At 37.1% G+C, this 72,089-nt stretch overlaps 3 protein-coding genes across 4 annotated transcripts; 2 read left to right on the top strand and 1 right to left on the bottom strand.

Annotated features, from left to right (window-relative positions):
• Positions 1–19,199: 19,199 nt before the first annotated feature.
• LOC145786085 (casein kinase II subunit alpha-like) lies at positions 19,200–40,665 on the top strand. Its single transcript, XM_082597729.1, has 12 exons — positions 19,200–19,348; positions 20,438–20,549; positions 22,172–22,276; positions 24,835–24,885; positions 25,329–25,388; positions 25,756–25,839; positions 26,329–26,439; positions 28,867–28,968; positions 29,706–29,806; positions 30,327–30,475; positions 31,474–31,560; positions 35,160–40,665. The coding sequence occupies exons 1-12, from the start codon at positions 19,254–19,256 to the stop codon at positions 35,246–35,248; spliced, it is 1,146 nt and encodes a 381-aa protein (XP_082453855.1). The 5' UTR covers positions 19,200–19,253; the 3' UTR covers positions 35,249–40,665.
• Positions 40,666–52,962: 12,297 nt separating this feature from the next.
• Positions 52,963–60,538, bottom strand: LOC145786915 (uncharacterized). 2 transcript variants are annotated; one of them, XR_014291325.1, is made up of 2 exons: positions 60,399–60,538; positions 52,963–54,797 (listed from the first exon to the last, which is right to left on the bottom strand). XR_014291325.1 is itself a non-coding variant. In XM_082598657.1 (2 exons), exons 1-2 carry the CDS (start codon positions 59,631–59,633, stop codon positions 54,539–54,541), a joined length of 312 nt encoding a protein of 103 aa, XP_082454783.1. In that variant the 5' UTR covers positions 59,634–59,713; the 3' UTR covers positions 52,963–54,538. The 2 variants fall into 2 exon arrangements, 1 of the variants encoding a protein (XP_082454783.1); XM_082598657.1 differs by lacking the exon at positions 60,399–60,538 and adding an exon at positions 59,581–59,713.
• A 301-nt stretch (positions 60,539–60,839) lies between these two features.
• On the top strand, positions 60,840–65,608 carry LOC145786693 (cilia- and flagella-associated protein 20). Its single transcript, XM_082598410.1, has 5 exons — positions 60,840–61,087; positions 61,928–62,119; positions 64,393–64,581; positions 64,766–64,873; positions 65,461–65,608. The coding sequence occupies exons 1-5, from the start codon at positions 61,004–61,006 to the stop codon at positions 65,464–65,466; spliced, it is 579 nt and encodes a 192-aa protein (XP_082454536.1). The 5' UTR covers positions 60,840–61,003; the 3' UTR covers positions 65,467–65,608.
• The last annotated feature ends 6,481 nt before the right edge of the window (positions 65,609–72,089 follow it).

A 72,089-nucleotide genomic window follows, 5' to 3' on the forward strand; every position in this document is an offset into this window, starting at 1 on the left:
CCTTCAACATTAGAAGGGTCAATTGCCAATTTGACATTTTTTTTACGCTTTACTGCAGGCTTGCTTTCAACTAAAAACCTTAAATTACTTTAAAACCAACTTAACTCTTCTTATATAACCCATAAAAAGTAAAGTATTTTGAAAATTAGAAAAAAACGTAACCCTTCTAGTGTTGCGGATAAGCCAAAAGCGGATGAAGTTTCGCATCCCTAAGTTGAGCAAACAGAGCAGAGTTGCTAGACTATGAAAAGGTCTTAAAGCCAAAATAATACAAAAAAGGCCAAAACAAGGAAAATATTCAATTTAATTTATTTTTCTTTGTTGGAAAACAACAGCAATGATAAAGTTACAAATGGTGGATGGGAACAAAACCAACAAAAGGAAAAGGTGGCAAAACTACAAAAGTTTAAAACGTGCATGCGATGCAAATTTAAAAGTTACGTACACGAAAGTAAATTAAGCACGGCCACCAAACCTAACAGTTTAAAGTAGATAAATTAGTTGGAAGAACCAGTTGGCTCCACATACCTAAAACAACTGGAGGTGTGCCAGTTGATGAAACCATGCTGGGACGACTGAACCTTACAACCAATATAAAAAAGAAAAATCAACAACACGAGCATTTAACAATAAACAATGAACATATTACATATTATATTACATATTATTACATATTATTACATATTATTTACATATTAAACATATTATTTACATATTGGTTAGCGCCTCACTTCTGGAACGAAGAAGCTTCAAGATCAAGCGGCGCTGGTTCGACTCTCGGGGTGTGCGCTTGAGCAACGCACGTTAAGGACTGCTCTCCATTCAGCGGCATCTAAAATTTTACGCAAAGGCAAATCCCAAATGTGCACCACAGGGAACGTGATATATCAAGTAAATGTTAAGGAGAATGGACGCGCCTCCAGCAAATAATTGTTTGTTTGAATTTGGGTTGTAGCGTTAACAGTGCTTCCTAAATTTTGGTGTCAAATTGAGATTTGCCTTTGCGTAAAATTTTAAATGACTCAGCAGAGAATTTTTGATCTGTGCAAAAAGGACTCTCCATGGTATGGTCTTTGATGGCACTTTTCTTCAAGCCCATCTTAATACGAGCCGTTTTCGTACTGGGGTAGCACGTCACGGGCTATCTCAGCCCCGGGCTAATTAATCGCTAATAACGGAAGCTACGAAAATCACAGAACCAAAATATTTTACAAGATAATAGCAATGTGTATTGTGCGTATAGAAATTAATTTTTTACTCAACATATTTATTGAAACAAAATGTTTGAGATGAAAAGACGTCAGAAAGTCGGTTTTTATTCTACTTTTCCAAAAATAGCTTCAAAATTGAAAGTTTTGAATTATAACATAAAGTAGCCTAATGCTAAACGGCTAAACTAAACAAAAAATTACTTTTGATCATAAATATAAGGCACTTTTTGGGCGTTTTTACATTTCAAAGCATACCGTACTGTAATTGCAGTAACATTTATACTGCATTTACATGTATATCTAGCATTGCACAAAAATGTCTAGCCACCTGAGAAGAAATGCTTATTGTGAATTGCAGAAAGGTAAAAAAATGACCAGTGGAGGTTGGTCACAGCGGTAAACCATAATCTCTTCGTGGGAAAATTGTAACATAAGATTCCCGAATCCGTTCGTCTGCATGTAATGACCGAAAAAGAAACACTCTTTCGAAACGTCTATTCAAAAAGTGTATTCCTGTAAAATTAGCCCGCGGCTATCGACATTGAGATGCAACACCGTACACCACTAAAATTGTCACTACAGAACAGATTACTTGGAAAAAAGACGGAAAATTTGTCCAGCTAGCAAGCACCAAGCAAACAGTTAAAGTTGCAACTGACTTCCAACAAACAATTTTACGAATGACCAGAATAGATAGCAATATCTCAAACTCAGGTACGCAGTACTGTGACGCAATAGTAAAACCCATTGTCACGCAATTCAAACAGGTGTTCAAAGGTAGTGATGCAATATTTCATCAGGTCTTACGACCGATGGTGCAATATTTGGACATTTTCTAGCAATTTCCATGACGTAAGATGCCAGCTAGGTTAAGTAGACCATAACGGTTTTATATGACGTTTGATTTGGTGAACAATTGTCTGGAACAGAGGTTTAAAAAATTCGCAAAAAACTAAAAGTCAAGAAATTTCTCATTTATAGCGTATTTCCTTTTGAGAAATATTTCACTACTAGAGTGGGGTGTACTCATTAAACCCCTTGTCGCTACAGCTAGGGTTAACTCCCTAAAGTTCAGATGCTTTGTTTGTTTGTTTTATCTTTATCCTGCATTGCGGGAAAGCGGACTTGAGCGCTATGCATCGGTGTACGCGTTCCGACGTAGCCTACACCTGACCCACGCTGCAGCCGACTGCAATGCCCGTTTCCGGTTGTCTACTCTACTTATGACTTAAATTTGGTACTACCCATTACTCGAAATCGATCACTGGGTAGAGGCAATTATCATAAAGTTTCTTGCCCAGAGAAACAACAGCACGTGCGGGTGGCTGGAGTCGAACATGCAGGCTCTCGACTGCGAGCCCAACGCGCTAACCACCCATACTCTCGTGGTGTAAAACTGTAAACGACATTTGAGCAGAGAGACGAAGGCTTCTGGGACTTTAATTAAAAATACAAACTAATTTTGAATGTTTTGTAAGTAGGAAAAATGTCCACATCAAATTTACTGTTTACAAAATTACTGTTTTGTTTCAAACTGTTATCGTGTTAGTTGTTGTTTTCGCACTTTGTGTTGGCAAACGGAAACTAATTTTATTTTGTCATAGGCTACATGACAAAAAAGTCGAGATCTATGGAAGTTTGCTAGAGTGGACGTTGGGATGAAAGTGCTGATGGTTCTGATAGCAGGGGGTTCACTAGGACAACTTCTAATCTGATTGAGAGAACGAATCCTGATGTATCGGCAGCCGGTGGGTTGTGGGCCGTGAGTAGCCTACCTTTAAATATTAATCAAAGAGATGGGCCTACTGTCACTATTATCGCAAATCACTCGGCCGACATTTCTGAATTAGCCCCCTCCTAAATTTTTTTCTGGGTGCGCTACTGATTCAAGGCCTCTACAAGTATACGAAACTGCCAGGATTAAGCTCTGCAAGAAGCTTTCCCAGCCCGAGGATAAACATTCAATCAATTAATCAATGGATATATTTACCTGTTTCTATTAAAAATAATAAAATGTACATAAATATATTTTATGACTTGTAGCGGATTTTATTAAATTGTAGCAAAAATAATTCTGAAAGTAGGCCGAAAAATAGCAAGTAGCCTATAAAAGGATTGTAGCAAATCAATCAATCATTTTATTTTTCGTCATTAACGCGTCGAGGACGAAAAAGATACTAACTACAGTACAAAAATCGATATAGACCTACCAGCACGTCAACGAACGGGAAAAGGTGGCAAAATCTGGAAAGGTTTAAAAAGTGCTTGAATGAAAAATTATGTAGTAGGCTATATATCAGTAGTTAGCACGGCCACAAAACCCAAAAAATAAATAGCAAAAAATAAAACAAAAGCAGAGAGAAGCACACATGTAAGTAATGAATGACAGCCTAATGAAAAGTGATTTGGATTGGTTTTGCCAGTTCCAATATTGATGTGGATGAGCAGGCATAATAATAATAGGATAGAGAAAGAAAACCGGACATAAAAGAAACCCATCTTCGGGCAAAAGCCCGTTTCATTGTGGCCCAGGAAAGCAGGTGTTGAGCTCTTTCTATGGTTAGACTGCACATCACACAGTAGCCTAAGACGATTGAGGTTTGATATCCAGTTTAAGTTATTGTTTCTTGTCCTGGTGGGTGATGGAATGGGTGAGCTGGTAGATGATGATGTCCTGATGGTGTTGATGAAGTTCTCATCCCCTTTTGCGTCGTGTTGATTATGGAGTATTGCGTTTGCTGTTAATAGGCCTACTGTATCTGCAAACATAAAAGTACACCACAAGCAATCAATATTATTTTATGATGAGTTTTAATCCGCCACATTACGAGTATTAAACAAGCATATAACATGTATTGAACAATGGTGAATATGGTTTCTTCACCTGGTAAGGTTACAATATTTGAAAAATATTGATTATTATGCATTTTGAAGAGTTACCGTAATTTAAAAAAAGCCTAATTCGAGGAATTTGGCGAATCTGGCAACTCTGCCACTGAAAAAGGAATTTAAAATTTGCTTCCACAGATTAATTAAAAGAAACGTAAATCGCGCAAACTTTGCGCTGCTTTTTTCCTTTCTCTCTCACTTGTTTCTTCTTATAGCAAAAACGAGAGCAAGGGAAGCAATACGAATCTTTGCTTCCGAAAGCTTCCAATTTTTAAAAATTAAAACCTAGCTGAAATCGTACGAGGACATGAGTTAGAAACTGTTCTAATTTGTAGGCTACTCAGGTAAAGAAATTACAAAATCGTTTTACTGAAAAATATCATCTTCTCTCTTTTCAATTTTGACAGGGGAAGCAATGCTTTCTTTGCTTCCATTGAGGATACGCCCCTGCATGTTGTTGTTTTTATTTTTTTGTTTGTAACTTTTCGTTTTTTTATTTCCTTTTCCATATTAAATTTTTCTAAAGGTGTTGCAACCAGGCGCGAATCTAAGAGTTTTTTTCGGGGGGGGCCAAAAAATTTGAAAATCAATTAAAAAGAAAGAAAAGGCTAAACAGATATGAACAATGATACTACGACATATACGATATGCTAGAAAATAGACATTAAAAGAACCATTTTCATCAATTGTGATGCCGAGGGACTAATATCAGCTGTTTAGAAGCTTATCATACCATTTGATGCGGAAACATACAATTTCTACGATTTTTCACAAAATTTTGGAGGGGGCCCGGGCCCCCTGGCCCCCCCCCATAAATCCGTGCCTGGTTGCAACCGTGCCAACTTTCTTCCAACTTAATAAGTTATTTTGGTCACAAGCACGTTTTAGGCTAACTTTCGCGTTTTGTCGCTTCTACATTTCTTCTTGACTTTTGTTATGTTGACGTGTATTTTTTTTTGCTGTGATGGTCAGAAATAAAAACAACTGAACTGATGAAACCAGCGGACTTGATGAGTTAAGAATTAGGCCAATATGCGACTCCACGCAGCTTTCTGTTGCATTGCACGACGCTTGTGTAATCAAAGTGTAGGCTTGTTGCAATAGGGCAATAGGCACTGTCGGCTGCATAACCGAGTGGTGAGAACCTTGAAACCATACTCGAAAGGACGCCTGTGGCGATGTCTTTGGCAGGATACTCAAAGGCAAGCCTGAATGTGAACACGAAGATTAATTTTCTTGCCTTCCCATCAGGCCCGTAACTAGGAGGGGCGCAGGGGGGGCAAAGCCCCCCCTACAAAAATTTTGGCACCCCCTGGAAAAAATGATGTTAGGCTAATTAGCTCTGTTTGCTGACTTTTCAGTTTTATATCTGATTTTTTTGTGTTGTTTAATTGTAAACATTGTGTGTTTAATGGTGTGGTCGAATGTTGTGTTAGACAGATTCGAGATTTAATGTTGGTTAGATCCAGAATACACCAGTTTCCAACTGAGCAAAGCAGTGTGATAGCCGATAAGTCTCCAGAATACGGTGCAGAAAGTTGACTGCCAAATACACGCCTTACTGATTTGTGATTTCCTGGTGATGGAAGAGTTAGCCTAGCCTACTAGTTGCTGTAGGAATGGAAGAGGAAAGGGATCTGAGAAAGTTACTGATGTAGCCTATGCTGTGATAGACGACATTGTTTTGGAGATGAAACTCAGACTTGCTGACAATTTTTGGTTTTTCACATCTGTTCGTGCCCTTTCAAAAAAATATGAATACTTCTTGGACCGTGAATCTCTTATTCCATTAGGCCAATATACGCAACTGAAGATAGATATTCCATCAGAGGCGGAATTGCAAGTTGCAAAACAGTTCCTACATGACCGTGTGGAAGTTGCAAAATTCCAATATATTAGCCTACTGAAAGAACTGTAGGGGAGACCGGGGCTAGTTGTAACATTTTTTGAATTATTTATTATATGTCTGTAAAAACAAGTCTGAGCAAATTTTTTGGAGATTAGTTGTATAGGTAAACTATTTACGCATATTATTCCACCTAAAGCCCTGTGATATGAATTAAGGATTTTGAGAAAATTGGCCTAGAAAAACTTCAATCGAGCGTTACAACTTGCCCCGGATCTGGGGCAAGTTGTAATACAGGCAGAGGCAAGTTGTAACAGAATATTTTTGCTGCTAATAAATAGCAAACACTTTACTGAACATTCACGTTTGCTCAAGAAAGGTTTATTCACTCCTCAAGGTCAGAAAATGTTCACCAGAAGGTACACACTGAAGCAAAACTGCACACAATATAATAGGCATTTCAAAAATTCACATTTTTCCTTTACTCCTCACAAAGGTGACAATAATACTTTGGCAATCCCTCGGTACATTGTGAATGCGACCAACCATGGCACTTTTCACACCTGACCCAGTTTTCTCCCGGTCTACTGTTCGAATACGCTCGAAAGACATAGGCCTACAGGTGTTCAATGTTTTTTCTTACAATCAGTAAGCTATCTTAGGTAGGCTAGTTAAATTTACCTTTAACTTTCTTAACCAGTCTGTACAAAGTCACATGGCATATGTTGTAATCTTTGGCAATTTTTCGAATAGACTCATTTCCAGTGATGCAGGTGGAATCTTCCCACGTTCACTTTTTCTTTTATAATTACTCATAATTGTAACAGTTACCAAGTAATCTAGCTCATTTACTGCCAAAGAACATAACACAGCTCTTGTTACATCTTGCCCCAATAGCAGTTAGCCATAAACTGTTCGATATTTCACCAATAAAATGCCACATATTTTTGGTCACCTTTAATTTTTTAAATACCTAAGTAAATGGTTATATCAAAAAACAAAGACCAGCCCTCTAGCTTACTTTTTCTTGTCGTAGTAACTACAAGTTTATTTTTCTAAAATTTTACTTTCAGTAGGCAAAAAATGCTTTTCGTTATAACTCAACTGTACGGAGAGATATTGAAACGAGGGTTTCTCTGTAACTTAGCTACAATACACTTGATAGAGGGCGCAATAGAGAAATACATTTTTCTGTTTAGTTGGGGAGAAAATGATAGTGTTACAACTTACCCCTGTTACTTTTAGCCCCGGTCTCCCCTACAATCAACGACTGGCCTTCCCGAATGTATATAAACTTGCTGCTACTATGGCATCATTCGGGTCCAGTAATGCGGTTTGTGAGAGTGGCTTCTCGGTCTTACCTCGGATAGACAAGCCTACACGCAGGTCTATGTTCCAGACAAGACAGGCGAACTTGGTCCTGTTGGGTTTCAAACGAAAATGACCGAGAAAATAGAGGTGAACGTTTTTGTTAATAGACTCAGTGAAGTCCACCAACGCCTTCTGGTAGGACCTAACCTATCTATGGCGAGGATATATTTCACTGATGGTGTGAAATACATTCTCAATATTATCCTTAAAAGATTGATTTTGAAGAGATGATTGTTGATTCTGCACTAAGGAAAAATAGGTGCAATGTAGGTTACACATTGTACAATTATTTACAAAACGATGAGTGACAGGTGCAGCGGTTGCAGCCCTATTTGATCATAGTTGAACGCCTATTTTCTGTGTATATTTTGTGTGATTTATACAGCGCATTAGAGGAAAATGCAAATAAACTAAAACGAACTCGAAGTTCATGAAAGGATTAAAACTACCAAAAACGTCAACTACAAAGTCATAAATTTTTATTTCACTGCAGCTTCTATGCCTATCTTTAACCATTTTATCGCTAGTTGATGGTCGGATCCGGATCGGATATTTTAAAAATGATTTTGTTTCTCAATTTCTATGCTATCGTCATTATAACTGCTTTAAAAGCTACAGTATGTAATTGACTCTATAATGCCAGTTTACGCTGCTGTTTCTATGATAATCTATGCTAATGTAAACGCTGCTATACGATTAATGTTTTTGCGTAGATATACCACATTGTGTACAAACGTCGTTTTCGTACATGATACGGAAGGTAAAAGTTGGGCCCCCTCTGGAATACTTTTTGCCCCCCCCTGGTGCTCCAAGCTAGTTACGGGCCTGCTTCCCATCCATTTAATCTAAATTTTCAACCACCGGGCGTAAGCCTGGATACGTTAAAAAAGGAACAAAAATAAATGAAGCATGGGTATTTAATATTTATAACAACGGATACGGATTTATAAAAAGAGGTTTGTTCGTTCTCTCTGAAAAGTGAGTGAAAAGACGCGACTAAACAAGAAAAAATTGTCAAATATTTCAGTAGTTGCTTCTTGCCTGGAAAGTTATTTTACTTCTTATTAGACTGGATGTTTGCTTTCCTTATTTTTTTATTCAACATTTATGGAGAAATTGAGCAATGATACTGCAACAATTTTAGTTATTCACCCATTCACTTCAATTTTCTTAATGTGTTCCTTTTAAAAATCAGTTGTTTTGTGGTGTGGTTGACAAGGAACACTGGTGCGTTGGGATTAAAAAAATGACGTCAACGCTTTTTGTGACGAGAGATTCGAGGAGGCAAGCTGTTTTCGAATTTTTCTTTTTAAACCTAACTTAACCTACCCCAAACATTTTTGATTGATATTCGCAAAATTTTTTGAAAGAGCATGAAATTGTTTTAAGTGCTTGCCATTCCGTGAAATGATGCCTTAAATCTATTAGCTCTCATAGCCTATGGTACTCATGTCCACATCAATGTGGCAAAGGCGAGACATTAAATCAAAATCATGGTTTGATATAACTTCGATAAGATTTGATGATAAATCCAACCAATGGACATAGTCTGCCCCCATAGCTCAGTCGGTTAGCGTGTGACTTCTGGAACGAAGAAGCTTCAAGATCAAGTGGCGCTGGTTCGACTCACAGTGTGTGCACTTAAGCAATGCAGGTTAAAGACTGCTGTACGTTCAGCGGCATCTAATGGCTGAAATAATTACTGTTGGAAACTTTCCGAGAATTTTGAAGGACCCGGGAATATTGGGAATTTTCAATTGGCATTTATTATGTTTAAAACATTTGTTAAAGATTTCATGAATTAAAAAAAAATAGCAATACGGTACCGGTAGCCTATATGATACGGTAAATATAAAAAAATATCTTAAGCATTTCTTATTTTCTTTAATTATTATAAACATTACCGGTAATTTGGTGTTAATTAAGAAGGAGGCTTATGCATACTTTTTCAATATTTAAAACAAGTACTGATCATATTTGGGAACACTTACACCAAGGTCCGCAATAGGCTCGCAAATGAAAGGACGGAAAAACTAGTATCAGTCAGGTCAAACTTGGCATTGTTTCAGCCCTGTGAAGATAAGTCAACTCAAGTTGAAGTTGACTCTGAAGTCGATGACGCTGCCAGAACAATCATTAGTACATCACCTGAAGAAGCCATGCCGGAGGAGATGCTATCCGGCAGCAACTAGAACAACGACTTTGTAACTGATTCAATAGGCTATTGTTTTTCTTTGCAAAAAAGCAGATTGTGATGAATCATTTTTGGAGTTATTAAACTAAACCATGTGTTTGTATGTTCTTAAGTATTTTAGTTATACTGTACATAGTACTATTATTCTAAACAATATAAGGCCATTATTTTTCTGTTTCAACATCAAATTAAGATTGTTTTGAAAGTTTCCCAAAATTCCTGTTAATTCCCAAAATTTCCATGAAAAGTTTCGGCTCTGAAAATTCCTGGGAATTTTGCAACCCTATCTGCTACTATTCAGTGAGTCCGATTCAAGGAGTTCCCTATTCGGCAACAGCTTTTTTCGACGAGTTCCCTATTTGGCAATTTTTTAAAAATCCAATGACTCCTTAGCTGTAAGTCCAACGATTGAATATTATTCAACATTCAGACATTGAATCAATGTAAATATTACGAACTGTTAGCCTAATTGGGTTCTTAAAACAAATCAAATCGCTTTTGTAAATGTGTCTCAGGTATGTACAACCTATACCTGGTCAGCAAAAGTTCCCTTTTGTACACGATTTCAGCGTCTGGCGGCGTTAAAACGATGTACGGTAATTGCTTTTACATTTATCATTACATTCAAAAGTTTTGTTGACATCAAAAATTTTTTAAGACTGTTTTGAGTTACAGCATCGTTTTGTGAAAAAGGTTGTTTTGATGTAAAATATATTTGATGTATTCATAGGCGTCGATTTTTTCTTAAAAGAGAAGAATTCTGGATGGGCGAGAGTTTTCAGACAGATTTCATTGAATGTGTATGTTTGCAAATTCGTAATGGTTAGTCTTTCTCACAAAGACTGCGTTTAGCGCCGCTGCAGCAATTAGGCTTTAATAGCACTGTTTTCTTTATCAATGTCATCTCTACGTTCATTCGTGCTAGACGTGGCTTCTTCAGCGTTATCATCTCGACGCCTTTTGAAACCTGGTTTTAAGAATGCGCGAATAGATGTTTGACTTTGCTTCATGTTTAACTTTTCAATAGTGAAATGACAACATTGCGCGGTGCCCCAATTTATATCCAGCAACAAGTTTGTGACAAAAGATTTGTAAAAAGCGATTGTTTCAGTACGTCTTTAGTTTGTATCGGTTATTTTATTGTCATGTTCACTATGATGTCATATTCATATTCCCTTACGCAACCCTCGAAATTAGCTTCCATCTACGACGGCAAAAACATTGCCGTCGCCAAATCAACAAACCTTGGGTTGCGGCGGCAATTGCCGTATGCTTTAATCAAAAGAAATTTTATGCGCTTCTTCTTCATCGTGTGTCACACGGCGGTAGCCCAGAGCATCACGCACGCTATTTTATAGGCAGTGGCTATTTGACCGGCTCCGGTCTTTGAATTTGAAACACTATTTGACCGGTCATGACGTCACTACATAAGCGCTTTTTTCTTTTTCTCTTTCAAAGCAACAGACGAGAAGCGCCGATATAAGTTCTAACTTCAACACGTGTTCTTCAACACAGTCCGTGGCGCGTGCGATACGTCTCCGGCTGCCAATCTAGAGGGGATGAGTTCGATACTATCCGGAAGCATTCTTTTTTTCATTTTTTTTTATCTAAATTTTGACCCGAAGCGCGTTTTTGTGGTCAATTTTTAATTTGAGTAGCCTACAGCCCATTTTTTATGTCTTTTCAAATGTGAGTAATAATGTTAGAGTTTTTTTAATTTGCTGGAATTTGAGAATTTCTCTTGGTAATTTTCCGATCGTCATAAGTGAACGTGTGTTGCCGAACGCCCCTACATTTTCTCTCAAGTTAGTTATATACAATACTTCTTTAAAAAATGGTTTTACCATTATCATTTCTTTTAAAAGAAGTATTGTATATAACTAACTTGAGAACTATACTTGAGAACTATTAACTAACTTGGACTGTAGGCTACTCAAATTAAAAATTGACCACATAAATGCGCTTCGGGTCAAAATTTAGATAAAAAAAAATGAAAAAAAGAATGCTTCCGGATAGTATCGAACTCATCCCCTCTAGATTGGCAGCCGGAGACGTATCGCACGCGCCACGGACTGAGTTGAAGAATACATGTTGAAGTTAGAACTTATATCGGCGCTTCTCGTCTGTTGCTTTGAAAGAGAAAAAGAAAAAAGCGCTTATGTAGTGACGTCATGACCGGTCAAATAGTGTTTCAAATTCAAAGACCGGAGCCGGTCAAATAGCCACTGCCTATTTTATACGCTGACAATGCTCTTGTAAACTGTAAAAAGTTTGCAACCTTATAAATACTGGCTTAATTGTTACGCAAAAGTTATTCTTTCATCGAATGCTTATTTTTGACCGGTGTCGTTGCGAATATAAAAAGTGGTACAAAATTGGATAAATGGTTCTTTGGCAGTAAAGAAAAATAATGCTGCCGATTATATGGCATCGCGCGTTCATGAACGGGCAGTTTTGCGTCTTCAAGTATTCCAGTGACGACGCGACAACCTCATCATCCGATGATTCCGATTCTAACTAGTTCTTTATCTAACAGACTTTGTGTTGCTCGCAGTCCTAATTGTGCCGAAATTATGTTAGTGTACTGTATACGTAAATCGAGGCAATCTTCTCGCAGGGAGCTATTGATTTGTTATCGGTACCTGATTGAGCAATTAACGTTATTTCATGATAATTTAACGTCGCTAGAAGTCGAATTAATGTAAAACAAACGTAAATATCTTATTGGGCATTGTTGTTACGCGATATAACTCGCCGGGAAAATTAAATCGATTTGTGCTGACTCGAACGTTGAATCAACCCAAAATTAACTTACTTTCCCCCCAATGAGTTACAACGTGAATCACCGTAACAGCGTGCGTATCGCGTTGATCGCTTTATTGCTACTTTTGGTATTATTACATCACAACAAATCAAACAGTGCGGTCGTGATAGACTATTCGATTATTTTTTTCTCTTCTCGTTTTGCATGTTTTGGTACAATGTTTTTCGTAATAAACGTTCACAGCAATTGCCGAGGCAGTTTCAACTTTTTCCGTTTGGCCTCGTCAATGTTTTTGCGAAGTAAAAATATGCTAATTTTGAAGACTGTGCGAGTGTTCACAGCAAGTAAAATAGTCCGAGGTGAGGTCTTGGTGCGATGTTTCTGCTGATTAAACTCACGCTGCGAGTAAATCAAACAGGAAGAAATTTTGAACAATTTTTGTCCGAATTAAATGCTGATTTTGCGACGGCATTTTTATTGCCGTAGCAGAATGGCCATTATGACGTTTGCGGCGGCATTTACTACGGCAATTGCCGTGTGCCGCCGCTAATTTCGAGGACTGCTTACGCTGACCCGGAACTGAAGTTTGATTGTGACGTAACGAAAGTGAGACCATTCGGAGAAAAGATCAAACGTGACTTTCTCTCACCAGGAATTGCCAGCGTGTTGCAGTTGCCGTAGCAACAACAATGCAGTGAGTACCAAAAATGGTTTGCAGATGCTGATTTTTGTTTCTAACCGCAACGATATTCAATATGTTAATAGAGGAAACGTACGACATGTCCTTTTAGAAAAAAGGAGTGCGTTAAATACGCGCATCCGATTTAGCGTTTTAAGTACAAACACACTTGTCAGCGCAATTTCGATTATCACGAAAGGCTAGGCCACGCGGATTCTAATTGTCTTGGCTTTCGGCTTTAGACAGGTTTTCAACGTGCGACGCCCCAAGAGAGAGAGAGGTGAGTTTGGCGGTTTTACAGCCTATTGGCTTGATATCAAATCGTGCCCAAACGCCCAATGTTTAACGCAGTGTTGTTGCAGAATTGCTTTGTTCTGTCGGATACCTAGTGAGAGACATAGCGTAAAACAAGAAGTTGCGCTGCAGTTGGTTGGATAATTCAGCGTTTAACCAAAACGGAAATAATTGTAACGAACACTTCATAAGTGTCATGAAAACAGGGTGGTCAAAACATTTTTTGCCCACCCTCGTTTCACGGCAGGGTGGCCGCCGCCCACCCTATTTCGACGCCTATGGATGTATTATATCATATAAAATCAACAAATAGCCTATTTAAAAAATGAATGACATGACGAATGACATAAACATGACGCAAAGAAGGTGGATGACATAGGATATAAGTGATTCCCCCAAACACGAATTTTTGGTAAAATTACCCCAAACGCGAATTTCAAAATAAACAGGCTAATATTTGTTCAAACTCAAAAACTGAAATGGCACAGGCAAGAAGATTGCTATCCCTATTTCTGCACTAAAAATTAGGCCAAAACCGCTTTTCAGATTTTAGCAATCAGCAAATGTTTGACCTAGTCCCAAAACCCTTCCCCTAATAAAATTCAAACTTTCTGACCGTCTGCACTAACTTTGCTGTTAAATCTCTTCTGGTGAACCTAGAATGACCATTGAAACATCAATAAAATTGGAAAAGAATACTCTAGCGCCATGTGGCAAATAAAAGTTCAAAACGGCAACCGCTAGATGGCGATAGTAATTATCGCGCATTCGGGAAATTTTACCAATGCGCAAGAGCGGCCATGTTTTTAATATATCCGTTTTGATCTGGTCATGGAAAAGGTAAGAAAGTGTAATGAAGAGTTAGCCTTTGCCTAGGATGCAGATATAATTCAGATATATGCATTAGAGAATGTAGAAACTTAGTTAAACATGTTCATTATACAGGCTAGTGTGGGGGTGTTCAGAGCCGGAGACAAATTTACAAATGTCAATCAATCAATGGTCTATTTGTCAATAACAGGAACATAGTACATGTTTGAAATATGCAAAATGTCCCGGATCATTTAAATCCGGACATCTCCATTTTCCCAGCATGTAACGTAATATCTGTTGCATCCATGCTGCCTCTTAACTTTTTCGCAACCACCGAAGTTGAGACGTTTAATCTAAATAACCAGACATTTTTCACAAAAATCTTTTGTATTTACACCGTAATAACATCTCATATGAACAAGGTAGACGCACAATCTTGACATGAAATGAAAGCATACATCTTCAGCTACCCGAAGATGCAACGCTTTGCCGTAAAATTTAAAACATTCAATGTACAATTAGCAACTTTCCAAACGATATTTTTTCTAATTTCTAAAAAAATTTAAAATTGGCAGAAAAGTGTACTTCATTATAATCTTTGCTACCCAAGCATGATGCAATAATATGAAAATATACGTATGGATACGTATGACGTATGGATACGACCTTGGTCATCATGGCAAAAATCCCAAGACGAGTATATACGTCCGTGGCATAGAAAGAGTTAAAGGCAACAAATGGCAATGCACTAACTATGATGCCATAGTACGTCTCGAATAAAGATTCAATCAATCGATTGATGAGTAATGTCATTACTGCTATTGTGTTCTCAAGTGTTTAAAATGTTTGGATTGATATTTTTTCAATAAATAAATAAGAATTAGGAAAATTGCGGATCCGCGGGAATTTATACATATTTTCCTATAGACCAACATCGTTTTCGGGATCCATTACGCCTAGGTTTGTTTTTTTTTTTCGGATGAAACTATGTGAAAATAATCAGTAGGTATGCAGGAGCTAACCATGTCAAATGGAAGCAAATTCATTCCAAAATAAACGTGCAATTGAAAGATTAGTTGTATCCACGAATTTTCCCAATTGCGCATTTACGCATTAGGGATTTTTCCCCTTCCACGAAAACCCTGCCCCCAATTCACGATCTTCTTCCGTATTTCCGAAGTTGATGGAATTTTCGCCTGAAATAAATTGTTTTGTAAGGTAGACGCAAGTAGCTAGAAGTGGATTACCACCAAAAAAAAATATCTTCAGAATTAAAAAGTGGGTGATGAAAAATATTTCGTGTTTCAGAAAAAAAATTCGTGGTTAGGGGATTCACCATACATGTCGATTTTATGTGAGCAAACATTTTAATTTAATAGTTTAACCAGTTAAGTGCGTAATTAAATTTCGCTGGTCGACCGCACAGTGCGGAATTATTTTTCGCAATTTTAAGTAGTTAATTTCAATCGACTCTGACACTTTTTGTGTTGAAGCTACAGCAAAACAATCTATTAATAAAATGTTCAGTTTGAAATTATCTTTGAAAATAGCTGCAATATGATGACGTCATATCAATGACGTCATATCAATGACGTCATAATGGCCTCATATCAATGACGTCACTATCATCCTCATCTGAACTTGAAGCAAGAAGCTCATCAATATCTTCTTCAGTCATATCAGACAAACATATTCTTTTACGCCTAGAAGCCATAATTTAGCTATATTTATGTACCTAAACTTGTGGTTATTCTGAAACGTTACCAAAAAGTTATCATTAGCTTTACAAGTAGGCCTATACTTGCTTCCCTTTCTCAATCTGCATTCTGTGCTACGCCAGGTAGCCTAAGCTATATTTGTTAGATAACTCTTCATTTGCACGCAGTTATACCAATTCTTGGCTAGAACATTGCCAATAACAACCAATGTGTATTTAGCCAACCGTGAAATATCTAAAACATAGAAATCTAAAACTTGTTTTTATAGCGATAAGGGACAAATGAGTTGAACTATAACTGACTAATTTATAATGTAAATCATGAGAGGAGTGGAGGCGGCATTAAATCTTGCATTAATCCTCTTAAATCTATGAAAACAAAAATTCTAAAGATACAGAGATTGAGAATAAACCTTTAACGTGATAACGCAACAACTTCTCATACGAAAAAAAACAAAACGTCACAGCTGCACAACGCTTTGTAGTGAGACCCCGCCTTGACGTGATATCACGTCATACGCACTGTAAGGAAAATTTTCCATGACGTGATATTCCGTCATACGCACTTAACTGGTTAAACAAATAAACATTTTTCTCTAAATTTTAATTTATTTTTCTTTGTCAGAATGCAAAAGAAACGATATCGTGGAATAAAATACAAAATTCTCTAAACAAACAGAAAGTGTCGTTGAATTTACTGAAGGCATCGTTGGATTGCCGAGGCAATTTCAACTTTTGTCATTTGACCTCGGCAACGTTTTTGCCGAAGTAAAAATATGCTGATTTCGAAGACTGCTCTACGGTCAACGATGACAATGTTATGTGAAATTGTGTTTTGCATACCTAGGTTATACAGTTGAACACATGATGGTGATCAGGCTTTCCTTTTGTTTCCAAATATCAATGCCATCTGTGAAGTGAAGCTTCTGCAGCAGGATGGACAAGAAGGATAGTTGACTGGAGTTCTTATTCAAAGTATCGCCTGCGTTGCACAGCAATAAGCATTGCAGACCCAAAGTTGTGGTTTCTTTTTGCAGCTGATAGCGTCACGTGCTATTTCTCTGCTGGATCTGCGCTTTCAGAGATAAGGCTGCACGATGTTCTGCAGCTAACTCTTCCTAAGAATAAAAAATTCTGAAAATTTTAGCTATAAAGTGGATCAGTTTTCAGCAAACACTGGACGCGTTAACAATTTTATTGGGTTATGGGCTATTCATAGTAGCTCTAGCCCTTGTTTACTCTTTAGCAGAGTACTGTTCATCTGTTTACTGCTCACTGACACTACCATTAACAGCTCACAGTGACCTGATTCCAGTGCCCTACACCATTGGACAGTCTCCCCATTCTTGCTGGCATTTAACCCTCTGAACTTTGTCATGAAGAAGCCACTCTGTCTCTCGATTGACAAGCATTGGAGTCCAACCATCTTCTTCCACTCTTTCAAATGAGCACCCCCGTCAACTGAAATCAAGACACCCATTCATGTCAGCTGTTCAACTTCTAATCAACAAAGCTGATGGACAAGACATCTCTGCAGCCAATTGGGCAAACTATGAAATTCTGAATGGAAGTTAACCACCGCCAGACTCCATTTGTTCAAGACAAGCTGTTGTCTCTAGCTCGGCAGCATGCAAAATTAACATATTTTTGCACTGTTAAAATCATTTGCCGACGTAGATTACGGCCGAAGTAAAAGTATCGAATAGGTTTATTTGCAGTGATTCATACTTAATTTTTAAATTTAATGATTTTTTGTCAATTGTCAACTTTATGACTTTGTTGAGCAATATGCAAAGCTCACGAAACAAAACAGCAAAAAAAGCTCTTTTAAGCGACCAATTTTTAAATTTTTGCGTGTAGGATATAATTGTTTTTTATTACGTAACATTTCATGATCGTTGAAGTCGATGTGAAACCATAGCGGCCGCATAAAACAATGATGTCAGGTTGGCTAATGGCTAGGTGATAATAGCGGTAAGAGACGTCGTTTATGTAGGCAATATCTGCGACCAAGACTATTAAATACAGGAAAGCCAAGTGCTAATTTTCATGCGTTAGTGAGTGGATTTCGATTCTCGTGCATCTGATAACAAAACAATGCGTTCTGTTGAATCATAACTGATCTCACAGCGGGAAGAGCTTGTTGAAAATAGCGCGTCTAATTTAGCTGGTTTACCGTACCTATTAGGCTACTGCCGTGAATAGTGTTACATAACTATTCCAGCAGCGTAAGTTACTCTACGTTTATGGCTTTTATGCTCTACTTTGAAATTTCCTTACCATATGTCAATTGGTGGCAATACTTAGATGAACCATCGAATGGTAGGCTAGTGTCGGGAATAAGCTATTCGACCTATACACGGGAGAAGAAAATATCACCGATTTTAAGCTAGAGCTGGGCGATATTGGTAAAATAATTTCGATACGATATTACCAAAAATAAAACGATATTATCGAAGTTTCGATATTTTACGGCGAATCGCAAAGCACGACTTTCTATAACTGCATGAAAAACATACTGAGCATTGGTACTGAAATGAACAACATTTATTGCAAACAATGCTGCGATTTAATGTCGCAAACTAAAGATTTTTGGACAAAAATGTCAGCATGTTGACATTGCAAGGTTTTAGGCACGATCTCTTCTTGGAAACAATTGAGCCACTCAGTGAAAACACCCTTTCCCTACTAACACTGTGGTGGCTTGAATGCACAAAAGTTTTCTTGCAACTTTTGCAAGTGTAGGAAAAGTCAGTGCATTAGCTCGCCACCATGTACAGATGCAGCTGTCCTTGTTGATAGTTTTTGATGCAAAATAGAGATGCAGCTGTGAGTAGCAAAACAATATAAAGTATCTACCAAGCTATAGCTACCGTAGGCTACGGCCGCTACACTATGCTACGACCGCTACGCTATGCTACGTAAATTCAGTCAGCTTGCAAGTTTCCTATCGTATTTACCGGACTTCATCCTTCGCAACAACGTAACACGTGGGAATCAATAAGCAGGATTGCGTAATCACAAAGACTGCTCGCAATGCGTAAATAATTAAATGCACACACACTGGGTTGTCTGCGCATGCGATGTCTGTGTCACTGCGCATGCGAAAATGTTGCTATAATTTCAGTACATTTATAAACGATAAAATCTGAGCTTTGTGAATAAATATTGCTGCCGAAAAAATATCGTATCAAAATATTGTAATATCGCCCAGCTCTATTTTAAGCTCAAAAGTAGGGGTTCAACTTATACACGAGATCGACCTATACTCGAGTATATGCGGTATATCAGGTTTATGTAGTAGTTGTGGGCCGTGTGATAACCTTGGGCTACATTGTAAAAACACACTTTTGTTAGTTAGATAGTTACGGCACCCAAGATGGTACGGTTTGTAAAGTAAACCATATATTGTGTAGTTTACAGGTTTGAAGTGTTGGATATGTTATTATAATTAACTTTAAATAAGCACATTATTATGGCAATAGCGAGTCGAGCACGCGTGTACCATGATGTAAACACTCATCGACCAAGAGAATATTGGGATTATGAATCACATGTTGTTGATTGGGGGTAAGTGTTGATTTATAAATGTACCGTACGGTAATTAGCGAGTAGGCCTAATTGAGCACTTCACCACTTGAAAATCTTTTTCATGCAATAAAGTGTCTGATTGATATCCGTTGATATGTCCACCTTTGCTTTTACGGATGAGTATATCTTTTAAAACTTACATTGATTTTTAGTTGATTTTATGCTAATTTTTAGTACATTGTGGTTAATAATGATAACTGTGACATTATGACTATAAATAATTGACATTTTTGTAATCATTGTAAGTCATTTTTGGAGACTTGAAGTCTCTAAAAATGACTTACAATGGTTACATTAATTTTCAGAAGTCTCAGACTTCTGAAAATCTGTAAACCTAAAGTTGAGATATACTGTTTAATGTAGTAGCCCCAGCTTTCTTGTGTTTATATCCTATACAATATACATAAGCTACTCGACTTTATGCCATAGTCTGAATGACACGATCTCTAGACCGCAAGGCCCAAATGCCGCAATGCATGATTGCCGCGAGATTTGATTATTTTGTACTAAAATTAACTGTTCTTTTGAATAAGGTAATAATTTCATTTATTGCGGTAGCTATTTCAATTTTTATTATTTATACAAACAAAAATATAAAAATTGTTTTTTGCACTTAACAAACTAAAGATGATACTTGGCTATTTTCACTTTCGATTTCCCTGCAAACATGTCCGTTAAGATTAAAAAGCAACAAATAAATTAGTGGCGGCTTCATCTTTATTTTATTAGTGAAAAAAATTAAAATTTGCTCCCGTGACAAATGAAATTACTACCGTATTAAAACAACAAAAAACGCAATTAGTTTTAGTGAGAAATAACTAAGTCTCATCTACAACAAATGAAATAACTGCCGAATTCAATTAATTTTATTAGGAAAATCAAATCTCGCATCATTCATGCATTGCGACATTTGGGCCTTGCAGTCTAGGAATCGCGTCATTTGGACCGCAGCATATTTAAAGTCATAAATCAACATAAGCTAAGGCATCTTTTTTAATATGTCATGCTGTTAACATTATGTGCAGCGTCATACCATATTATTTGTATTATTTATAACTGTATTTGCAGCAACCAAGATGACTACCAACTTGTGAGAAAGTTAGGAAGAGGAAAATATAGTGAAGTGTTTGAAGCATTTAATGTAACTGAAAACAAAAAAGTAGTAATCAAAATTTTAAAGGTATGTTTTTTTGTATTGTTTTTTTGCATTGTTATAACATAATGCATTGTAGTGTAGAAGTGGGTATAATCATTCAGTGAACCTTTTCTGACATAGAATGTTTGGCATAACTTGCTATAAATTGTAATGAGAATTCGACACTGGTAAACAAAAATATCTGCACATGGCAAGATATCCCCAATGGATAAAATGGAATTTGCACCAAATAATCTTGCGGTGAGATGTCACTGCAAATTCGGCTTCAATCATTTGTCATTTGAGCCAGGTTAGCCATGATAAAATGTCCTGATCCCTCTACTTTTTACCATTCTGGAGATTCCTTGATGTGTTTTAAACAGATTTTTAATCAAGTTTTTTTAATAGTCCATTTTCTACTTCTTAAAAATTATTAAACATGATGTTACTTTTTCATGCCATTTTTCATATGTACAATTTGGGTAGAGAGGTAACTCTTTTAAACCATAAACAGACATAACTAAGCAACAACACTACATTTAACATTATAAAAACAAAAAACAACAAGCGAACGTTTTCGGCTAGTCATATAGCCCTTTTCAAGCCTATAAGAAAAATACATTATTGAAAGAAATGCTAAAGAATCATATAGTATCACAGCAAAAAATATGGTCAAATCTAAACATTTGAGAAACTGCCTCGCTCACACAAAATGATAACTGAAAATTACACAGCGCAACGGGTCAAGTATTTCAGAGGTAAAATTAATTGATTGTTCAGACAAGGACTCAGGCAGATTACGCAAGAATGACAGAAGCACAAGAGATAGTGGCACAAAACAAAGTAATGCGAAAAGCACAAGACGTGATAATTTAATCAAAAAACTGTTAAAAGGTAAGAAGCTCCGCAAGCAAATAATTGCCTGTTGAGCCCTGGGTTTAAAGATTTGATGATCAATGCCTCATGAATTTTGGTTTCGAATTCGGACAAATTCATGAGGCATTGATCATCAAATCTTTAAACCCAGGGCTCAACAGGCAATTATTTGCTTGCGGAGCTTCTTACCTTTTAACAGTTTTTTGATTAAATTATCACGTCTTGTGCTTTTCGCATTACTTTGTTTTGTGCCACTATCTCTTGTGCTTCTGTCATTCTTGCGTAATCTGCCTGAGTCCTTGTCTGAACAATCAATTAATTTTACCTCTGAAATACTTGACCCGTTGCGCTGTGTAATTTTCAGTTATCATTTTGTGTGAGCGAGGCAGTTTCTCAAATGCTTAGATTTGACCATATTTTTTGCTGTGATACTATATGATTCTTTAGCATTTCTTTCAATAATGTATTTTTCTTATAGGCTTGAAAAGGGCTATATGACTAGCCGAAAACGTTCGCTTGTTGTTTTTTGTTTTTATAATGTTAAATGTAGTGTTGTTGCTTAGTTATGTCTGTTTATGGTTTTTCATATGTTTTATACAAATATCCTAAATTAGTTTAGTTTTAGTAATTTAGCTAAATTATCAGTAATGACCCAAATAAGTCAATCAGTGCTACCTGTATGACCAGTGACCAGGTTGAAGATAAATGCTCATATGGTACACCTTGTTGGCTTCATGCAAGCCCATTGTGTTTATCAGTCTTTTATTAATAAATAAAACTGACAACTTCAGCCTGTAAAGACAAAGAAAATAAAAAGAGAAATCAAAATTCTGCAAAACCTGCGTGGAGGTGGACCCAACATCATTACTCTACTCGACATTGTAAAAGATCCTGTGGTAAGATTAAGATATTCTACTGAGATATGTTTTAGCAAACATCAAATGTGTTAGATTGGAGTAGGCTAATGATTGTTTTATTATACATACTTTTACTATGAAGATCGATAATTTAATAAGCTTTTAGGACATGTTTGTAAAGATAGCTTATACTGTTTTCTATAGATATCGCAACATTACATCTTAGAATTCAGTTACTGCTTTCTAAAACCTCTACTGTTTCACCTTTCACTCTTACTGTGGATCATCAGAAGGTCCTCTTGAGAAACATTTGTGGATATTTTTATTTGCTGTTTTATAATGAATAGCTGTGTTATATATAAAGGAAAGTAGTTTTTTTGTTGTTATTTCTGCCTTGTCCTCAGATCATGGGGAAATTTGAGACGATTGTCAGCCCAGTGATAATGAACAGCTGTATCTTGGTAATTAGTGCATTTTCACCCCTTAATGCTTGTGGTTATATGCTGATTGACAGCAGGTGGAAGTTGATTATTTAAAACATTGTGATTTGAAGCATCTTGTGGATATGTTTTGGCTTGGAGTGAGCACACAATTTTATAGGCAATCGCAGTTGGAGATACAGTGGTAATGATTGAGCGAAGTCTTCATAGATTAAACTGTGTTCTCCATTTGAGCATTGACCACCAAATGTTTTAATCGTCACTTTATGAGAAAATTTGTGTACAAGTGAGTTGTTAGTCAAACCCACCTCTTCAAATTCTGAAATAGCAAAGTCCCTGTTATTGCTAGTTCTGTTATCTAAGCCACTAAACTTGTTTAATTGTGGAGCATTCTTTCTGTTTAAGTTCAAATATTGATTGTGATGATTGAGTGATTGCTTTTGGATGAGTCACGGAAAGTCAAAGTATAAATATTGTACATCTTCTAGGACAGATGCACAACTATGACACAACATTTCAGTGTTGCCACTTAGGCTTTTACCAGATTGATATTAGTGTACTTTGGCTTTGGACAATTTTGGTGTTTTGTTATCTATCTGTATTTATGTATTTCAATAGAAGTTATTAGTTTTTTTTGTCAAGATAAAAGATAATGGTTAATGACCAATAATAGTCAAAATAATTGACTATGGAATGTCAATGGAATAGACCATCTGTTTCGGTCTGCTACTATTCGGTGAGTCCGATTCGGTGAGTTCCTAACCTCTAACCCCTAACCCTAAAACGGCAATAATAATTAGACTACAGTACCCAATAATTTAAAAAAAAAATGAAAAAATCCCCCGTTAAGGGATCAGACTCACCGAAACGGGCCATTACGATCTGTTCAATAGATCACTTTGATCTAAAGTCTGAAAAAAATTATATATATATACAGTCCAACATCTGATTGTTTAATCTACAATGCAAACCTATACTTCAATTGTCCAGTTCCAAAATAACTCAACCCAAAGTGACAATGATGAAATGCCATGCTCTGGATTTAGTATCATCATACTATCCTATTGTCCTGCCTGTTTTGAGCCTTATCCTAATGCGATGTTGGTCTGTAAATTTCACTAGTAGTTCTTGTTCAGATGATATCCCACCAGCAAATAAACACAAAGAATAACAAATGCTTTAAGCGATTGAACAATGATGAATATATTTGTCAATTTGTGGCTATAAATTGAAAAAGTACTTTTTAATGTTATGTCAACACAGGAAAATCGATGTTTTTAAAACAAGCAAGAAGCAATGTTGCTTGATAATGATGAATAAAATGGAAAAATCTATTTTTGCACAGTGAGCATATTTTGTACGCCCCAGCCTTTGTAATTCCTGTAGTGCATGCAGACTCAGCAGTAATGCACGATGAATGTGCATGATTTCTCCAGCAGCCACTGTTTGATTGAAAACAGTATTTTAAATAGTTGTTAGATATAACTGTGCATTTTCAGTGGGCTATATTTTTTTGGGAATTTTAAAATCAAATCTTGCTGAACTTTTTTGGTGTTTCTTGGTTTATGTGTTTATGGTACAACAAAGTAAATTTTCTACAAAATTGTAATGGTATAATAAAACATAACATCAAAAAGCCAGTGCTAGTATGATGTGTGATCTGCATGCTCTACACTGGTATGATCTCACATTGTACGCTGTACAGGGTTAGGTTACAGGGAAGCAACTAAAATGTAGTGTCCATTTCATCCCTTGAAAATGTTGATAGATTACAAAATATATTGTACTACTGTAGTACTAAAAGTCTTAAATATCAGACAGACTCTTAAGTATATGTAACATTTCATGTCATATGAGCCAGTTTCAAATGATGCCAGAGTAGTAAACTTTGTTTCATTTTAATAGTCACTAATTTGCTTCCTTCAAATACGTAACTGTTCATTAAACAAAATTAGCTAATTCTATTTTATATTGTGATAGTCTCAACAATTAAGAGTTTACTTTCTTATTTGTGGTTTTAATATCATGTTTCCTTTCATAAAACCACATGGAAGCATTGCTCTAAAAGTAAGGATTTTCTATTTGAATCAAGATTTCTTTAGTTGCAAAAATCGGCTATTTTTTAAACAATTTTAACAAATGTTATTTCTTTTGCAGTCACGCACACCAGCTCTTGTTTTTGAACATGTAAATAATATTGATTTTAAGGTGAGTGCTACAGTTCGTTGACTAGTTAAAGTAAGAATCGTTTCACGACATTAAGTACGGTATGTCATATGAATTGAATTATTACTTTTTGATACTATAAAATTTGTTAGACTTAGAGTTTGCATACAATGAGTTGTTTTTGCAAAAACTTGGCTTACCTAGTCAGCAAGTTGTGAGCTATGATATTTGCTTTCTTTTCTTATGTACATTTTAAAACATATATCTTTGTTACATCAAATATAGTTACTTCTCTCTAAAACCTTTACACTACAGCCTGTTTCACCCTTAAGAAGGTCCTTATTCTTTGTTACAGTAATTTATAAGATCTTTGTGCCGCAAGACTGATGTTCATATTTTAGAACAAGCAATTTTTATTTCAATGAACGCTTTGAACGGTTGACCTTACACTATAAGTTGTTGATTTTGTGATTTCTTATTTTCAGCAACTATATCAAACCTTAACCGATTATGACATCAGATACTACATGTTTGAAATTTTAAAAGTAAGTATTGCTTAAAATATTTACACGATTTTGTGTAAGTTAGTGTGTGTGATTATTGTAGCTACCATCGGCAGCAGTAGTCTTCCCAGAAAGCAAATATTGCGACCGATTTTCTTAAATTTTCCCCCACTATTATGTATGCTACAGAAACTGGATTGCAAGTGAAATTATATTTTATATAGGGTATGCTTGTTTTGTTTCATAAGACGAGCTTGAATTGATTCATCATTAAATCGATCTTCACATTACGCAAAGATTTACAATTATCACTTTTCAGTTGTTACTTGTCGGTGTACCAAACGTTGGCTAGTCGCTGTTGGTATGTCATATGAACAGGCTTCACAAGTTTTTTTTTTTTTTTTTTAAGGCTTTGGATTTCTGCCATAGCATGGGCATCATGCATAGAGACGTGAAACCTCACAATGTGATGATTGATCACGAACACAGAAAGGTAGGTTGTGGTTGTGGCGGTTAATTGTCTGGCCTGTTCATTTCCTCTCTTAGACAAGAGAAGTACGGTACAGTTAAATCCACTTGAAATTTTGTTGACTTGCACTGCTGAGAGTACAGAATGACACTGAGGCAAAATTTACTTCTTTTACATTGTTTCAACGTCGCCTGACGTCAAAATGTAAAAAAATATAACTTTGGCAAGTGGTGGAGGAAACGATTGCCTGTCATGAGCAAGCATGACGATAGACCAAGTTTGTTAGAAAACTTTTCAGGGGACAATTTATGTATGATACTGATGCATAAAGAGAGTGAATGACTGACAAATGGATACAGCACTACAGCAGTGATACTGTATGACCAAGTGTTTTTCTCGTTGTTAGAATTTTGCGGTTATATTTCACTCTGATTGTGACTTATTCAGTAAGTTGAGGAAAAGATCATAATAATCAATGTAATCTGACCTATCGCAACTTGTTTTCTTCTCCAGCTGAGGTTGATCGATTGGGGTCTGGCAGAGTTCTACCATCCTGGACAAGAGTACAACGTCAGGGTGGCCTCAAGATACTTTAAAGGTCCAGAACTTTTGGTCGATTACCAGGTCAGTTGTTCAAGACTCTGTTGGATCGCTTACCCAGCCTGCAAAAGTTGTAAACGCTGAAACGGTGCAAAATAACATAATTTGCTTGCCGTGCATTTTGTTGAAAGGCACAAATTTATGCTAATTCTTGCTATCGTTGTTGTTTCTTGCTATCGGCGACCCCACTTGAAGTGGGAATAAAGCAAAAGATGTTGTTGTTACGGCTCTGGTGTGAGATGGCTAGGACCGGCGAGACACAATCCCCAATACACGTTGCATTATAAAGCTACAAGCTACTTTACTATTTAGTTATGAGTAGGCATCGTTGAGTATTTGGCATGTGGAGAGCAACAACGCACGCCCTTTGTACGTTTTTCCAACAAAATATTTTGTCCTGGTGTCTAAATCTAAAGGTACGCCACAAATCTCCATGGGGAGTGTTTTTGTTTTCGGTCAGCAAAAACTGACCGTTTTTGTATCGTTTCAACGTCTGGCGCTGTTGAAGAAAGAAAACTTTTGCAAGTGGGATTGGATCCCGCACATTGCCTGTTGTATCTATTCAAAGCATACAATAGATTTTATCAAAACAACGCTGACTGTCAGTTGATATGATCTTGCAGGCAAATGATCTTGCTTTGCGTATCAAAGTTAGCACTTGGCAGAAAATGGCGTGGTAGTACCAAACCTGCTGCAATAATTAGTGTTTCCAGCCTAAGCCACATTGCTGTTTTATTGTTTTGAGTTGCAATAACTCAGCGAACAATGCAAGAAGTCACAGTGAATACTGTACTTTCTTAAGCTCTGTAAAGTTGAAGTAATGAACACAATGATTTGAATCAAATCGCTACTGTCTTTCAGTCCAGGTGTTGATTTTGACCCATTTGCAGAGTGTACAACAAATAGTAATGCACAAGCACAACTAATATAAAGTTGCATCTATTTACAATTTAGGGTGATTCATAAATTGAAATTTTTTTTAATTCAATGGGGCACCCTCTTGTATCGTGTCAATACCTGAAAAAATAATCCTGTCAAATTTTTAGAGCAATCGAAAGCATTTTTAAGGTTGCTACCGACTTTGAAAGCTGCACAAGTGCACATAATACACAAATGGGTCATTCCCTGTCAACTCAACAGGGTGTGCAAGCTCGATCCTCTTAGATTTTCTTGAAATTCACACTAAAGTTTCATATTGATGTATAATGAACACAAAAAAAATTTCAGCTCATTATCTCAAGACGTTTAGAAATTACAGCCCTTCAAAGTCACCAAGGTCCCTCAAAATGTGTTCGCATGTACAATTGTACATTTTCCTCCATGTTTGGGTCTTCATAACTTTTAATCTAAAGCATTTACAAAGCTGAAATTTGGTATTCTGATTAAGAAGCAGCCCTAGTTTTCATATCTACCACCAAAATTGCTAATTTCAAATTAGTTTTAGATATCGAACTTTTCAAAAATTGAATTTTTTTACATTTGAAAATTTTTTATCAATTTTTGATGTCCGCTATCTCCCAAACCAATAGTCACAGAACTACCATTTTGCATATCATTAATCTGTACTAGTTGATAATTAACCACCATGAGACTGACACCAAACAAATGTGAAATTATTGAAGTTTGGAGGGTGTAAAGATGGTTCGGGCTTCATCTTTGCACCCTCCAAACTTCTATAATTTTACATTTGTTTGGTGTCAGTCTCATGGGGTTTAATTATCAACTAGTATAGATTAATGATATGCAAAATGGTAGTTCTGTGATTATTGGTTTGGGAGATAGCGGACATCAAAAATTAATAAAAAAATTTCAAATGTAAAAAATTTCAATTTTTGGAAAGTTCTATATCTAAAACTAATCGGAAATTAGCAATTTTGGTAGTAGATATGAAAACTAGGGCTGCTTCTTAATCAGAATACCAAATTTCAGCTTTGTAAATGCTTTAGATTAAAAGTTATGAAGACCCAAACATGGAGGAAAATGTACAATTGTACATGCGAACACATTTTGAGGGACCTTGGTGACTTTTGAAGGGCTGTAATTTCTAAACGTCTTGAGATAATGAGCTGAAATTTTTTTTGTGTTCATTATACAATATACATCAATATGAAACTTTAGTGTAAATTTCAAGAAAATCTAAGAGGGTCGAGCTTGCACACCCTGTTGAGTTGACAGGGAATGACCCATTTGTGTATTATGTGCAGCTTTCAAAGTCGGTAGCAACCTTAAAAATGCTTTCGATTGCCCTAAAAATTTGACAGGATTATTTTTTCAGGTATTGACACGATACAAGAGGGTGCCTCATTGAATTAAAAAAAAAATCAATTTATGAATCACCCTAATTTACATGCTGAGCCCAGCTTTCATCAATTAGTTTAATCATTGTTCCGCCATGGTATGTCGATCTAAAGTCGTACATGACAATTCGATCTAAACTATTTTCTGTTGTAGTTTTATGACTACTCTTTGGACATGTGGAGCTTGGGGTGCATGCTTGCCTCAATGATCTTCAGAAAAGAGCCTTTCTTCCACGGTCACGACAACTATGATCAGGTTTGTTTCATAGAAGGCAGCAGCTTTCCCAATTGACAAATCTGGTCATTTTTATATTAATTCAACGTCTGCAGACGTGGAATCAATGTAAAAAAGGCCTGGTTTGTTGTTACCGTCTCGTCACAATTAGTTTTGTGTCAAGGTTACTAGAATCAACGTTTTTACAATTTGAAATTATTTCACCTGCACTTTCTCAACACGTCTTGTGGATGAGTCATCTTCAACGACTTATTTAAATCACTGTTGTGAAATGGAAAACTTCTAGAATCTTTCAAAGGCGTTCAGTATTTTAGCTCATTTGAAGGTGGTCCCTGTTTTGCATGGTTTTGACAAACTAGACATTAATGCACTATTCAACAGACAATCGTTACACGCAGTCCTAGAAACTTTTTTAGCCTTGGTAGGCAGACTGATGTGTCTGGGTATGTTGACTGTTGAGGACTATACTTTCTGTCCCAAAACAGTTTGTATTTCATGTCTACAAATGTTGTAAATCATTGTAGACATTTCAACAGAACAAAACCCAATCACCTTCGCTTGTTTACAGTAGAAACAGTTAATCCTACTTTTTTCAGTATCGCACAACCTTAAAACCCAAGCAAAAAATCAGACCTTTTTTTACATTAATTCAATGTCTGCAGACACGTTGAATCAATGTAAAATTGTATATAATGCCTGATTGCTGCCTGGGCAGCTGGCTATCTTCAAGCTGTGCCAATTTATTGATTTCTTTTCAGTTGGTTCGCATTGCCAAAGTTCTGGGCACTGAAGACTTGTACGAATATCTGGATAAGTACAATATCGAACTTGATCCAAGATTTAATGATATTCTCGGACGGTAAGTTTTAGTGACAAGTTGCCATAACATTCCAGTTTACTATATTTTTGCATGCTCTTCAAGATTGTCATAAATCAATAGTGGGTTGTAAGTCATGATATTTACCTGCCTTTTGTGTGCCACTGTTTTTTGATATCGTTTGGTAAAAGATATTTTGCTGGCATTCGAAAGTAACGTGTTTATCTTTCAACGTTGATCTTACGAAAGGTTACGGGAATCTTTCAAAAGATTGACGATTACATGGGCAATGGGCATTTTACATTTGCTTGGGTAACTTTTATCAAAAAAAAGGGAACTGTACATTTGTAAAATGATAGCAAAGTAATGGCTAGGAAGTTTACGGCTCAGTTCTCTTCCAAGCTTTTCTCCTTTCATTGTTTTGTGGTGGTCATCAAACATCAACAACTTCAAGCTATTTTTTTCGCACTAAAATTGTATTTTATTTTAATGACAATTAAAACTTAAATGTCGTTTTGCGGTCGGTGTTTTTTTTCTAACCGCTTTTCTTGGTCACACTCAGGCACTCGCGCAAGAGGTGGGAGAGGTTTGTTCATAGCGAGAACCAGCATCTTGTCAGCCCTGAAGCGATCGATTTTCTTGATAAACTGATTAAGTACGATCACCAGGCCAGACTTACAGCAAGAGAGGCGATGGACCACCCTTACTTTTGTGAGTTATTTTTTGTTCAATTTTTTATTTCAATGCAAATTTTTTATCTTTTTTTTTAAATCAGTTTCACATTTTTTGTTCTATCTAAACTTGTAGATTTGTTCTTTTGTTGCAGAAAATCATAATGTTGCTTTAGCACGTTTACTAATTTGAAAGCTTTGCAATAGTAATACAAAAATAAGTGAGCATAAATTTCTGTGTATCCGGTCTATGACGACAGAAAAATGTCTAATGCGCTGACCAATTCGTCCCCATCAAAAGTATGAGGCTAATGGCAAATTGAGTGGTAGACCGTTGTGTCACAGACCTGATGTTCTCCACTATACTTGAAAGCATTCAGTGTCATTTTCTTCATAGTTGTAACCTTAATGCTGTAACCCTATTGACATGCCACCTATGTTTATTTACTGTTTATCACGAACTTATGAAACGAGCTATGGAAATGCAGTGTGTATTCAACGTTAACCCACGTTGAAACAGTGAAACTGCAACCGATTGTTTGTGAAGTGAAGTTAATGAGCAAAGCAGAAGGCCTGTGCCAATTCTGATTACACTTTACCCTATAGCCATTGTGTTTGTCACGTCAAAGTATAAATACGACAGCTCTAGACTGAAATTAGTGTCTAAACTTTTTTTAAAACATACCTACTCCTAGCCAACAAGTCTTAATTTTACATTGATTAAATGTTTGCAGACTGTATTGAATCATTGTAAAAAAGGCAGATTAGGTGGGTAGACTTCCGTGGCTTGGAAGGCTGGTAAAATGATTGGAACAAGTATTTTATAAGCTAAAGCTTTCCAATCTTATCAGCCCAATAACTTTGCACTTTTATATCAGTCATTTTAATCCCCGAACTCAAAACTGTAATTGAAAACTGTTTAAGGAGACTTCACATTAGCCTCATTCTTTTTGTGGCTGAGAATCTTTGTAATCAATGTGAAATTTCCAGTTGTCTGTTTCTTGTTTTTTTTTTGTAATAAATAGTTTTGTATTCCAGTTGCTGTGGTCAAAGAGCAAGGAGGATTATCACAGAATGCGACTCTACCTTCCACGACACAACTGAGCCAAGTGCAGCTCAATTCTGGTGAGTTTTGTACTTTTGGGAAATCTCTATATCTATTCCATATGGCTGGCTGACTATCTGTTGCACTATACGAGTTAAACCAGACATGAAATAGTTTAAATTTTACACACAAATGCGGTAAAACCAGGCAAAGATGCCTTCAAGCTTAAACCGTGTTGTGTTCGCCAATTCAACGAAAGGCCATAAATGAAATCCTCGTGTTACGTATGGACGTCACAACTTACACAAAGCCGAAAGACATTGATGAGAGAGTGAATTTCAGTCATTGATGGTGTGATCTTGCAGTTGCATTGCATTTATATTGTGCGTGGGACCTTGCGGAAAATATTGTCGTAGTGGCAAGTTGCTATTTTAAAATAATGCTTCAAAGTTACTAAGTTAAGTCTTGTCTATTTCCCCGATCTGATCTGTACAGTATAGGGCTAGGCTGTATTAGTGTTTACTGTATGTATAATATATATTGGTTTTTGTTTCTATCCAGTTCTGACTTAAAACTATTTTTTATTCATTTCATGCAGGCATGCGTCTCTAACTATACCGACTCGTTAGATCTCTGTACATAGGTAGGATGCTGTTCACTGCTCCTCAGCTTGCACTTAGAAATTCACTTGTTTAGCCTGATGCATTGCTGCACGATTAGCTTTTATTTCAGCACAATCGTATGTTTTCACTTCAATGGGTTGATCTTAGTGCTAAATCAAACAAAAGTCGTTGATTGGCTGACTGTATTTTTTGAAATCTAACCAGTTTTATCTTTTCTTCATAACCTTTAACGAATCGTTCAACTGTGATTGCAATTCAGAATGCTGCTTAACTAATTCCCGTGCTACTTGCTTGCTTTCTCAGTTAATTCACTAACTTTTGTATCACAAAATCGAGGCATGTTTTTTCCACATTCTCTTGAAGCATGTTTTTTGGGATTTGTTTTAACATCTGCAACTCACTAAAGTTGAATTTTCATCATAACATGAGAGTGTCTGCACCGGCCGAGTGGTGAGACCGCCCGCGCGACGATCAGAAGGGCACGAGTTCGATGCCTATCGGAAGTACACAGTTTATCTCTGGGAATGGAAAGACAGCATGCTCGAAGGTGGCCACGAGACTGGCTTTTGTGCTCACCTGTCCATTCAATCAAAATCTTTGACAACTGAGATTAGCCTGAACAATACAAAATAAAACAATGATGTATGCAACAACTTCCATTCTTTCTTGTAGCAGCAATTGAAATTGTATGCTCAAGAATACTTACTGGAACTCTTGGGATACATGCACCATGAGAACTTGTTTAAGTAATTAATTCGAAATGGTTTTGGGTTGATATCAAACATAAAGTTGTCGTTGCAAACCACAGAGTGTGTTTATCGCGTGGCTTGGTTTGTAAAATGAGCTAAAATGGAATATGAGAACCGCCATTCAAAATACGTCAACAATATTATTGCAAAGTTACATAAATGGAACTTAAAAACTGTATTTTGAATGTCTGTTCTAATCAGTAAAAGCATTTTAAGCAACAAATTTCCACTTAAAAAACGAACATTAGCTTTGTCATTAAATACAAGAGCTTAACTACAATACACAGCCACAAAACATAATCATAGCACTCTCTCATAGATCCATTTCCACAGCTCAGATATTGTGAAGTGCCACAACAAATCGTTGTGCCCAAAGGCAATATGTTGAGACAACACTCGTAGTGCCAGTTCACGACATAATAAAGTCAATTTCCTCTTCACTCGACTGCTGTCGCTTCGTTGAACTTTAACAACTTGACACAAAGTGTAAATTCTTTAGACTTCTTTGTGGCTTAAACCAAGCGTCAAGCATTGTCTCTCTCAGATTAGCTGCGGATTCACTGACAAAAGTTTCTTGGCTTCAAGATTGGCTCTAATTAAAGTACTACTGATTAAAGATGGAAACGTCCGGTCGTCATTAATGCACAGTTCATATGCGCGCCCATCAACTAGTACTAGTTCGTTCAATTTGTAGAAACGCTAACCATCAGTTGTAGTCGCATGCGGCCTTTTCCAAGAGTGTGTGGCTCATTTAATCATAATAATGACAATTGCGATACAACAGTGCAGAGGAAATCCATACATATTTAGCGAGGTGGTCTGCGGCGTGAAATGTTTTGTCATATTACCGAGCTGCTTTAATTTATAACAAGAAATTGTTTATTTGTTTTTGAAACTGCCGACTTTGAAATCATTACGATTACGTTGTTTTATTTCATGTCCAAGTTCTATATTAATTCAGGCATGGTGCAATGCTATTAAATTACTGCATACGGTACGTGGCTTTGAATTTTAATCCCAGTACCTTTTTCACGTAAATAGGAATTGATAAAAGTAATTAAATTGCCCTTTTTATTCACTTTGCCGTACTTTGCTTTTGAAAGGTGCTATGTTCTGTGTTATTTTACGCATCTTATCCGTGTTTGATATGCTACGGGCGCAAAGCAATTGCCAAATTCAAGTGCCGTGAATGCATTGAAACAATTCACCAGCAGCCTACAAACTGCGTTCAAGTGAGACTCTTTAAAATCGCGTATGTATTTCTCTTTCACTGGAGGGCCTAGGTAACTAAATCTTCATCTCACAGCCAGTATTATTTTACTCACCAACGCATTTTGCTTAAGGTTTTAGAAAAACCATTCCGAGTTGCAATACACTGCGATTTGTACAGCAGCTCATTCGAAATGATGCCATTGAAATTGCGATATATTTCGTAATTATTTTTACTCGTTTGGAAACGTTGAAACAATGTAAAAAGAGCAATGTTATTGGAAACAATTGTACGGGAGTCTTGTTTTCACGATCGCAAGCTTAAATTTATCACAAGAGCAAGAAAATGTTACAAGCTTCTTGTTCCTATTACACAATACTCTGTATCTACTTTCTGGTAGTTACTAACTAATCAGCTTTCGAGTGCGCATTGGTTTAACAAGGGAATGAATTTTGAAATGCACGCAAAATTTACTCAATGGATGCTGTCACAACCCTTGGTGCTATGGCTAACCTTTATACCTCTTAATATGCATGCTTTGATGATTGATTTGCACTACAGTAGAATATTTTAGTATTTTACTTACTGTTTAGCATGTGTACAGTACAGTATGTTTTTTTTACTTGTCTGTGCGGATTAAGCACTTAAAAAACTACTAGTTCAGATACCTGATTTACAGCCATCACAATCAATCATGTTTTCAGTAGTTTCTCTCGATATAATTGAGCAAAGTGGATGCATTCAAACGCCAATTTTTTTATTACTTCAAGTAATTGCTGCAATTCATTACATGTAGGCTAGTGCATGAATTATGTAAAAACTGAAGCCAACCTATAACCCTAACTTGCTCTGTTCGGTAACCTTTGTCATTTAAAAAATAAGCACCGTGCTGATGAGGCCTAAATAGATCGAAACAACTGCTCTACCTTTCTCCAGTTAACTGTCAATACGATAGATGACATTAGTACCACATAACAGTGTTCATTGCCCAGCAGGGTCAATCCAAGTAGATGAAAACCATTATTAACGTCACAGTATAACTCAGCTATGCAAAATTCTGTTTCTAAATTGCTAAAGTCGATTTTTCCATTTTGCAGGAATGAGTCTCTGTGGCATCGCCAGCAACTCTGGCGTATTACAAGAGCCTTCTATGATCAGTCCTATCCGCCAGTCGTCCGTCAATTAAGCTTTACCATCGATATTCATTTCGATTTGATGAAACCAGTGCGATCGAAAAACTTTTTTTTTTGCAACTGAAAAGAAGACAAAACTGGCTTTCAAATGTTTTGTTCGTTCTTCTGGCACATCTTTCAGTTCTTTGCATTGACTCTACGTTTTGAAACGTTGAATCAGTGTAAACGTTTAGCGATGTGCTGGCTGATATGCTACTTTTGCTTGTACGTCTGCTAACTATGCTACCGCTATCCTCAACTGGATCAAAAAGGTATTTTTTCAGTTTTTCATTCTGTTTGTCTGACACCTAGCGACAGGTTTTTGCGATGAACTTATGAATATGTAAGCGCATCACAATACATATTGTCTTGGTAATCTTGATTTCAAAGTTGGTTTTCATGAATTTTTTTTTTTCGTTTCTTCAAAGATAGAAAAAGATTTATTTGAAAACTTCACATGATTTCACGAAAACCTGCACAAGCCAGCCTACTATGTGAAGTCTTCACTAAATTATCTGTTGTCACCAAAGTAAAGCTGCTTCATTTCTTGTGCAGCGCTAAGCGATTTGTTAATTTCAAAAGGCGTTGTGTATAACTATGTTGTTACGTGACCATTAGCGGATCTTTTTTCCACAATTAAAAATAAATTTTTGTTATCGCACGTTTATTTTTAACACATCAGTTTGAGACATGTGCATTGTACAACTTTTGCGGTTGCGTTATCAAGCTGCAGTGTGCTTGAATTTCTTAACTTGCTTGCATTACGTAGTTTTGAACGTTTGAAAACAAACCACCAAGTCTTTGTTTTCGTTGTAGCTACCCAAAATAATGGTTTTCGTCTTTGTTATTATGCTTTTGTTGATCTGCAGAAAATTGCATCATATCTACTTTATTAACGTCAAGAAATCGATGGTGAAAAGAAACACGTCACCAATTGGCCAAGTATTATTTTTGCTGAATTATTGTTGTAGCCTACGAGTTGTTAGCCTATCCCAGCCAGCAAATCAGTTTCTTTTATGTAAAAAAGGAACTGACTTTCCGACTGGAATATGCCACCTCAAGAGTTGTCTTTCTGACTAAACTACTCGCAAACGTGTCTTTCGTCGGCTGGCTATTGAAATGACGCTCGATACCATAAATTTTGTTAACATTTTCTCGCAAACCGCAACCAAGCATGTACTGTATTTTTGCGAGTGCTTGAAACATCAACTGCTAGCAGGCGATTACTATTTTCACCCTGTTTTCCTTATTTGTCCAGTCTACAGTGAAACAGTAGGATGACTCCACACTTATGACACAAACAGTGAGACCTGCAACGTGGAGCAGACCCAGACAGCAAATCGGTTGTTTTTTTACATTGATTCAACGTCTGCAGATGTAAAAACGACTGATTTGCTGTCTGGAGAGTAGACAGTACTTCCTTTGAAGTTTTGCAAATGATAACAACACTTTGGCTATGTTTTTAATGACAATTTTCCTCCCTTTAAAAGAAGAGCTATAGCCAAGCGTTTGTAAACTTGCCTACGGTCATTTTATTACTCGGTGTAGTGATAGAACGTTTTTATCACCCACAAGAAAAAGCAGTCGTTTTTCAATTAATATAATATTAATATCTCCAAAGAGCATTAATACAGTTATGATAAATCGGATCACTGAATCCATCAAGCGATAACAAGGTCGCTTTCACTTGGCTTTATAGTGTTCTTTATTTTGTCTTTTTTGGTTTGTACAGTTACGTTGTTATTACTGCACGAACTCTGCATAAAACCTTAGTTCAATTCTACTGCAGCGCTGCCCACCATTTGTTTAACGTATTTCTTAGGGTGTTCCAAAATTTCACCACTTTTAAATTTCAAAACGAGTACCTTTTTTTCTGATGGAGTTTTGGCCGCTGATTACGAATCTGGCATTATTTTTTCATTATGACGTCATCTTGAGGGTGCCCCACGCGTTTTTTCACGATTTTTCGCGTTTTTTCAATATCTCGAAAACTACTTGGGCTAGACGTATGGAATTTGTATCAAATGATGCAGAATATACGATTTCCTATCTCTACTTAAGAGTGTTTAAAGTCGTATCTGCTTCAGAAAAGAAGGTATTTGAGAAAAACACTTTTTTATTGTTTTTATATCCATATCTATAATCTTCGAGCTGTATGACAATTACAATTGTGACGTCATTTGCAGGATGGGTTCAAATTTAAAAAGCGTCTCTACTTTTAAATTTGATTTTATAACCTGTAGTCGTTCTAAGTCAATATTATACAATACTGTACCATATTAAGTAAAATACACCGCAATATTATAAAAAAATATTAGCAACTAAAGAGCCTAGATAGATTGGCCAGGAAAAATCACACACTAAGAAAATTCCACTGACATAAACAATCGCGAGTAGTATAATCAGGAATAAAAGAGCATACAGTATGTCCCACTCAGCTGTATCTTAACCAAAACAACAAACTGTAAGCTAACATAACACTAAAATTATTTTCAACGTTCATGATGGTCGTCTGCTAATTACAAAGAAACGCACGGAAGCGAGCATCTGTCTTTCCTGCTTGTGATGGGTTATCGATAATCCTGTTGTTAACGACACCTTTTAATTTCCCAATCATCCTTTCCGTCGCTCTGTTGTTGTTCTCAATTTTTTTCCAAAATGTCTCCGGAACATCGCAACACATCATACAAGGAGCAGTTTTGCTCTTTGCAGTAAAAAAGTTTCGAAGTCCGGCTTTGCGATCTCGCATACTTAAACTTCTGGCATCTACTGACTGCGGAAACGCTACTGTTTTTACAGCTTCAACGGAATAAGGTGGTACTTCAGAGAAAACGCTTAATGAGATGTTTATTGGTGTCAACCATTGCAGAGCATGGTCGTAAAAGTACTTCAAAGCGACATCTGCAAGTTCTGAATCGAGGTCTCTGTACGCAAGTAAAAAATTTCGTTGCACAATCATGATACCCGGGCCTTCAGCAGCGGAAGGCATCAGGTGAATAAGCAAAAACGAAGGTAGATAGACTGAAACTATGTAAGATACCAATCTAGTAAGTTTTTCTTTTTGGTTACCATCCAGTTTACAGACGTTGAAAATCAACAGACGAAGATATCCGCTTGCTGTTGTAATCCATCGGGCATGGCATGTCGGCTCTTGCTTGTAAAACAAAAGATTTCTCATGTTTTCTGGAACATCCATTACAAGGTAACAAGCCAAAGCAAGTAAACACACGTGATCGTTCCTAAACGAATGTTCGTTACGCCATTTTCTATCTGACTAGAAAACCATTCTGCTTTCTTTCTCAAATGCAGAGCAGCTAATCCTGTGATAGGAACGCTAAGTTTAACTCTGTCAACAATGTGACTCAAATCAGGCTTCTTGATTTCACTAAAGTGATTCATCAGTGCTCCATCTTGCATTGCTCCAGGTCTCTTCTTTTGCCCTTCGATTTTTGAGATGACATGAGTGAAATATATTTCATTAACATGAAATAAGCATTCCAATGTGTGGATGCCTCGACCATGCCGTTCCATGAAGAAATCGGCCAGGCGCTTATTTACACCAGATTTTTTCCCTGTGTTTAATGCAGTAGTATCTGACATAACTGAATATATTTTACTCAAAGTATCCTCACAAATTTGCTCGGTAACACAGTTAAAAATGGTCTGAGAAGTTACCGAAATTCCTTCCAAAAAAGTTTTCACAGCTATAACTTTTTCACACTTGACTCCTGTATTCACAAATTGTCCCAAAAAGATGTAGGCTACCTGTCCATTTTGTTTATGATTTTTCCATCATAGCATAATTGAATTGCTTTAGCATGTTTCAGCTCTTCCTCACATTGATTTAAAGCTTCAAGTCGACACTGCTCGCGCTTTCGAAGTACAGTTGTTGGCGAAGCAGAAATATTTTTTTCTCCAACAGTTGATCGCTGCAGATCGGATTGTTGGCGAATCGACACTAAACGACGGTCTGCTTTAACACAGTCACTGGTACTGATCGAAAATGAACGTTTTTTAAGGTAAGCTTTTCCTCCTGCAAGATGCTTGGGAGCAGGTTGGTAATCCAGGTCGAAATAGGTTGACGTGTCCCTAACATTATCACTCGTCTCTGCTTCCAAAACATCATCGTTGCTCTCATTAGAAGTTATATTTAAATCGAACTGGCGCGGTCTCAACGAATTGAATAAAACTTTAGAATTGGATAGGCCTCCGTTTATTGTAGCTCTTAATTTACTGGATGTGGGGATCTCAATATCATCTTCTGCCGTGGTGCGTCGCTTGAGCTTGATTACACTCTGCAGCTTGTGTATATTAAACAGTGCATCTTTGGATGAAGATAAAATCATTCTTCTATCGGACCTTTGATCTTTCAGAAACATAATTTCTTTTTCTGGAACTCTGTGGTCAAAACTGCAACTACAAATCAGCTTACCCTTATACGTTTGAAATATATCTGGTATTTCACACCGGCACTTGGTTATATCAAAGAGCTGGTCGAGCCAGCCATCGCTGATTGAAATAAGTTTCAATTTCTTGGCACGTTTTCTTGCCACAGCAAACTTGTGAATAAGTTGCTTCAGTTTTGTATGGATACTTCTCAACTCGATAGCAGGCAAGCTGGCTCTTCTCCACAGTTGAACTATGTCATTCATAACTACATCTTTGATATCATTGAATCCTGGAGTTTTCTTCAAAAATTTAGTGTCTGTATCCATTAAAAGCTGCTGAATATAATGATAGTGCTCTATAACTTCTCTACACGTTGGTAATGTATTTCCAAGTAACTTTTTCGAGACTATCAGAGACTTAACCTCAACAGATCTCAACCATGCCATATCCCTGCTTATACTGCATTTAAAACTGACCAACTAAATTCAAATTGGAAATTGTTATTATCCCTTAAGACCCGTATTGTCAGCAAACAATTATCATTGTTGATTTACAAACAATTACCATTGTTATTACCAATTACCGAATTGACGTCACAATGTATTGTCATATAGCTCGAAGATTATAGATATGGAATGAATGTAAAAACAATAAAAAAGTGTTTTTCTCAAATAACTTTTTTTCTGAAGCAGATACGACTTTAAACACTCTTAAGTAGAGATAGGAAATCGTATATTCTGCATCATTTGATACAAATTCCATACGTCTAGCCCAAGTAGTTTTCGAGATATTGAAAAAACGCGAAAAATCGCGTGGGGCACCCTCAAGATGACGTCATAATGAAAAAATAATGCCAGATTCGTAATCAGCGGCCAAAACTCCATCAGAAAAAAAGGTACTCGTTTTGAAATTTAAAAGTGGTGAAATTTTGGAACACCCTAGTATTTCTGTTTCTTTTTGAAATACTTTGATAGTGTACGTGAAACTTTTACTTTAGACTCCTGTAGGTAAGTTATTGGAACATTAAAAGGATTGGCAGTTCTTGAACTTGTTATTTTTCCTTGGCAGGTTATAGCTTATGAGCAGCATTTCTTGCCTTAAGGTAGGCTACATTTAGGAGCAAAATGGTTAGAACGCATGGTTAATCTGATCAAAAAATAAAGAGCCCAAATTGTACATGCTAAACTCACGTTCAGCATGTTTCATGGGGTAAATTTCCTCCTTATTCACTCTTGAAGGTAAATCATTGCAACAGCCGAGAGAGGCAAGTTGGCAATTGCTGTTGACTGAGAAGCCCCTTGCTTTTATTGTACCGATAATAATTTTTTTGGATGCATTTAGAGTAATCTTTCTTGAAACAGTAGAATGTACGAAACAGGTGAAGAGCAACAGATGTTGGACGTTAACCCAGTGGCGTAGCTAGGGAATGTGCCGCCCGGGGCGGATTCAGATTTTGCCGCCCCTTCAAGAAAAAGCATGTGAAAATGAAATGCGTTTTTTTATCAGCATGGCAATACGCAACGTGGTATTTTCAATTTGCGGTGCAAAGTCAGACGAACGTACCATTATCAGTAGCGCAGCCAGGAATTGTGAAAGGGAGAGGTTTTGACGGCCGGCGGGCGAAGCCCAACGGTGTACTCGCCGAAGACGACACTTATCGGCGGGGGGTCTGGGGGGCCTCCCCCAGAAATTTTTGAAAAGTTATTTTGAATTTGGTGCATTCTGAGAGCATTTTCAACAAAAATGTGGGTATAAATATTCCTGTAAAATGGTGCTGTCCGGTGGCATAGCAAAAGAATAAGATCATGTTTTCTTCGGCATTTTTCGAAAATAAAGCTGAAGTCTTTATGTTTTCTTGTTGCTAATTCCTGACTGAGATATTTGAATGTTTGGTATTGGAAAAACTAGCTCTTTTAATGCAGTTTCATTTAAAATTAGGCAAACTTTTTTTTAGAGACATAGGTTGATTGCTTTTTTTTGCGAGATTATTACAGTTTTATTATTTATCAATTTTCTCCTTAGTTGATCCAAAAAACGATCTTACTCCGGTAAGTCACTAACTTTTATATTTTAAAGTTAACCCGAAGTTTAAAAAATGTAACGTCATACATTTTAATGAGTGTCAGACAAAAAGCTTTGAGACAAAGAAGTTACTTTATTTCTGATATATTCAAGTTTTGTATAACGAATCACAGGAATCGGGTATAGGCTATAAAAGGTTAGTGCAATTTTTCACAGCTGTAGATATTGCAGTGTTTCCATCGACTGCACGAGTTAGCTGGATACTGAACAGTTGTAGAGCGGTCACACCCTGCTATATGAATTATGAAAGGTCATTCGAATTATAAAGCATAATATGACACACAAGTTCTTACTCATTTTAAAAGATAAAGCACCAGAATTGCTTTAACATGACGAATTAGTAGAATCACGCTTACAGCTAACAGCTATGAAAAATTCATCAACACAAGCAATAAGAATGCAAAAAATCATTGATACTGATGAAACTAAAGGGAAAAAGGAAGTCGACGAACCTTTTCACACATCTTGTTAATGACATCCTCCACAGTTGGGACCAATTTTCTATACAGATTAACCAAAGCCAAACCATTTAATCGGTTTTCAGAGGTTGAATTTCTTAAATAAGTTTAAGTCTTCGAAGAGCAGAAAAAGATCTTTCATTGGTGCAAGTGGTAGGCTAACTGGAAGAGTAACCAGAATGCGGAGTAAAATATTAATGTTTGGAAACGTTGACTGCGGGCAAAATGGCAATACACTTACAGCACTTTTTGGCAAACTGGTTCGGGAAGAATTGAAAAGACATCGATACCACATATACGCAGTTCAGATATAATAGCAAGGGCGTTTATACACGGCAGATCTGCTTCGTAAAATTCAAAGAGTGATTCAGTTTTCTCCATTTAGTTTTTCTCAAAAGGGGGGGTTGAAACCCCTAACCCTCCCCACCCTTTGGCTACGCCACTGACCACTATAATTTAGTAATATACTGAATGCAAAAGCACAAACACTGCTGCAGAATTAAAATAATCAATTTGTAACTTTTTACAAGGCTACCCAAATTTGAAGAGCATGTTTCCGCCTCTGCTTAATAAAGGCTAGTAGGAATTTTGTAACGTATTAAAAACATAACGGCAGAAAAATTCATGAAAATTTGAAACGTTTTTAGATATTTAAGATGTTTTGACAGGGCCGGATTTAGCAGTAGGCAGAGTAGGCAGTTGCCTAAGGCGGCAAATTATTGGGGGCGGCAAAATATACGAATATATTACATTGATAAATGATAATACTGTACGTGAATATAATAATTCACAACAGATATATAGGAATTAATAAATATGTTATCACATCACACACATTTATAAGCAGTGCGGCAAGTCATGTATGGCAAGTCATCGCCCCTAGAGTACTTCACGTTTGGTTGGTTTTCAACAATATGTGCTGCTTAGCGCTTGTTTTATTTTTCTGTTTCGCTTAGTATGGAGGACTAGGGTTTGTCTGTGCAATTTTTATTAATCTTTGTTCGGTTTGTTTCACTGTTAGTAAATTTAAAGGAGCCTAGAAAAAATGTTTTTAGTCAATGTTAGGTTGATGGAAAAGTTGCAGGCTATTTTGTGTACTTGCCTTGATGCTTAAAGTATGTAAACCATGAATGATCTCACATTTTTGAGGATTAGCTCATCTTTACTTGTTTCTACAGACTTTGAAGAAATTATTGATTTGTTTGCAAGAGAAAAAGCCCGCCGCAAGCGATTTTAAACAATTAGTTCATTATACAATGACATTCATTGATGTATTCAAATAAACAGTGCAAATAACTTTTTTGTAAGGAATTGAAAATATAAATCGTAGCGCACCATCGAAAAATTTTTTTTGGGGGGCGGCACTTTTCTTATCTGCCTAGGGCAGCGCTTAGGCTAAATCCGGCCCTGTGTTTTGAACGTTGCCATTCTGTTTGCTTTTATTTTTCGTGTACTTTTGCATTATAAAAAAAAACGTCCTGTCTGAAAGTGCCGCCACCCAGACGTGCCGCCCGGGGCGGTCCGCTCCCCCCCCTAGCTACGCCACTGCGTTAACCTCATGTAGGCTACACCACTTTCACTTCAGATAATTAATCATGCAAGATGTACCGTACGGACGTTAGCCTACATCACAAGATGGCGCACTACACACACTTTTATGAAAGCTGTAAAGGAGTGGTTTGCAAACTTCAAAGCTAATTGGCGGAATCCTTTCATTGCAATGTTTTATTGAAGTTCAGTTATCTCAAGCTGAATGTTCACTGCTTTATCTCTTGTTTCGGTTAGGCTACTTGCCATAACATAGCAGAGGTTTAGAAAAAGACGTTATTGTAAAAGTGTGCCCGAGACCGAAATGTCATACTCAGTAGGCTACAAAAGATTTACGCTGTCGCAACATCTTCTGAAATCTTGAAAATAAATTCTAAAATCATACAATGACGTCATTCATTGACTGCAAACTAAACATATGATATCTAACTTAGATTCTAGAGGGCCGTCTGTTAGCAGAGCTAATTAAGGTTATGACCGACCGAGACAATACACGGTAGCCCTTCTCTCCAGATATAGGCTTATGCCCTACGTCAGGGGTCACCAACCTTTTTTGCATGCGGGCCACTTTGGCACTTAGGAGAGCTGTGGTGGGCCGCACTAATAAAATTTTAGGTAGGTTGACTCTTATGCTAAAAAAGAACGCATTTCGTACCCAGTAGGCTATCCAGCGTTATCATGAATATTGTTCGTCGTCGTCTGAGCTTCTGGGGCCGAGGGTCTATCCTTTTACCACCCCAGATTCACGATGTTCCCGGACTACACTGGAAGGCTGCTAGAGAGCAGCCAGTCTTTAGTTTCATCATCCATGACGCGCAGACCTTCCACTCCGTTAGGTGGCTTGAAGATGGTACAGTCATTGATGATGTGGTCTGCGGTCTGTTCCTCGGCACCACATTCACAGGAGGAGGAAGAAGCCATTCCCCATTGGTGCATGGTTGAGCGGAAAAGGCCGACGCCCGTACGGAGACGGTTGAGGCGCACCCACGCCTGTCTCTGTAGTGTCAGGCCGATTGGGCGTGTGTCGGCGTCGGGGATGAATGAATGGAGTCTGGTGGTGCTTGACCTCCATTCAGAATTCCATTTATGGTCCGCCCAAGTAGCCGCAGAGATGTCTTGTTCATCAGCTTCGTTGATCAGAAGTTGAGCGGCTGGCACGAATGGGTGTCTTGATTTCAGTCGGCGGGGGTGCCCGTTTGGGAAGGCAGAGATCTTGTGGTGGAGAAGATGATTAGGCTCCAGTGCCCGTCGACCGAGGGACAGAGTGGCTTCTTCGCGACGAAGCTCAGCAGGTTGGATGCCAGCGAGAATGGGGAGATTGTCCAATGGTGTGGGACGCAGGCATCCGGTCACTGTGCGCAGGGCGCTGTTTATGGCAGTGTCGATGTTGTGGCAGTGAGCACTGCGGCACCAGACAGGTGCACAGTACTCTGCTGAAGAGTAGACAAGGGCTAAGGCTGCTATTCGCAAAGTGTCAGCCCTCGCCCCCCAGCTAGAGCCTGCCAGGCGCTTCAGTAGTGCAGCGCGGGATGTCAGTTTCTTGCGCAGTGACACCAAATGGTGGCGGTATGTGCAGGCCCGGATTTAGGGGGGGGCAGAGGGGGCAGTTGCCCCGGGCCCCCCGACTTTTGAAGGGCCCCCCTATGTGGAAAAAATGTGATTTTGTGTTATTTTATTCCTTTTGACCTTTAAAGTTTTCTGCAAAATGCTGTGCAGTACTGGACTGATGCTACTGTAGACGTAGAGATGGTTTTTACGCGCCGTAGGCGCAAAAAATTTTTTTGCACGGGGGCCCCCCGATCTAAAAGTGCCCCGGGCCCCCCATCAGCTAAATCCGGCCCTGGGTATGTGAGCGATCTGTCTAGTGTCACCCCAAGGTACCTTGGCTCGGGGCAGAAGGACAGAGGTTTTCCGTTCTTGTGGACATGTAGCTCACGATCAGCTTCCCGATTGTGTAGGTGGAAAGCTGCCGCCACAGTTTTGGTTTCGCTGAGTTTCAGTCGCCAGTTCTGGAGATAGGCTGAGATGGTTTGCATGTCCTGGCTCAAGGTGTCTTCTAGATTTTCCCACGACTTTGTGGAGTGGAGAATTGCCAGATCGTCCGCATAAGCGTATTTTGCGGAGACCGTGGTTGGCAGGTCGTGGGTGTAGATGTTGAAAAGAAGTGGAGCCAGGACCGATCCCTGTGGGACGCCGTTTTTCAGGCGTCTCAGTCTACTTCGCCGTGGGTTGCCGGTGGTGAGGGTGAAGCTTCGATTCCTGACAAGTTACATAATCATATGGACCATATGTCGGTCAGGAAGCAGGCGAAGCAGCTTGTAAGTAAGGCCGCGATGCCATACGGTATCGTAGGCAGCTGTGAGATCTAGAAAGACAGCGCCGGCCTTCTTTTTTGCCTCAAAGCAGTCCTCGATGTCTTGGGTCAACAGTGTGACCTGATCTACAGTGGATTTTCCGCGCCGAAACCCAGCTTGCTCATTTGGAAGGAGCGGGTCGATGATTGGGTTGACGCGGGCATAGATCAGTCTTTCGAGGATCTTGAAAGGAACACAGAGGAGGGATATCGGACGATAACTCCTTGGGTCCTCTGGTGGCTTGTGACTTGTGAGGCTTAGGGATCGCAACTACTAAAGCTCTTCTCCAGATTTTTGGGATTGTGAGGTGGTGCAGGCAGGAAGAGAGGAATCTACGTAACCAGGACTTTAGGGCATGGCCAGCATGGAGCACAAGCTCAGGGCAGATCTTATCGGGCCCTAATATTGTTAATAGGCTATTTATCTTAGAATACCGCAGCAACAAAATTAGTCGAACAACGCTACTGCCAGGCCAAGCTCCTTGAACAACACTTTTGACTTCTTTAACATTGCCTAATAAACGAGGCCACTTGTTTTTTGCACTAATAGCCAGGCGAGCGGTTTCATCAGAATATTCATCGCCAAGCAAGAGTGGTGTTGTCACTTCGCTTCACAAAAGATATCTTGCCATTGACAGTTTCAGTAAACATAGACATGTTTGGCACATGGCAATACAGGCAACAATAGTGACCTGCAAACATATCAGCGAAAAATAGGCTCCAATAACAGGGAGAAAGAAACCAGGCACCATGAAACAAACGCTTGTGGAAATCACCGAAAAAACGTTTCTATCGTAACTCATGAGCAGTGTTCCCTCTAAAAAAGCGATGAGTTGGTTTTTCATCCTTTTTGTGATAGTCTATAAAACCGTCTTTCCTTGATTATTAGACAAATGTCACTTGCGGTGCTTATAAGCATGGCAAGAATTGTTGATTAACAACATTTTGGCAGTTCTAAGCTAAATATTTTCATAATAGGCTACCAGAAAAAGTCTTTAAATTTATATATATTATTATTCCAATTTAGTATAAATTGAGTTGGCACACCGACCTATTTTGCCAAAAAAAACTTGCATAAAGGAACACTGCTCGTGAAACCCAATAACGGTGAAAGGCACACTAGTGTTTACAGGACGTTTACAAACTTAAAATAAGCAACCCTATGCTCACAGACATTTTCGAAATTCGAAAACAGACGTTTAAAGCAACCACTGGAACAGTGTGGCTGGACATCGCATTGGAATAACTTTAAACAACCCCTAGTAGCCTAGTCTTCCGCGGCACATTGTTTACTATAACTACAAGTTATCTACAAGTTTATCATTTTAACCAATGTAGCCTATGCCAGTAAAATAGTTGCTCTCACTGCCAGATAAAGAGTGTGGCTTCTTTTGTGCACAAATAGCCTAGTCATGACTCGAGGCTTGACATCAGTTCGGAGTGGTCTGATCATCTGATGTTCACCCGATTTAGGCAGTTAATTTCAGTCTGCTGTAACACGAAAGCAAATAGGCTACTCCTTCTAAACTAGTTTGATACTTCACAATTTTGCGCTACGGCTGCAACATTCAAAGCACAAAATTTCCGCGGTGCACTTGCAATTCTCTCAAGGCAAACACTTTGGGAAACTCTGTAATAGGTTATATGACGAATTAAAGCATAACATGAAATACTTAGCAGCTTCAAAAACAACTATTGATACCGTAGCATTTGAGTGACGACAGATAGAAGAGAGGAAGAATCACACAACCGCTGTTGCACCATTACATCAGGGGGAAGGCGATCCCCCCTAATACACAGAAAAGTAGGCTACCTTTATTTATGGTGCAATCGCAAGGCCAGATTAATGTAAACCTAAAAATCATTGTGTTTTGTTAAATCGCTCCTCCCCCCTTTTACAGCTACATGCTGGATCCACCATGAAAAATCATTCTTATTATTTGCATCAGAATTGTCGATACTTTAAAATGTAACACAGAATTTGAAAATAATTGCGATTTGAAAGCTCAAATAGCCTCTTCTGTTACAAATAAATAAAGGTTGGAAGATTTGACACTACTCAGAACAATTAAAGCACAAAACATCAGGTCCGATGTGATTTGAAGAATGAATGCAATGGTCGATCAACGAAAACACAGCGTAAAAAACATCCAAATTAAGTGAATTTTGTCTTTCAGCCTAATAATTTTAATTGTGTGGCTATTTCCAATCAGCAGAGAAAAGGTTCGGAACATGCGAGGTTAGCTTGCCAGGTTAATTTCGCATTGTAGGGTGGCTACCAAAGTTTCGTTAACAGCTTAGTCATATAATAGCAGTGCCGGTCTTGGGGTATTTCGGGCCCTGTGCGGAATATGCTTTGCGGGCCCCAATGACAATGATCCAATTCAATAGCGTAGCTAGGAATTTTGAAAAGGGGGGGGCGTGGTTTGACGGTCGGTGAGCGATGCTTGATGGTGTGTTCGCCGATGGCGACACCCAGCAGCGGGGGGTTTGGGGGACCGCCCCCAGAAAAGTTTGAACAATTACTTTGAATTTGGGGCATTCTGAGAGCATGTTCAACAAAAATTTGGGTATGAATATTGCTGTAAAATGGTGTTGTCCGGTGTCAACAAATCGAATTTCAACCTATTTCGTCCCCTGAAAAGATCGAGAGAAATTTTGAAATGTTTGCGGCAACTCCGATCAGCGACTTCGGCTCTGTTGTTTTTTTCTCTCGATCTTTTCAGGGTATGAAATGTTCAGGGGACGAAATAGGTTGTGTCTCTGTTTTCTTATTGTTAATTCTTTTGTTGAATTTTTCCATTAAATATGACAAAAATTACTGCATTTTTTGAGTAAATTGCGGGCCCTGTGCGATCGCACGGTTTGCACACCCCAAAGACCGGCACTGATAATAGGCTACGGTATCTACAAAGTTGAACAACAAATTGGCAACATTCAACTGAACAAGCTTTCTGCTACACGAAATATTAACAAGAATTATCTTCACAGTGCATGTCAAACATCAACAAAGCGCCAATAGCCTTAATTTAGGTTAAAATTTTGCGAAATAAAAAAAACAATAATTCCTGTTGTGAAGTTATAAAAGCTGGAACAAAGTATTTCTCAAAAGTTGAAGGCAGAGATAATATGGCCTTGAAGCAGTAAGATGCTGCCAAAAAAATATAAAAATTATGCAAAATTAGACAGAACGTTTAGGATTTTGATATTGTTTCTTATCTATTAACCTGAAAATATATTCACTGATAATAATCTACGACTTACGAGGCTAGACTGCAACATTTGCAGTCTGTTAGGACGAGCTGCCCCTGATTAATAACTTATTATCAGTAGAGACAATCGCACACACCTGCGCAGCCTACTGATGAGTTTGGAAGGGCCGTCAGAACCTACATATTGCATAAAAATGGTACCCAAGCAAAAACAAATTTCACAATTTACATCATTTGACTGTGAATAAAAAGCTTTCATATGGTATTGCACAGCTTTTAGTTGAATGATATAGATGGTGGGTAAGTCTTTGTCAACTTGACCAGAAAAAAGGGAAAATGTAACCCATGGTCTCAGATTTTGATGAAACTTAGACACTTTGCAGAGCAAGTCATTCTGAGAAAAATGATACCAATCTCAGCAAAATCGGTTCAGCGGTTTTCGGGATATGGCCATTTGAAAATGAGGTGTTTTTGCGTTCGCTCAAGCATGAAATTAGTGAAAAGTTGGTACAACAAATTTTAAACGTAAATAAAACATACACCATTAATGTTACAAACTTCAAATTTTGTGAGAACTTAAGTTTGGTTAAAGTCAACACATTTACAAACTTTCAACAATTTTGGTCATGGTTGAATGATTTTGAAGACAAGTTAATATTGTTGTGGAATTGAAATCAATCAACCGTGACGTAACTTCCAAGCACTATACTGAAAAAGGCCCCTCTTTAATTTTTTCGAGTAATATATCATATGAAAGGTCTTGACTTCCCCTATACAGTGAAACAAAGATATCTTTGTGTATTTGAGAAAATCTAGGCGTAGTAAGTCGAAATGTACCATATACACAAAGTGGCTAAATTGATTGTTTTTATAATTGTTCAACAGTGCTTTGCTTCCCTTTTTTCCAATTATGCACAAAATATATACATTAGTAGACATAATAGGTAAGTTGAAAGCTTTGAATATCTTGCTTAGTCAATTAACCATACTATGACTACTGAAAATCAAAGCAAAGATTATTGAAATTCAATGTGTAAAATGTTTCACTTGAAATTGGTTTTTAATGATTGTATAGTTTAATGCCAGAAGAAATTAAAACCAAGAATACTAATAGAGAAGTGGCTCTTTTTACCTGGTCCAAAGATGCAATTTAATCAACAAAAAAGGTTATCGTGCTTTGAGAAATTTTAAGAAAAACATAACAATATATCACAAAATTTGTCAGCAAAAGCCAAAGGATAATTATATTGAACTCTCATTGCAGTTTTGAACCATGATAACTTTTGGGCTGCTTTTCAATTTATATTCCCAATTTAAATAATTGGTTAAACTGGATATTAATGTATATATAATATATTCCAAAGCATATGTGTGACAGAAATTAATTATTTATTAGCTGATCTCCAATGAGTTTGAATTTGTTGCAAACATTGCATGGAAAATTGATATTGGTCTTGAGTAGTTGCAAGGGTTGGACTGTCTACAACACACAAAACATGTTCAAAAGGAATCCCACATTCGTCTTTGGTTCTTGGCCAATGAAAAGATGGAGACGGTCCATTAGGGTGCAGAAAATTTACAAAGATGTCACCATTTTCTGTGTCAACTACCAAAGTTACTCCAACATAACCACTTTCCATCATACATGGCTGCTACAAAGTTTCCTTGATTGATGCTTTTGTTGCTGTACTTGGTATCAAAGTTGAAAGTGTAATTATATGTGAGTTCATTGCTTATTTCTTTGATGCCAATTTTAGACTTGTCAACTGGTTCAAAGTAATGAAATCCTCTGGTTCCTTTTATTGTACTTGCTAGCTTCCACCTTTTTTCCAGACGTTTTCTTTCATTCGTCAAATCTTCCTTGAGAAGTTTTATGAAATGTATTGAAGGCAACTTTTCCGTGCAGTGATGCATCATTTCATCTAAAGTACCAATTTGATGATGTAGAGGTCTTCGTAAACTTTCCATAGCTGTTGAATGCTTCATAGTGCCCCCAGTGCCATCGCAAGGTGACTTACCATGACTTGTTGGCAAAGAAAACTTCATTTGTGCCTGCACAAACATGATTTTGACCTGGAAACATCATGGTTTTTCTTTTCCACAAGTCATGGTAAGTCACCTTGCGATGGCACTGGGGGCACTATGAAGCATTCAACAGCTATGGAAAGTTTACGAAGACCTCTACATCATCAAATTGGTACTTTAGATGGAATGATGGATCACTGCACTGAAAATTTGCCTTCAATACATTTCATGAAACTTCTCAAGGAAGATTTGACGAATGAAAGAAAACGTCTGGAAGAAAGGTGGAAGCTAGCAAGTACAATAAAAGGAACCAGAGGATTTCATTACTTTGAATCAGTTGACAAGTCTAAAATTGGCATCAAAAGAATAAGCAATGAACTCACATATGATTACACTTTCAACTTTGATACCAAGTACAGCAACAAAAGCATCAATCAAGGAAACTTTGTAGCAGCCATGTATGATGGAAAGTGGTTATGTTGGAGTAACTTTGGTAGTTGACACAGAAAATGGTGACATCTTTGTAAATTTTCTGCACCCTAATGGACCGTCTCCATCTTTTCATTGGCCAAGAAACAAAGACGAATGTTGGATTCCTTTTGAACATGTTTTGTGTGTTGTAGACAGTCCAACCCTTGCAACTACTCAAGACCAATATCAATTTTCCATGCAATGTTTGCAACAAATTCAAACTCATTGGAGATCAGCTAATAAATAATTAATTTCTGTCACACATATGCTTTGGAATATATTATATATATATACATTAATATCCAGTTTAACCAATTATTTAAATTGGGAATATAAATTGAAAAGCAGCCCAAAAGTTATCATGGTTCAAAACTGCAATGAGAGTTCAATATAATTATCCTTTGGCTTTTGCTGACGAATTTTGTGATATATTGTTATGTTTTTCTTAAAATTTCTCAAAGCACGATAACCTTTTTTGTTGATTAAATTGCATCTTTGGACCAGGTAAAAAGAGCCACTTCTCTATTAGTATTCTTGGTTTTATTTCCTTCTGGCATTAAACTATACAATCATTAAAAACCAATTTCAAGTGAAACATTTTACACATTGAATTTCAATAATCTTTGCTTTGATTTTCAGTAGTCATAGTATGGTTAATTGACTAAGCAAGATATTCAAAGCTTTCAACTTACCTATTATGTCTACTAATGTATATATTTTGTGCATAATTGGAAAAAAGGGAAGCAAAGCACTGTTGAACAATTATAAAAACAATCAATTTAGCCACTTTGTGTATATGGTACATTTCGACTTACTACGCCTAGATTTTCTCAAATACACAAAGATATCTTTGTTTCACTGTATAGGGGAAGTCAAGACCTTTCATATGATGTATTACTCGAAAAAATTGAAGAGGGGCCTTTTTCAGTATAGTGCTTGGAAGTTACGTCACGGTTGATTGATTTCAATTCCACAACAATATTAACTTGTCTTCAAAATCATTCAACCATGACCAAAATTGTTGAAAGTTTGTAAATGTGTTGACTTTAACCAAACTTAAGTTCTCACAAAATTTGAAGTTTGTAACATTAATGGTGTATGTTTTATTTACGTTTAAAATTTGTTGTACCAACTTTTCACTAATTTCATGCTTGAGCGAACGCAAAAACACCTCATTTTCAAATGGCCATATCCCGAAAACCGCTGAACCGATTTTGCTGAGATTGGTATCATTTTTCTCAGAATGACTTGCTCTGCAAAGTGTCTAAGTTTCATCAAAATCTGAGACCATGGGTTACATAGCTTGGTCAAGTTGACAAAGACTTACCCTGGTGTTAGTGGTGCTTTTACTACTTTGGTGGTGCTTTACTGTTAGTGGTGCTAGTTGATGGTGCCGTGTGGGCACCATCTAACCGCCAAAATCCACTAGTGGGCCCCTATGTTTAGTGATTGCTCCTTAACATAGGACCAGAATGCGTTTAGAGCGGTAAACTCTTTCAATGTGGGAAAAAAATTTACATTCATCATTTTAGCAACTTAGAGTAAACAACTTTTAAGATGTTATAAAAAAAAAAGTTAATAGGGTATGCCGACAATGCAAAAGGGGATCTAGTAAAAAGTTGGGAAAGGACCGGAATTTTAACAAAGTAAAATTTATAACATAAATGAACAATGCAGTGCAAAACTTAATGTCCAAATAAATGAACCGGAAAGGAGATGTGAGAGGCTTGTCCTTCAGAAAATTTTGACAAATATAATCTTGTTTTGGTCACTTTTTAGACATTTTTAGGAGCAATACTTTTTTTTAACAAAATGCACACTTTGCAGGTAACAAAATTCATTAAATTAAAGTTGGATTGGGGTAAAATTTTAGTTTAAAACTAAGTCAGCCTACCATTTCAAAGTTTTTTTTATTTACAACCACAGAAGGATTTCATTAATTTATTTCATGAAAGTTTGTACAGCTTAGTGTGTTGTAACCTTTCAGCAGGCTAGAACCTTTTCAGCAGGCTTTTACCTGAGGTGTCCCCACCTTTACAGATAACATTTTCACTTCATAACCTATCTTGATTCACATCGAAATTTATCAATTTAATTAATATTGATTAACCAAGCTATTTGTTGAGTGAGCAGTGTTTACTGTTCACTTCAAAATATTGCATCATTTTGTTAGATTTCTTTTAGACACAACAAAAAAACTTTTCACTCTCTTAATCTCAACTATGCTTGCTCAATATCGTTGAGATGATCCCCTCAACCACAGAATGTGGTTGAGTGAGCAAATTTTTTTAACAAATATGAAAAAAATGTGAATTTACCCGCCAAAAAACGATGCATGAACTAAACATGATTGGGCCCCTAGTTAGAGGTAGGCTCCCAGTCGGTGGTTTGGAAAGCAGTAAACATGGCCTTGCATAATTTAATTAGTTATTAATTATATTAAGCTTTTGTAGTAGGCCATGTTTTACTTTTTAAACAGTCAAAAAATATTAAACTCACTAAAATGGGTGGGCCCCAACATTAGCTGTGCCCTCTCCTGACCGGGGGGTACGAGAGGCAGTTAACACGGCCCTGAATATTTGTGAAATAAAAACTCAGTGAAAGTTAAAAAAAAACACAATCCTGTAGAACTAAAATATTGTGATAAAAAATAGACCACATGCTCTCCGCCTCAGGAGTAATTTTTGTCTCTTTCAAGCTACAGATCATAATTTTTACAATCCATGACTGAATTGAACCACACATAGGTCAGCAGGGCACAAAACACTATGTTTTAACGTTCTTCATCCATTGGCCCTTTTCTTTTTGTACCATCGCATCATATTCTACTTTCAACTGACTGTGGCATTTCAACAGCGGATTTTGAGCGTCTAGTCTCTTTTGCAGACAACTGGTAATCTTTACTTGTTGTCGAATTTCATCATTTCTCCCATAGCCCTGTTCATCATCCGGGATCATCATAAGCTCTTCTTCTAACTCATCTTGCTTCTTCGCTGCAGCAGTCAAAGTCGTGCGCTGAGATACTCTGAGATAAAAAGAAGCAATGAAAACTTACATTAGTCCAAAGAAATATTGGAATAATGTCTTAATATCAAATAAAAAGTATTTATAAAAAACAATACAGATAATAACAAAATGCATACTGTATTTCATAATTCCTAAATAAAAAAAGTCGGCAGAACAATTTCAATCACAAGCTACTGCATCTAAGTCGTACAGCCACTGCCAACTGTTTTGGAAGCTGTCGATTACATGCTGTAATCTCAAGAAAAATATTGGGGGTACAGCATTCACAGTATGGTAAATTAAATGTCTTATTGCAATAACAATCTACATGTTTTTTTGCTGGTTACAGGGTCTGCTACTATTCGGTGAGTCCGATTCGGTGAGTTCCTAACCTCTAACCCCTAACCCTAAAACGGCAATGATAATTAGGCTACGGTACCCAATAATTTAAAAAAAAAAATGAAAAAATCCCCCATTAAGGGATCGGACTCACCGAATCAGACTCACCGAATCGGACTCACCGAAACGGGCCATTCCGTCAGTGACGCAATTGATCTGTTCATACACTAAGCCAAGCATAGGCGCCGACTCCGGGCGGCGCCTATGCTCCGACTCCGGGCGGTGCTCCCCCCGTGAATTTAGCTCGGGGTGGCTGCCTCCCCGCAAATTATTTAAAAAAATCCTAAATCAAATGTTTCTAAGTTCAGATTTGCGTTAGTTTGACCTTCATTGCAGATCGATCTCAATTAAAAGATCTACTTGTTGCAACAAGAGCACTACTCCTAAGATAACAAAAGAAACAGAAGTACGGTAGCTGATAAACGCCAGCATAGATGCTATTGAAGCGGGTCTGCTACTATTCGGTGAGTCCGATTCGGTGAGAGCCTTTTTCGTAGAGTTCCCTATTCGGTGATTTTTTTTTGAAAATTATCTGGTATCGTAACCTAATTATGATTGCCGCTTTTACATCGTTTTAACGTCGCTAAACGTTGAAATAAGACCCTAACCCCAACCCCTAACCCTAAAACGGCAATGATAATTAGGCTACGGTACCCAATAATTTAAAAAAAATTGCCGAAAAGGGCTCTCACCGAAACAGGCCATTCCGCGTTGAAGCATAGTAACAATGATAGAAAAACGTTTTTCTTGATTTCTTTCGCTTTGTTTTTTCTTGGGAGTGTCAATAACGAGGTGCTGTTTGCTCAGTTTAGTATCTACGCGTATTAAGAGCTAAAGTTCAAAGTGACCAGCATATAATTCGAAGTAGCCTACAGGCCTCGAAATTCGTTTTTGTTGACGGCGGACAAACGTGTCCGGTCTGAGCAGCTATCTCGGCGGACACACCAGTTTTAGCCGTCGATCGTCATGCTTAATCATTTTATCTTGATAATAATTCTTCGTCATTTCAGAACTATAACTACGGTTTTAGAAGGCTTTTTAAAAAATCAGTAAAGTCACTCTGAAAGGCTTTCATCAGGCCAACGACTTGCGCTTGAAGAGTCAAAGCGCCGTGTAGCTGGTCAATACATCACATAACTGATTAACTTCCACCGAACGAGGTCGTGTGGCTTATTGCGTCACAATGCTCTGGACAAGAGTCGGAAAATTTCTACACCAATGCTACTATTTTCTGCTGTGCAAAGTTTCACAGTTTTTTTTGTTTATTTTTGCGTGTCATGTGAGCGACAGTGACTTTTCCTTGGGTCTTTTCTTTCTTACTTTAATACCAAAACTTAACAAATTTTGCTGCATCTTGCTGTAAATAATAACCTACTCGTATAATCTAATTTAGTAACCAACCTTGCCGTATCTATATTACTCGGAGATCAAAGCCAGACATTGTGAGGTAAAACTTGAACTAAATTGCGCGTGATTAGTGTAGACTGTAGAGTGTAGAAGTACCTGTACTCCTATCGATTCTTAGCGAAGAATTTACCTTTGTTACGCTGATTCAATGTCATCAATTGTTGAAGCAACGTAAAAATCGAAAGTTTTCCTCCTTAAATGGAAGCTAAGGGATACAGTATTCACATCTTGTAGATGCGCTGGAAAATATATTATTGCAACAATTGTTCGTGCTGTGCAATGACGATTTGTATCGCTAGTTCCTGTGTTATTTCTCGGCGGACAAATATGACCGATCTAGATGGTACTTCTCGCAGACATTACATGCTGTGACGGCGGACATGTCCGCCGTGAATTTCGAGGCGTGAGCCTACATTATAAAGCTTGGCGATATGCAATGGCAGATAGACGCAAACAAACATCAATGCTGACAAACATCAGCATTTTGAATGTAAGCAATCGGTCGGTTAAAAAGTTTGCCCCTCGGCAATTTTCAAAACCTGGCGCCTATGAAGCCAAGCCAGGTTTGGGCAAAAACTAGCCTCTTACAACTTTACATTGTAAAACTATATGCTGCAGTTTTCTGTAACCACTAGCCTTTGGCCCTGGAGACTGTACAGGGATATCCAAAGAAGGGGTACGAAAGCTTTTATTACATCTGACAATAGAAGGTCTTCTCTTTATCAGAAAATGACAACGATAGTAGTGTAATACAGGGCTTCTCAAACTTTTTTGTTCTGCGACCCCATTTTGAAAAATATATTTCTATGCGACCCCATTTATGTATTTATTTATTTACATCAGACTCAACATGGTCCATTTTACAATCAAACATAAAATGTAGAAACAAAGCAGATACTCAACTCCGAAGAGCTGAGTTGCATTGTACCACATACAAAGATTGATAGTAACAGTCTGTTGGCATTATTTCATAAATTTATTGATTGGAAAACAAGTTACATCGTGTTACAAACTGGTATAATTTTTTACGAATGAGAGCTTGAAAAGTTGTGGTATTGTTATCAACGAATGCAGAGGTGATGCTGCGTCGTCTCTGCAGATTAAACAACATTCTGCAACAATTATTGTATCCAACACGTAAGCGATTATTACTGGATGAAAGATAGTTGCACCATAGTTGACAGGCATAAAAAGGCATACAATAGGAACGAAACAACACATTTTTAACAGCAATCGAACATTTGGAAAACCTTGCTTTTAACATGTTTCCAGCACAATACAACGACCGTAATTGCCGTTTTGTGTCTTCATCATCGGATAGCAAGTCGTTAATTATTACTCCTAAATATTTCACTAGGTCTCAAAGCAGATACGTTTTTCATTTAAATATATGATCGGATTAAAGTCAAGTTTCAACATCTTATGGGGACATCCACGTTAATGACATTAAAACGGATCATTTTGATCATTATATTTTCTTTTTCTTTCTGACTTATCAATTGTTTTTTTTGTGCTTGCAATTGTTACCGCATGAATCTACGGAACCTAACCACTGATCCATAGTCAATTAATCTTGTAACTGCTTTAAACTTTAGTCTACGTTCCTTCAGAAACTAGTTGATAAGCTACTCTGAAATCATAATGCGAGCGGTAAGGTTACTTTTGGTCAGCACATTACAGCAATGATAGCGTAACAATGCATCAATTGTTGCGATTGATTATATTTTATCGTTCGACAGTTCGCACCGACGGTTGCGGTCAATTGACATCATGGCAAGACTACAACCCACCGGCACTAGAATTTCATTACGACCCCAAAATTTCATTACGCGACCCCATTTGGGGTCGCGACCCATAGTTTGAGAAGCCCTGGTGTAATATATCTAGTTATGATAACCTGCATTGCGCTATTAGCATCAGGCCTGGATATGCACTGCATGCTCATGGTTACTTGTAAATTAAACTACCCATATTTTGCTTTGCATTTAATCATTTTTTAGCCTACTGCAAAGGCTTTGTTAAAAAAAAGCAGCTTATTGGTAACTTTCCAACTGTCTTTCCAAGCAAACATTCTTTAAATATGCTCTACGTAACATTGCTAACTGTTAAGTTTCTGGGCAGCCGATTGTAGCATCGAATAGACAGCGATAGACACGTGTTTCGCCCATGAGGCTGGGCTCTCGAAACGAAACACGTGGGCGAAAACACGTGCCATGAGAACACCCCTTCTTCACATTGCTAACTGTCTTCTGTAGCTGACTGTACCAGTGTACCAGCTGCATTACAAAACTTTTTGCAATTTAAAAAAGACCAGCATGTTTAACATGGTACAAACTACCGCCCTGGTAGTGTCATGAGAATAAGGCAATCGCTGCAAGCCTTCATATCCCCTTTAGACATTAGTATCCCGATTAGATCCCTGCGACTATATTTTGAAGATTTACAAAGCAATTTCATACTTATAGTCTGTTTCTCAAGCAACCAGACTAGGAACTAGCTATTTGCTGGCTAATCTTACAGAACTTGGGTGAAGAGTTATTAGTTGCAGTATTTTTCGCCATTGCTTGTGTGCTTGAATAGACGATAGATTTGGATACTTTTCTGTGTAAACTCAGAGAAATGTTTGACAGGAGTGAAATATAGATATATACCAGAGTGAGAACTAGCAGATATAAATTATGTCATAGTTTAAAATACTTGTATATGCATATTGTACATAACCTTGGCCTAAGGTCTAATTTAGACTCTCACATTCAGCACGCTGATCTATAACCTCTACTTCACTCTCAAGATAAATACACCCCCTTAAAAACAACTAATCATTCATCTGAAGTTGTAAATCCTGAATACAAGCATAGATCTGTTATCTTTCTAATACAACTGTTGATACAGGTAAGACTACATTCAATTACATGTTGTCACAACAAACAAGAATAACACATGTGGTGATTTCTTTGTTAAGCAGACTACTGTATATCACATTGTCAAGAACTAACATTTTTTGATGCCGATTGTGCAGTTCTTCTTCCTCTGTGATGTTGTAAGCCATCAATAGATTAAAGAATCAAACATCAATAATATATTATTATCATCAACTACTTTAAAAATGTTAAAAACTTGTTATCTTTAACCTGTTATGGACTGATCCATTTTTTATTTTGTTTAACACAGAGTCAATTTAATAAACACATTTGTGATTGTACGGTACTACATGTTAATAATGTAAATATTGTTAATAATACACTTTTTGAAAACTATGACAGATACCGTGCAAAAAGCAAGCAACTAAGCTACATAGCCTTAGAATAAAGCATTCCTACATTCACACCACAAAAAGTAGAAAAAAACATGTTTCTGATGTGTTGCCTGAATTGACGTTGAATATCCCTGCGTTGAATGCACACTGTGGCAACATTGAGGTTTTCTCAGCCTGCATAGAATTGATAGGCTAGGCTGCGATTATGATTGTAAAGGGGCAGATAGAATTTTTTATAGATTGAGGATACTAAAGTTATGCTTGAGACCTTAAAAAAATCTGATACCTATTAATTGAACTGTACAAGGTTTGCGACATTTAAAGACGCCCAATCTGACAACCACTTTCATTAAAGCTTTCCAGTGCAATTGACCATAATCTTACACTGCTTCACAGACTGTTTCTTATGAAATTTACTTTTTATGGTCCTAGGTTTATTTCAAACTAACAGTTCTTCATAGTCTACAACAGACAAAGTAAAAGCTTTTTCTTTCTATAGTTTGCCGCATGAGTATCATGCTTGACCAGCAATCAGCTGTTAGTGAAATCAATACCAACCAAAACAAACTGCCAAGTCTGCGCAAGCAACGTTTTCGCGGTGATGGTCATAGCGTGAGAATTTTCCCTCCTTGAAGTCTTTTTTCAGCGTCCCTTAGCAACAAATGTGGGTCAGTCTGGCTGACTTAATTCGGTTTCGCGGGATTTTCTTGTATGATTGCTTTGCTCTCTTGAACCAATCATGCGTCGTTGTCCATGACGACCACTTATGCTCTGTTTGACACAGTATATAACTCCGCACAATTATAAACAGAATATTAAAAAAAAAATTTGTACTAAAAACATTCAAAAGTATTTATTTTATTGTATTTATATATTATATGCAAGTTTAAAGTAGTTGAAATTTTGAATTAAGAAAACATTAGAACAGCGGATGAATATTATGTCGTCATGAGCTCATAGTAACTGCCAAGTTTCTCACTTTTCATGGCAACGGTTCCAGGACTGCATAGAAACGTGAATGGTTACTACCGTAACTATTCTAGGTAGAAGTTCGCGTTGCTCAAGCATTTTCTAGCGTGCTGTTGCTTTCGGTATTGTTTTATCATTCATTCTGCGTCAAGTAAGACGACTTGGTAACACCTAGCACAGAATTAAGAAGAAAAATGTTTAAAAATACTTTTCAAAGTGGCTTTCTATCAATACTTTACAGTATAGGCAGCAAACCTTTGCAAATCTGGGATAAAAAGGTATGTACCTTATGTTATTGTTTGTAAAAAGTCGTTAATTGTCTAAAACAACAGCAAATGAGAAAAAACTCTAATCTTGACGACTGTTGAACTATTCATCAGTCGATCAAATACAGTAGGAATCCCATAGTAGAAAAAATCTTTTCGGGAACTACGGTAAATCTTGACTGTTTTGCATACTTGTACAGGCTTTCAACTGGTGGTGCAGCCCTATTCATCAAAATTGACAGCTTGTAATTAACAAAAGTTTTCTCCCTTGTAATTAAGACTTGTTGCCAATTAACAATTTAATCCACCAGAAGCTACCAGAGCTTGCTGACTTTGAAGTTCACTCTTTTTGCTGACTCTTGTTTTTAAAAGAAACATATTTTTATATTCTTAAGCATATAATAATTTGCTGGCATTGTTGTGTGTATTAAAATTACAATATTGTTAGCACATTTTGTGATTGCTGTTTTAATTTCAAAATGCGTCCAAACACCACTGTCGTTCTGGTGAACTATTCATAAACAATCCGTAAAAACTGCACGATAAATAATGCGGTGATAACAACACTATGGGACCCTGATAAAAGCACTTCTTCTTGACATATTTGTCTTTATGTCGCTTGCAAGTCAGGATGCCATTTTTTTGTTTATTATATAAAACAGTTTTTCTAAAAACATAATTTAAAAACCAAAAAGCAAGTCACGGCACATAGCGTAAAAAGCATTAGTGTCGAAAGGTTAGTATAATGAGAACCTTATCTTCTCATCCCCCGGTGCTTGGATCAAGTATGGGACTCACCTTTATCTTTATATATAATTTTATTTAAATCTGAAATCATTCTTTGGTTTGTAGGTTCGTAATGGACATATCAAGAGAATTACAGACAATGACATTCAATCTTTAGTCTTAGAAATTGAAGGAACCAATGTTAGCACAACATTTATTACATGCCCCGCTGATCCAAATAAAACTTTGGGTATCAAGCTTCCTTTCCTTGTCATGATCATAAAGAACTTAAAGAAATATTTTACCTTTGAAGTTCAGGTAATTGCTATGGCTGTTTCATTTCTGTTAATATGCCAGTTACATTATGTGCATGTTTGATGTATACTTCACAATTCAAGTAGGCTAACGGATTCAGTTATTTTGATACTGAATAAATCTCCCCAAATTGTTGCCAATGAGTTATTCAAAAATGGTGTTTTTAATTGAATGCAATTGAGATTATAACTTATGCAATTTGGTAAAGTCTTTCTTTTCTAGATTTACCGCTACAAAAATATTGTTTCTATGTAAAAGTTGATGTATACGGTTGATAATGTGTAGATTGATAAAAAGGACAATATGTCCTTCCCTATTTGTTATGTTTTCTATCATTTCTATGTTTCTTCTCTCTTAGAGAAATAAAACATAGTAACTTTAGCGGGTTTAGCATACTTTATTTCACACAAAATATAACATAATTAAAATAAAATAAACTCAAACGTTTTTGACACGTACGTGTGTCCTCATCAGGAATTAAATCTGCAATACATAAAATGAAAAATTGTAAGATAAATTTGACTTTGCACTGTAACTGTAACGACACTCTGGACTGAAAGCACAAACTGAACAAATGATACTAGAATGATTGCGAGTAAATTATGTATTACAGATTTAATTCCTGATGAGGACACACGTACGTGTCGGAAACGTTTGAGTTTATTTTATTTTAATTATGTTATATTTTGTGTGAAATAAAGTATGCTAAACCCGCTAAAGTTACTATGTTTTATTTCTCTATGGTTTAACAAAGCAAACTCTCTACCAAAGCTTTATCTTCTCTCTTAGTACTATAGTAGCTAAACAAAAATGTTTTAAAGCAAATTCTATTTGCAACAAAAGCAGCTACATTTGAATGCATTAAGATCTTGTGGTATGTTCATTCTGCAGTGACAAAAGAAACATGATTATTATCTCTGTGAACTGTTAGATTGTGAAGTGCTAAATTAAAAATGTTAATGGAAGAACTTAGCTATTGTATAGCAGCTATATTATATTCCAGTTCCAGGACAATGATTGTATCTTTTGGAAAATAATTTTGCTTTACTATAAAATTATGAATAGTGATGCACTCAGTTAGATGCATGTGTCTTTGTAGGTTGTAACCACACCAGACTCTATATTAAAGTTAGGCTATTCTTTTTTGTCTTGCGTTATTACTTATTATAAAAATTTTATTCAATTGGATATATAATATATTTATGCGTTCTTTTGTAGTGCAGTTAACATTTGAACAACCACTTGTCTGTTTTGAGACAACTCTTGATTAATTTGGTTTAACCAGACTGCTGTATTTTTTCTACATTAAATCTTCTTGTTTAAGTTAAATAGTTCACTTCTTATTCAGATTTTTCTAATATATATATATATGGTTTTAGTGCAGTGTTTTTCATTTGGTGGAGATTGCGTATGATTCTGATTCTTGTGTGATTACACACATCTTGAAAAGCTTCAAAGCTCTTATAGGTTCACCGAGTGGTAGATTAAAGAAACACAATTGAAGGATTGTGTACCTTAAAATATATGCAGTGCTATAAAATAATGGGTTAATTTTTAACGCATGGAAATAGTTTTATTTTTTGAAGCAGTAATATGCAATATACTTTCATGACTTAACATTTTTTTTACAACTGGCTATTGATCAAAATATTCAAACGGGTTGTGTATTGCTGTACTTCAACATCAAAAGAAGGTTTTGAAATTCGAGATTGTTTGCGAGCTACTTTATTTAGCTTATTTGTCTTGTACAAACAGATTGACGGTTTACATTAAATAACTTAATAAGGCGATTTAAATAAGGCAACTGATCAAATTGGAAATGCTCATGCCTATATAATGTAACCTTTGGCATCTTGCTCATTCTTTTTATAAATATAAAATATGCAACCATTCGTGTTTATTTTACATTGATACAAGTCATCAGCTTACACATGTTGATCGTTGAATTGTTGATAGGTATTGTTCAGTGTCTTGATGTTGATTATTTTATCTTATATAGTTACTTTTAGCTTGCTATAAGTCCTTGAAAAAGATCCATTTCATGCTGAAAAAAATCTAAATATAAAATTCTAGTTTTTTACCTTTAAATTCCCGCTGCAATCATTAAACACGTAGCCACGTTCATGGTAGCCGGCAGTCGCCGATGAATCAACTTCACTTGTATGTGTTATAAACGATCTTAGTTATTCTTTAAAGCAGCATTCCGTTTTTGTAAAAAGTAGGTAACGTTTTACATTTTTCATTTTCTTGAAAAATAAGAGATTTTTGCGATGCAGGTTTTAGACGACAAGAACGTTCGAAGGAGGTTTCGAGCATCCAACTATCAAAGCACCACTCGTGTAAAACCATTCATTTGCACCATGCCTATGAGACTGGATGACGGGTGGAACCAAATTCAGTTTAACTTATCAGATTTCACCAGAAGAGCTTACGGGACGAACTATATCGAAACACTTCGAGTGCAGGTGAATGGCGTGAACTGATTGCGAAAAAGTACATCATACTAAATGTCACACTAGGGTTTTTGTTAATTCTTTTGAACCACAGGCTTGTAAAACAAGAAATTTATAGTCGTCAATGCTAATTTGTATGTCTCGCATTAGTTTCTTACAGCTTACAATGTATTTTAGACGTCTATTTTTTGCACAGATTCACGCAAACTGCAGAATTCGCCGAGTTTATTTCTCCGATCGATTGTACTCAGAAGATGAGCTCCCTGCGGAATTCAAGCTCTATCTACCGGTTCAAAACAAAAAAGTAAGTCGTTCATTAGACTTAGAGAACATCCCTTAGCAGATTACCCACTATGAGCAATACGCATTAAGCAATCATCAAGACGTCCAGCCTGCTTAAAAGAAGAGTAGCTAGCACATATCTAAGTCTATACTTTTTGCCGTATCCACATTGGTTGGTTGGCTGTGAATCTTTATCCTCGGACTGACAAAGCCTTGGTAGGTTATTCCTAGTAGTTTCGCATACTGGTAGAGGTTCTTGACCCAGGGCCAGTTACCGGGGCTGACAAACATTCCACGCTTATGTTTCCTGGTTGAAGATTTAAATCAAGTGGATAACAAGGCAAAAAAGCTAAGTATCCCATCCACCTTCAAACTTGTTAGTGTCTTGCCAAACGTAGCCGCGTGCCCTCGTTGGTTCCGAATGTAAAACTTCATAATAATCTTTCAATATTTGTTTATGCCTCAGCCAACAAATCACTTGTTTTTGCATGGATTCAACGTTTGCAAACGTTTCTTTTATTATATCATCCTTACCCTAACATGTAGCGTCGTCAATAGTAAACGTATGATAATTTTGACATGGTTCTAATCTGATCTTGTTTGTTTCAGGCATAAAATCTGACCGTCTGCCTCAAGCGACTGAAGTCCACCGACAACAGAAAGCCAATTTTATATCCAAAATACATTATGTATTTCTTTATTGTTATGAATTTTTTTATACTTTAGGCTCCGGGCTAATAAAACACCACTTTCTATACCAGGAGCGTTTTAATTTTATACAAGCAACTCACTAAAACAACGAGGATGTTAACTTTTCGGCGGGCAAAATTCTTTCTTTTTGCATTGATTCAACGACTCAAACGTCGAATCATTGGTGAAAGCATTGATTTTGCATGTTGGGCTTTAGTGTTCGAGTGGAAAAAGAGTGGCACCATTGCTGACTATACAAAGGCCACGTCCCCCTTTGTCTCGCACTTTGATGTTCATTTATTGACTTGTGACGTGCAAACCGTTCAGCGAAATGCATTTCACTCTTTATTTTGTTATCTCTTGTTGTTTGATCTGACGTCAATAACGTCAGCTTCACGCAAAATAATAATTTCAAGACAAGGGCAGATGCTGCTAAGTATTCATACCTAGCAAATCCACTGCATGATACACACAGATGTCCGTTGGCACTCAAAGCAAAAGAGGTTATCGTTTTTTTTACAATCCTTCCCAAGAGTTGTGAACGTTGCGAAAGCTACGCAACAAGTCGTAAATGTTTTCAACTTTAACCAATTTGCCTGCGTCTTCAGTTGGACCAACCTGGTATGTTTCTGCGTTATTTTGAACGTGCGGAGAGATGGTTTTCGGTTTGCTTATTCGAAATCACATGCCTTTGCATGTTTGGAAGAAAATCAACTTTTGCAAGCTACTTAACCTGTTTCAATGCAGTTTAGCATTCACTGACGTTAAACCAACGTAAATATGCAGCGGTTACTGATTCTACCGAGCTTATCAAGTACAAATCTACCGGTTTTAATATTCAAGTTACTAATCAGTCTTGAAAGTAGCATCTTTTTGGCATGATTGCTTTGCTAATCGTAATTGAAAATTGTAAAGATTATTTTGTACTTATTTTTTGTTTCTATTGTTGGTCTTGCACTGACTTTGTCAGCGCGCCCTGGCAGAGAAAAGTGGATCTTTTTACATTTTTACAACGCCGGGCGAGGTTGAAGCAATGTAAACAATCTCCTTTTCTCAGCTGCGTTTTTTTATAGTCTATTACACGTGGCAGAAAAACTGTGTTGTCAATGAAGAGTTTCGTTCTAGTAACTGACATTACGTCGTGGATAAAACAATAAGAAAGAATGCTGTATTTATAAGTTACCAAAGGGATTACATAACTTAAATTAATGTTTTCAATGTAGCTACAGCGCTTCAAAAGTTTAAAAAAATATTCACGTGAAGACGTGGAAAAGGCAAGTGGAGGAGGAAAGCAGCAAGGTGGGCTTGACAAGAGAGGACGCGTTAGACAGATCGATGTGGACGCAGGGTGTGAAGGCGATTGCAGCACTTGGAGGTGAATCCGGCCACCCTCGGTAACGGGGACATCACCGGGTTAAAACTGGACTACTATTTCAAAGAAACTATATTTTGATCACAAGTTCAGTTTGTTTCTGACCACCACAACAAAAACAATATATGCCCAACATAACAGATCTAGAAAAAGGTAGAAGCGATAAAACGCGGTCGTTATAACGTGCATGATACCAAAGCAGGACAATCAGTTTAAAATATGGCACGGTTGCAACACCTTATTGAGTGAGAAGTAGCCTAAATCACTAGAAAAAGACATCATGGTTTGGTCAACGGAGATAAACGCCCCAGAATGCTCGATACAGTGATATGAGTGATGGCTGGAATCCACCCCGTTTGCTCAGCGGTTAAGCGCCTCAATCAAGATCAAGCGCCGCTGGTTTGGCTCTCAGGGTGTGCGCTTGAGCAACGCATTTCATGACTGCTTTCCATTCAGCGCTCCTATAGTGGTTGGAATAATTCCCCAGAAATAGCTGTGGATGTTCGGTCTACGGTGGCTCGTTCACATGTGCAAAAATAACTATTTCACTCCCTTCAAAAAGAATTTACTGGCTACACCCTGAATAGACGTGACCAATACACTGATTTGCACTCAGTTGTAATCTACTGAACTCCGTTATAGGCTATTACTTATATCGTAAATACAGGGGCGCCGGAACGATTTTTGACTGGGGGCAGGATTATGAAAAAGGGGCACTTTTGTTGCTGAAAAACCAAGTTTTTTTTTTAAAGTTTTAAGATAAGATATAGCGATAATGCTCATCTATCAGCTAATTATCGAGTAATTGTTTGTGTGTTTGTTTTTCATATCTTTATCTTGCATTGCGGGAAAAAGGACTTGAGCGCTATGCATGATCGGTGTACGCCTTCCGACGTACACCTGACCCACGCTGCAGCCGACTGCAATGTCTGTTTCCGGTTATCTACTCAACTTATGACTTAAATTTGGTACTGCCCATTACTCGAAATCGATCACTGGGTAGAGGCAATTATCGTAAAGTTTCTTGCCCAGAGAAACAACAGCAAGTGCGGGTGGCTGAAGTCGAACCAGGGATATCTAGAGAAGGGGATATGAAGGCTTGCAGCAATTGCCTTATTCTCATGACACTACCAGGGCGGTAGTTTGTAGTGTTTTAAACATGTGGTTCTTTTTAAAATCGTACAAAGTTTTGTAGTGCAGCTGGTACCATGAGCTACAGAAGACAGTTAGAAAATGTTACGTAGATCATATTTAAAGAATAGGGGAAGGTCGGGGCCTATGATCCCCCTTTTTGATTTAGCCCCATAACTTTTTTATTTCTGAATATTTTCACCTCATATTTTATGCTAGCATAACTTGTGATATAACCTGTTGAATCACCAAAGAGAAAATTCGTGTCTTTTCAGATTTTTAATGTGGAGCAAAAAATGTAAATTTGTTGAAGTGGCTCATAGGATCCAACGCGTGGGGTCCTATGAGCCACCAGTACAATCAAAAGAATAAACGTATTTACATGAATACATTGATGAATACATTTACGTGAATACACAACAACACATTTACAAGATAATGGGACGTGATAGGTTGAAAATAGAGGCTTAAGTGATCATGAAACTGGAATATTTCCACAATTTTTAAATAAAAAGGTAATAGTTTATAATAATCACATTAGGCCTACATCTTTTTATAAGTGACAGATCATATAGGCCTAGAAGGCTAGAAAATATGAAACAAATTAAGCATGCCACAACCGTGCCATCATTTTTATGATCACAAGCTTACAAAACCGATCAATCGAACATAGGCTACTAACAGGCTATTTACACAAGGTCAAAAGCAGAAAAGTCAATCGAAATTTTTCTAATTCTTTTCACTTTTTTTGTTGACCCAGTAGTGATGGGTGGACTACAGAGGAAACTGGAACAGTGATTTACCACATTGATTTTTTTTAGCAGTTGTTCGAGGCATTATGGTCAGTTTTGTGGACTAATTTTTGAAATTTCTTATGTAGCCTACAGTTATAGCGTACAAACGTATCTTAAACTGTTAGACAAAAATTGAAAAATACACATAAACAATTTACTATAATCTTAATTAGCTTAAATATAAAAAATTAATAAACAACTTTCTAACAATAACTAATTGTGATCTGAATTTCCACTAAGTAGGATCCTATGAGCCGGCCTCATAGGATCAGCAGACAAGGTGGCTCATAGGTTCCAACTCTCCACATTGACAAGTTCACGTTTATTGACTCTAAACTATTAACTTTAATAGTGCACTTCTTTCATTATTCCTTTAAAAAGGACACTACTTCTCACCAAATTAAACCATTTGAAAATCTGTTGAAAAACTAGGAAGTTATAGTAAAATTTAAGAACCCCTCAAAATTTACTTTTTCAACATAAAAACAAAGAAACTCTCTTTTCGCCTCGAATTCTCACAGGAGATTGTCCTGGGAATTGTAAGAAATGCATTTAAGCATGAAGAAAAGATCTCGACTAAAACAGAGTGGAAAAACTTTTTATTTAAAAAAATAAAGGGGTGGATCATAGGACCCTATATGCTCATAGGCCCCGACCTTCCCCTACTTGTTTACAAAGACAGTTGAAAAGTTACCAGACAGCTGGTTTTTTTTTAACAAAGCCTTTGCAGTAGGACAGATGTAAAGCAAGTATATGGATAGTTGAATTAACAAGCAACCATGAGCATGCTGTGAATATCCCGGCTTGATGTTACAGTAATAGCGCAATGCAAGTTATCATAACAAGATTTATAAAACTACTATCGGTGCCAATTGTCATTTTACGATAAACACAGATTATTTACGATAAACAAAAGCCCTTCTATTGTCAGACGTAATAAAAGCCTTCGTATCCCCTTCTTTAGATATCCCTGAGTCGAACATGCAAGTTTTTGACTGCGAGCCCAACGCGCTAACCACTCGGCCACTGCTGCCGGGGGCATCCGCTCCCTCTGCCCCTTCGCTTCAGGCGCTCCTGCGTAAATCCTTTTTTTTTTTATTTTAATAGGTGGTCCAAATAAACGTGGTCTATTAATGGGGGGGCGTTCTGTTATGCTGACAAAGACTAATCATTGCCAAAGTTGGTGTAGGGACAAAGAGGCCTAGGTTTTTTTGAACGACGCTTGTAAGGATTTGTTCCAGACAATTGTTCACCTAATCAAACGTCATATAAAAACCGTTCAAGTCTACTGAATATTACGTCATGGAAATTCCTAAAACATGTGCCAAAATTGCACCATCGTTCGTAAGACTGTGTCAAACCTGTTTAAACCTGTTTCAGTTGAAACCTGTTTAAACATGAAATGTTGCGTCGCGCTAGCTGCTGGCGTGCCTTTGAGTTATCACAAATTTTTCTGATTCATTCTCGAAGTTGTTTGTTGGAAGTCGGTCGCACATTTAACTGGTTTATTTGGTGCTTGCTAGCTGGACAAATTCTCCGTCTTTTATCCAAGTAATCTGTATCGTAGTGACAGTTTTAGAGGTGTACGGCTTTGCATCTCGATTTCGATAGCCGCGGGCTAATTTTACAGGAATACACTTTAAGAATAGACGTTTCGAGGAGTGTTTCTTTTTCGGTCACTACATGCAGACAAACGGATCCGGGAACTTTATGTTACAATTTTCCCACGAAGAGATTATGGTTTACCGCTGTGACCATAAAAAATAAAAGACGAGTTCTTGTCAGTTGGTAGGTCAAGAAGAAATTAAAGCAAAAAATAAAAGACAATTTTTGTTAGCTGGTAGGCCAAGAAGAACTTGAAGGCATAAAAATAAACGACGTGTTTGTTGTCAGCTAGTGCAGAAGAACTACTTAGAAGTACAAGAAATAATAAAAGAAGATTTGTTGGTTGGTAGTCTACACTCTTACAGAAGCAAAGAAAAGTAAAGACATTTCTTCTCAGTTTGGTATTGAAGAAAAATAACTTTGACATTCATTGGCAAGAAAGAAGATTAAAGACAATCCATCTATGCTTGTAGATTCAAGTGGAAGAATCCAAGCAAGTTTGTGGACTTTAGGACTTCATACCCGTACAGCTACGGTATCGTGCATTTAAATTCTTTTTTGTATTTTTACGGTCTTTGCAGTTAAGTTTTTTATAACTAGGCCTACTGTAGCCTAATAATTTTGTGTGTTTGTGTAACTTAATTTTTTTAATTGTTAATTTAGCCCCAACATTTAATATGTCTACACTCGGTGGCGACAAGGACTCGACCGCCGTACAGCAGGGTGGCCAATTTGGCTTTTTTGAAGCCAGATTTTGAGAATCTGGCTGTTTTTCAACTCCCTTGGCTTATTTTTTTTAAATAAAAAAAGCCAGAAAAATTAGGCTTTTTCTGGCTTTTTTTCATGTTTCATCGATTTTTTGTCAACTTAATAAAAAGCCAACATAATTTTGGCTTTTTTTTGGCTTAATTTTACCTTTCCCGTTTTTTTTAGAAAAAAATTCAGTCCGCGTCAATCGGAGCAGTGATTTCTAACTTATATTTGGTTGCAGTGTCCGACCGAATGTCGTTTTGAAGCCGAAACTAGAAAATTTTCTAGTTGCTTGTCTTTTCATTAACTATGTTTCTGCGTTGTCGCTGAAATCAAAGTTCGGTGGGACACTATTTGGTTGTGCACTTTTTATATGTGTATGTTTAATGAATACTAATTGGCTTTTTCTTGGTTGTTTCAGCTATTTTATACTGGCTTTTTCAGCTATTTTCTTCTGGCTTTTTTTTAGGCTTTTTTTGTGACTAGGTCTGGCTTTTTTTGGTGAAGACAGGTTGGCAACCCTGCCGTACAGTGTTGTCAGATTGGGCGATTTATCTGCAATTGGGCTACTTTTAGTTGGGCTTGGCGCCAAAAAATGTTGGTTTGCGACTTGCGCTTTTTTGGGCTACTTTCAGTCTCTGATTTGGCGCGAGACGGCGCTTAAATTTAGCAGAATTTTAAGTTGTTTGACAGTGAATTTTGAGTTGGCAGAACTGAATAATTGGTAGAATCCGACCAGCCTTTGAAAATGTTGGTAAAGTTTCGGTTTATTACAGAAAAAATGACGTTATTTTTTTGATTCGGCATGAGGATTAATTTTACTGCTGACCATTAGCAGCTTTGACTGTTGTTACAGCAATGCTGTATTCATTTTCATCCGGGAGAATGGAAGGGCT

The sequence above is a fragment of the Aplidium turbinatum genome, chromosome 17 (assembly GCF_918807975.1).
Source record: "Aplidium turbinatum chromosome 17, kaAplTurb1.1, whole genome shotgun sequence".
In the NCBI taxonomy this organism is placed as follows: domain Eukaryota; kingdom Metazoa; phylum Chordata; class Ascidiacea; order Aplousobranchia; family Polyclinidae; genus Aplidium; species Aplidium turbinatum.

Excerpts from the sequence above, each read along its gene's own strand:
- LOC145786693 (XM_082598410.1), top strand. The coding sequence starts at position 61,004 with ATGTTTAAAAATACTTTTCAAAGTGGCTTTCTATCAATACTTTACAGT. Across the intron at positions 61,088-61,927 it reads TGCAAATCTGGGATAAAAAG|GTTCGTAATGGACATATCAA; the intron begins GTATGTACCTTA and ends TTTGGTTTGTAG. Across the intron at positions 64,582-64,765 it reads TCGAAACACTTCGAGTGCAG|ATTCACGCAAACTGCAGAAT; the intron begins GTGAATGGCGTG and ends TTTTTTGCACAG.
- LOC145786915 (XM_082598657.1), bottom strand. The coding sequence starts at position 59,633 with ATGGCTTACAACATCACAGAGGAAGAAGAACTGCACAATCGGCATCAA. Across the intron at positions 54,798-59,580 it reads CACAATCGGCATCAAAAAAT|AGTATCTCAGCGCACGACTT; the intron begins GTTAGTTCTTGA and ends TTTTTATCTCAG.
- LOC145786085 (XM_082597729.1), top strand. The coding sequence starts at position 19,254 with ATGGCAATAGCGAGTCGAGCACGCGTGTACCATGATGTAAACACTCAT. Across the intron at positions 19,349-20,437 it reads TCACATGTTGTTGATTGGGG|CAACCAAGATGACTACCAAC; the intron begins GTAAGTGTTGAT and ends CTGTATTTGCAG. Across the intron at positions 22,277-24,834 it reads ACATTGTAAAAGATCCTGTG|TCACGCACACCAGCTCTTGT; the intron begins GTAAGATTAAGA and ends TTTCTTTTGCAG.